This window comes from Erpetoichthys calabaricus, chromosome 2 (genome assembly GCF_900747795.2).
Source record: "Erpetoichthys calabaricus chromosome 2, fErpCal1.3, whole genome shotgun sequence".
In the NCBI taxonomy this organism is placed as follows: Eukaryota; Metazoa; Chordata; class Cladistia; order Polypteriformes; family Polypteridae; genus Erpetoichthys; species Erpetoichthys calabaricus.
Window position 1 is genome coordinate 209,917,390 of NC_041395.2, and position 64,196 is coordinate 209,981,585.

Sequence of the window (64,196 nt, forward strand, 5' to 3'; positions counted from 1 at the left end):
CATTCTCATATTGTAGAATTTTCCTTTCTGTGGTATAAGCAAAAAAGATTTTTCCCCCAGACCAGATTACTATTTTCTAGCACTTCATTTTGTATGGTGCATTTCTTTTCATATACTTTATTAATACAGTTCATGATGAACATGCACAGGTGTACATGGGATCTATCTAGATGATCGTTCCTTTGTCCTTTGCATCATGTTGTTTATTGGCACTTGGTTTAGAAAACATAAACAATTAAAAACAAAAAAGGGGCTCTTGAAGACTAAAAGAAGTAATTAAGGGATGGGGATCTTAATAAGTGAGTTAACTAAAATGAAGACAAAAATACTGCTTCAGCAATAACTGCTCCAACAGGAATAACTGACCTTTAATTACATAACTGAATTGGAACAAAAGCCTGCAGCTGGTGCAGACCTCCAACTAAAATGCATCTTTGAGCTTTTAATAATGGCAATTAATCTGATTTTGTATTAATAGTTATAAGAAAGTATATCCCTGGAATACTGGGGCAAAGCAAGAAACCCCCCAATGATTGTTTGGCTGTCAATCACAGGGCATTCTGACACATACACTCAAAAAAGCTTTAGCAGTGCGCTGAACTGTTTAGACAGAAAGAAGCGATAGATGAACGCTAAAGGGAACGTGAAGTATACAAAGTAGTGAAACGCCGTAACAAGTGAGAAAGATAGATAGATAGATAGATAGATAGATAGATAGATAGATAGATAGATAGATAGATAGATAGATAGATAGATAGATAGATACTTTATTAATCCCAATGGGAAATTCACAACAGTCTAGCAAAACGTTGACGAGCAAAGCACCGAAGCGATTGATATTTCAGAGAGGAGAAGGCAAGTGGGGAACACTGTAAAAGTGCCCCATCAAACAGAGGGTGTCAATAGCCAATGGAAAGGACAAGTGAGTGTGCCATTGTAGGACGCAAAGGGAGTCGAGAGAGGCGAGGGCCTGACACGTGGTGGACGGGGTGATTTGGTGATCTAAATAATGGAAAGACGGCAGGACACGAGTTCAGCACTGGCAAACCGCGAGTGAGGAGGTTGTTCAAGAGAGAGGGAGACGAGAGGCCCAAAGGAGGTACCCGAGGATAAAGGAGAGTACATTCAAACCAGGTCTGTGTGTTTTTTTTTTGTTTGTTTGTTTTATGTGGCTTGAGTTAAATCCTCAAGTGAAGAGGTCAGTTCTGTTTTGTTTGTTTGGCCACCACGCACCCGAGCTACGGTTTGGGGCCCCCAACATAGTGGGTAAACTTCACTGACTGTGGTAATTAATAAGGGTGAGCGCACCAGTAGTATCGGATGGACGATATATATATATATATATAGCTGTAAATAATTTAGTGTTTGTGTTTTATTATGTGTTGTATATATTTGTAAAATGCCAAGTTTGGAAACCTGTTATTAATTACTTAAATTTGGAGTAAACTGTGATTTGGTTATATGTTCAAAGACTGAAGGTGGCATATATTGTACATGCCAACAATAGAGGTGGCGACACCATAATAAAGAGCTCAGGGTCATGCACGCTGATTAAAGGAAGGGTGGTGCAAGGGGGTTACAGCTATAAGTACCAAATTTAATATAAATATACAAGTTGATATCTATAGGCATTCTGAAAGTAATGTTGTTTATTTGATTGTTTAAGTTATTAGTCCTAACAATCGTTTTAATATTCCCCATGCTTTTGATATATATATTATACCTTTTTCTAGAACTGAACTTGTACATTTTCTGGAACTGATGAAATATGCAGCCGTATAACATGTACGTCATTAATGAATATACATGTCACAAATCACTCTTACATGGATTTAAAAGGAGGTCTTCCACTTCACATGTTAAGTTTTTCTAAAAAGTATCCTTATCTTTCATAGCTTGCATGTTTCTCTTAAAAATTTTCCAATCTTTTTTGCTAAAGGGAGATATTTTGAAATATCTGGAACCAACGAAAGAACATTTATTTGACTGAAATGCCTCCAGAATGAAATTATGTATCTACAACATTTTGGCATTTCTCTTTAATAATAATAATAATAATAATAATAATAAAACATTTTATTTATGTAGCACCTTTCCCATGCCCAAAGTGCTTATTTAAACAGCAGGGTATATGTAATATTGGGTACAAATACAGTATTTCTGCATAGAACACTAAGCAGATAATACAGGAGATACAAAGCATTGAATAGAATACAAGACAATAAACCAGAATAAAATACTAAATTCCATTCTAAAAGAAAAGCCTGAACAAATAACATCATTTGTGATATAACACACACACACACAAATTATACTGATCATCTGGGCAGAGAGTAAGACTGAAGGAGGAGGCAGAATGTCAGGTTAAGTTAAAAGCCTTTTTGAACAGATGAGTTTTAAGTTGTTTTTTTTTAAAAGACTGAATGCAGTCAGCTGATCTCATTAATTTTGGGAGGTCACTCCAAAGTCTGGGCACTGTACACCTGAAGGCTCTGTCACCCGTAGACTGACTTTTAGACCTTGGCATGTTTAGACTTAATTATTTTCTCTCATCTCCATTATTCCATTTTTGGCTTTTTCATTTTCCTGGCTTTTTCATTACTTTGTCATCACCTTTAAAAGTCATATGACTCCATAAATTAGTTTATTCCTCAGTGAATTTTAAATCTAACTCCATGCCTTTCTTAATGGAAAATTCAAAGGAATAGCCTTTGAACCTTCTTTCTCCTGCCCTGTGTTATGCTTTGAGTTTGTCTTTTAATGGTTCCTGTACATTGCTTTGAAATGGTCTTTGAGTTATTTATTGCAGATGTGATGACGTAAATGTTAGGGACTACACAAGCAGAAAAATATCGCAAAAAAGAAAAGTGCTGTATTAGATCTGTCTCCCATTATGCTCAGCAAAATATAATTTCAGCTTAACATTTATGTTACTAAGTGTTTAGTAGCTTTTAGCTAATAGGAGTGTATTAAAGGGAAACTTGGTGAGCAATTTCAAACATTTATAAACATTTAGAAATAAAGCTTAATGAAATATTTAATTGGAAAAATAACGAACTAAGTATGAGTTAATAGTGTTCCAATTTTCCATTAAATATCTAAAACTATATATCTAAATCACTCTTAAGGTATTCACAAACTCAAAAATAACACATAAATTAAGTTAAGGTTACATAATGAAAGCGTAACATGAATAATTGCAGTAGAAACCACATACATATAACCCCACTGGGTCTAACTAAACAGTTTCTACTTGTTGGCCTGTGAAGTGGCTGGTATGCCTCACAGATCTTCTTCCTCACCTCTCCTATTCCTTTCACTCTGATCTCTGCTCTGTTTTCCTCTCACCACGGGAAGCATTTTCTAGCTTTACTCCTAACTCCAAGTTTAATGGCTATATGCCTGAGAGGCCTTTTAAGCCACAACCATGGATTATTTCTGGAGGTTTCCTGGGAATTATTCCTGGGGTCTTGAAGAAGCCGTAAAGAAGCCCTGGAACAAATGCATAGATCAATGAGTGGCAGTCTAATTATAAGGTACAGGTAATCCCCAGGTATCTTGCTATCATAATACATAGATGGAGTAGTGCACAGATGGTCCCAACCTGACACCTCTTTATGTTATGTCTTTCAGATCCAAAAAATCAAGCTGTGTATCACTTTTTTCAGATTTTTTTGGTTCTGGTAAAACTTGCTGTCTCCCTGGTCTTTTCTGTACTGGCCTGAGACGCTGTCTTTCAGTCAGGGTGCTACTTCTCAAGTACTGTGACAAAACACACCCTTATCACCCGCCGTCTCTAATTGCATTCTTTTCACTTTGGAAACTGTTGTCCTTAAAAAATGTATTTATTTATACATCATTGTCAGTTCTATTTAAAAAGCTGTATGAAAAGGTTACTCGGAAATATAAATGGTGTCTTTGCTTTCAAAGTGTGCATACAGATGGCGGGCTGCAGAGGATTTCTATTTGAACTTTTTCTGTGTAGATGCACAGACATTTCAATTTTTTATTTTTGATGTTGTCTGAGATAGCACATTTGCCAGTTAAGATCTTGTTATCCGTTACATGTTTAAATTTAAATACGTACACAACACTTTGCTAAAATTGCTTTGCAAAACTGTTATTAAAACCGCAAATTATGAAAAATTATGTGAAAAATCAATTATGTATGTGTTTGTGTAAAATCTATTAATCTTACAAAATGTTCAAGGCATGCTTATGAAAGTCATTCAGTTTAATTCCTGCAGTTTATACCCTTAATAATCTCAGAAATTTTAGAATGTTAACATATGAGCAGCACAGTGCCTAACAATCACCGTGTTCTTCATTTTGTAGTTGCATTTATGTATTTCTTCCAGATCCTTTGGTTTGCTCTGCTTGGAAGAATCATTCAGTTTCATTAATATGCAGAATTTTATAAGGATGCAACAAAAGCAGACAATAAGATAAGTACATTTGACATTGTTTATCTTGATTTTCAGAAGGCTTTTGATAAAGTGCCGCATGAAAAATTATCGATCAATCTAAAAGAGTGAGAATTCATTGCATGGCCTGTAGGGGAGTACAAAACTGGATCAAATACAGGGAGGAAAGAGTAATGGTGAAGGTATGTTTTTCAAAATTAGGTGATGTTAAGATTGAGGGAGTTGAATGTTTTTAGTTTAAGCAAGGTGGGATTAAGAAGGGACGTGACTGAAGTGTTTAAAATTATGAAAGGAATTAGAGGTCTAATAATGTTCTAATGTTCAAATGAAACACACAGCAATAGATGCATGGCTGCTCCAATCCTTCATTCAATACCACCATGAAAGGATGTAATAAAAAAATAGAAGCAATATTGGTATTGTGTACCATTGCTGAAATTTTATTAACTTTAATGTGATCTTGCAACCAACAATTTTCAAGTGGAAATAAATTGATAATTTGTAGACAAATAATTAAAAATAAAATTTAAAATACCTTAGCTGTATAAGTGTGAACAGAGTCAAAATAATATTTCATGGATGCATCTATGGCCTTAATTGCAGCAGTTACTTCTGTCTGGACAAACATCTATAAAATGTTTACGCTTGGACTTCAGAATTTCATTCCAATTTTCTTATTGGAAGTGTACGTACTTAATCAAATTGTGAAGGAATCTGCTATGCACTGTCCTTAGTTGGAGTTCTGAGTTTTGAAAGGCAATTGCAAGATATTGATCTTCATTCTGATTGATTAATTTCTTGGTTAAGATGGCTGTTTTCTTCAAAATGCTTATCATTTGAAAAAAAAAGAAATTCTTGTTCTCTAAGTTACTGTACATTCTGTCTAAATCCTCTTTCCCCAAGTCCCACACTACACCCAGTAAAAAGAAGCTATGACATTCAATGATGCCGCCTCCATCCTTGATAGCAAGTACCACATTATTTGCTGAAGTCAGGAAGTTCAAATTTACTCTTCCCAAGACCTTGACTTGATCTAATTGGCTTTGAGAATATTATGCTATGCAAATTCTAACTTGGTCTTTTCAGATCATATAACATTTTTCAGCATTGTAGTAGAAGATTCTATCTATGCAAATATATCTAGTGATACTCTTAGACACATCTTCAGTGATGCACCTGGGAACCTTGGGTGTTTCTGGTCTTTCAATGTCATTCACCCATTACTAGGTGACCCAACTGAGGCTGAACAGAACCAGCTTTTGTCCAGCTAGCTAACTACCTACAGTACTTGCACCATTACTGACCTTTCTTGAGCCATAACCACCTTGAGTCTCTCTCTGTCACTTTAGTGGTATTGCAGATGTGTCTCTTCTTCCACTCTCTCTCGATGCCCAAATAGCAGAAGGTTTTAGTCAAAGATCGATCTGTAAAGCCACTGCAGCCCACTTCCACTGGGATACAACTTGCTTACCATCTAGCTTGCTGACAGTCTCTGATCAGCCCTTTGTACCTGGTAAACCTCCTTTCAAAACTATTTTCCAAGTGGTCTTCCCAATGGATCGTTAACCCCAACGAGACTGCTTTTATGGAGGAAATGGACCAGAGAACAATATCTGGCCTCAGTATCATGAATGCTATTTAGTTGGGGAACTTCATTTGTTGCTCTAGATCTACCAGCAACTGCCAGTCCTTAGCAGAGACCAGGACAACTGTTGAAAGTCTTCTTCTCTATCTTGGCTCCTGTCCAGGTCTGATGAAGGTGATATCCCATTTGAGAGAGTTGAATTGTTTCACTCATTACATTCCTTTAGTGATCACTTCAGCAATTGTCTTTAGGACCATGTTTTGCCTCTGTCTGTACCCTTGCTGACCCAGTGCCTTCAAGCAGCAGCTTAGAATGTGCTCCAAAATTCCTTGCTTGGAGCACAAAAGGAAAGCCAATGTCTCCAACATGACCCATTTGTGTTGATTTGGATGGACTGGGAAGCATATCATACACAGTCTGGATAAAAACAATGTAGTGTGACTCAGCTCTCTACAGCTCATACCAGGTCACCTTCCTCTCTACCATATTCTCCCATCTTGACCAAGCACCCTGCTGCCTCATTCTTATCACTCTGCAAAATCTCTAATCTTCAGCTGTTGCTCTAATATTCTTTTGGACAAGATAACGCTTTCCCTTACCTTTATCAACGTTAAGGTGTGCTAAGGGTTGAAAAGAACTATTGCCCATCTCATCCTTGTGTCACCACCTCCACCAACCTTATGTGACGCAGCCTTGCCTCAGCTTCTAAAACAGCCTCCTCTCTTCTTAACTTTGTATTACTTGACTCCCTGTAGTGAGGCACTTCCCTGGCTCTTGTTACCTTGCACTCCTCTTCAAAGGATTTAAATGGAAGTTGCAGTTTGTTTCTGGGAACATATCGTGCAATACTGCTCAGACTCTGCAAATCAGATCAGATCAGACCATCTTCAAAGGTGGCAGCTGACCTTACTCTTCAAGGTCTCAACTGTCAAGGTTGGCACCTCGTAAATTGGGAGAGGCCAATGAATTCCAGGATGAATGCTGTGCTGATTTAAACATGCACTGTTAAACACTGTGGAGACTGGCTCGGACACAGACAGGCAGACACGTTCATGTCACCCAACACACGTTTATTTACAAGTTATTTACAAGTCAGTAGTGCACAAACCCAGTGCCAAAGCACCAATCACCCTTTTATAAGTCCTGGCCACAACACAATGCCTTTTCTCTTCCTGGTCCGCCTCCACTCCTCTCCAATACGCTTTGTCTTCTTCCTCCCGACTCTCGCCCTGACTGGAGGGAGGCGGCCCCTTTTATGTGCCCCGGATGGGCTCCAGGTGCATCGTTAGGGCCTCCGTAGCCACACCCCTGTGTGGCGGAAGCTCCCAAGGTGAAGCCGGAAGTCCACCGGGTGCCCTCAAGTCTCTTCCCCCCAGTACTTCCCGGTGTGGCGGAAGTACTGAGGGCCAACGCTCCCAAGGCATCGGGGCGCCCCCTGGCGGTGACCACGGGCCCCTACAGGGCTGAGCTTCCAAGCTCCGTACCCGTGGTCCCCAAAGCCACCAGGGAGGACGCCCCCTCATGTCCTGGAGGAGGCATAAGCCCTCCTCCACTCCTCCTAGGCGTCCCGGCCGGGCATAGATGCCTGCCGGGCACCATAGTGCCCCATCGCCAGCAAAGACCCATTGGTCCGAGCGACACACCCCGTTAGGGCGGCTCGACCCCGAAGTGGGTCCTACTCTCTGTCCAGGGTCCAATCCGGCACCCTGGAACTCTCTTCTTCGGCACCCCCTCCGAGATCTCCTTGCCCTGCTGTTTAGTGCCGCTCGTGCCTTCGCAGCCTCCGCTGGTTGAGAGGCTGCCCCATCGCCAGCGAAATGTCGTCCGGTCAGACGGTCCACCTGATGAGGGTCGGCTTCCCACGAAGCAGGTCCTAGTGCTCGTCCCGGGCCCAATCCTGCAACACACAGAAACACAGGGGCAGAGACGCTGCCTGGACACCCGTCCCACTGGCAGCGCTCCCCCCTTTTACAAGGACCCCGGAACTTGCCTGTTCGGAACCTTTTCCGCGGGTTGCGTGTCCCTCTGGCTGACGGGACCGCCTGCTTTTCTCTCCCTTCCACTGGCTCAGGGGAGTGGCCCTTCACAGGACATGCGCACCCAGCAGCACATCCTTTCCTGTTGGAGGAATCGGCACTCAGCCCTCGATCCCTCCTTTCCCTCTTGGACGCCCTGACGGTTTGAGTCTGCGCATGACAAACGTGCAGCCTCGTTCCCGTCTGCGTCCATGCAGAGCGACGGGAGACTGCCGCGGGCTCGGGGCGTCGGGCACTAGGACCCAGGGCACTTGTCAGCCCCTGTCCGCCCTGCTCTCTTGCTGTTACTCCCCTCACCACGCAAGCAGCCTGCACCGCGGCATCCGCTGTCGGAGACCTACTGACATGGTCCCGATCACTGTAATCACGGTCCCCATCAGTAGGATCTCCCTTTCTTTGTATGGGGGCGGTTCCACTTACCGTCTCCGCCGCGTCCCTCCGGCTGAAGCCTCCAGCGCCGCGCCGATCCGCTCACTGTCGCAGCGTCATCACGGACGCGGCCGCTTTCACCTCCAGCTCCTTCAATCCTCTACGGAGGACGCGCATCACCTGTAAAAGCGACTCTGTGGGCTGTAGGCATTCCTCCAGCTCACGCAGAGCCACTGGCAAGCACAGAGAGTCAGTCGGCAGTTGCCTTACCTGTCTGTCAGGCATATCCGCCGGCTGCTCTCTGAGGGGCCTTCCCACCGGCCCCGTCGGGTCCTTTCTCAGCCCGGGATTGACATTCTGTGTGCCCGCCTCCATCCAATCATTGGCAGACACGTCAGACACACCGCCCAATCCCGAGCCAGTCTCTGGGAGCGGCTTCCGGTCCGCGGCCATTTTGGCTCTGTTTCCTTGTCTCCTGATGCGGTGACGTGCCTTCCTGGATCCCAGCAGCGGCTGCTGCTTATTGAGCTGCAGCGACTCCTCTCTCGTGGCACTGCCTACTGCCGCCTCGGCGCCGTCGACAGCCTGAGGCACGGCATCCCGTTGCCACTGACGCAGTCCCAGGTAGTCCCTGCCTGCAGCACAAAAGGTAAACTTGCCCCCGTGGGGCCTATCGCCATTGGGCAGGGTACTCACCTCCTGGGACTCGCCTTCCTGTCTCACTGTTCTCATCGCGCTGCCGAACCGGACATCTTCGGCGACAGTGTGCCTGCTGGAGCCCGCTGCACTCCGGCAACGTCCTTGGATTTCTCCCCGCACCAGGAGAACATGGCCATTTAAAGGACCGGTGGCGGGCCGTGAGGTGAATTGCTCCCGCGGGGTTGTGCAAGCGCCGCTCCCGTGGCACGTGTGTGGGCGCACCTGCTGCGTTGAGCCGTCCACAAAATTTTTATTTAGTGTCCCCGTCTTGGGACAGACAGAGGGCCCCACGTTGGGCGCCATTGTGGAGACTGGCTCGGACACAGACAGGCAGACACGTTCATGTCACCCAACACACGTTTATTTACAAGTTATTTACAAGTCAGTAGTGCACAAACCCAGTGCCAAAGCACCAATCACCGTTTTATAAGTCCTGGCCACAACACAATGCCTTTTCTCTTCCTGGTCCGCCTCCACTCCTCTCCAATACGCTTTGTCTTCTTCCTCCCGACTCTCGCCCTGACTGGAGGGAGGCGGCCCCTTTTATGTGCCCCGGATGGGCTCCAGGTGCATCGTTAGGGCCTCCATAGCCACACCCCTGTGTGGCGGAAGCTCCCAAGGTGAAGCCGGAAGTCCACCGGGTGCCCTCAAGTCTCTTCCCCCCAGTACTTCCCGGTGTGGCGGAAGTACTGAGGGCCAACGCTCCCAAGGCATCGGGGCGACCCCTGGCGGTGACCACGGGCCCCTACAGGGCTGAGCTTCCAAGCTCCGTACCCGTGGTCCCCAAAGCCACCAGGGAGGACGCCCCCTCGTGTCCTGGAGGAGGCACAAGCCCTCCTCCACTCCTCCTAGGCGTCCCGGCCGGGCATGGATGCCCGCCGGGTACCACAACACCTTGACCAAACTCTTAACAGACTTCTCTGAGATGGTTGAGACGTCGCACCTATGACATTGAACTGAACTTATCATCCACCTTCCCTCTCCTCAGCACCAATGACCTTGATTTTGCTGCCTCAAACTACATCCAGGCCCACCCCATCAGCTTCTCAAGGTAAGGATCCACCAACATCATGGGACTGGCTTGCGGTAACTATGAATTTGTCTATAAATGTTGCGAATGGTGGTTTTCATTGGGCAAATTTTAAGTTAGACCCTCTGCATTCTGCTTAATGAGCATATTCATGGCCAAAGTTACAGAGATGGTGCACCCCATTATGATTACAGTCTCAACCTTATCCCATCCTGATCTAACTGTGTTTGAGGATACTCTAATCATGATGTTGCTGTAGTAGTCAGCAATGAGGTCTCTGACTTTGCTGGGAAAATGATATTTAGTCAATATCAACTGTGCCAACTTGTGTGGAATTAAACCATAAGCATTTGCAAGAGCCAGCCACAACATTAATACATTTCCTTTGTTCTCCCTTGCATTCCTAATAAGTTGCATCACCATACCAGTGTGATCCAGACATTCAGGAAATCCCAGAAATGCCCCAATTCTGGACTAAAGTGTCAATATAGCTGCTGTTCATAAGGAATTTGTACAGCCAATTGGAAACGCTACTGAAGATCTTTGCTTCCACACACAGTAAGGACACAATATGTAACTGATCCAACTTACTGGAGTTCTCCTCCTTTAGTGTCCACACCCTCAGTAACTCTCACTATTTTAGAATACTTCCACTTCCCAAGATGACTCGAAGTACCTACACTTCAATAGTTAATGGCCCTGTTTTTGTATCTTGATCGGGATACCGCTCAGTCCTGGGGCAGAATTTGATTGATCTCTGCAGACTGCCTCATAAGCTTCCTTCAGCTACAGCTCTGACATATTAAATTTTACATCCGGATAATGTGGTTGAATCAGTGTATACTGCACTCTCTAAAGTCCTGATCTCTTGCTGGATCACTGAAAATCAGCTTCAGCTGCCAATTTGCCTCCTCTTGCACACAGGCCAGCTTGTTTTGTTACTTCTGCCCTAATAACTCCTTGGTAAAGCTTTATACATTAACAATGAACACAAGTGGCTTCTGTGCCATTCTGCTCACTAGAGGTCCCCAATTTTCTTGCATAGGATTCTTGCAAACTGTGCCAAACCAACATGTTTCTCTACTCCTGCCTGCTTGCATTGGGACTTGAAGATTTTCATCACCTGCCTTATACTGTGGACCCTCACTTCTCTTTGAGTAGGGTCGTCTGATAATTTTTTCCCCTCTTCTCTGAACTATTCAGATACAGAGATGATAATTACAACTCTTAATGCTTTAAATTTGCTGTCAGCACAAACCTTAGCTGTTGCCCCCAGAATTTGGTCTACATAACTGACTCAAAAATGTGTCTTCTTGAAAAATGTATAATCTTAAATGCTTTTTTAATGAGAAATGGCTTTTGTCTTGTAATCCTACAGCTACACCTTATACCTGTAGGGAACAGACAGCTGACACCATAAATTCTGAGATCCTCTCTCTCTGTATGGTGATTCCCACTTTGCCGGCTTTCTTGGCTGACTTTTTGCCCATCTCTGTCTGGTATACCAGTACTAGTTGTGTAGATACTCAGTGGTCTGCGATTGATCTCAGTAGTATTACAGGACCCTGCCAGACAGACAGCCAGGAAAATCTGCTGACCATGCCAATGTGACCACAAGGGAGTGCCACTGAGCCCAAAATCCGAGACACAATTGGACCTGATACAGTTCCAATTTCAAATAGAAATTCTTTTATTAATAATGTACTACATTTTCCAATAGACATATCCTCAAAACAGAACACAGAAGTAATATTTGGTTCTTTTCTCTCTCTTTCTGCTTCTTCAGGTGAGTGTTGTCCATCTTCTCCTTGTACTGTGGGATAAATTCTTTGGTAGATGAACTCCCCCAGTCCATCCATTAGTTTTATCCCTGACTGGGATTATAATTAGTCATTGTCCCTACCAGGATGTACCTCCATCCATGCTGTCCTTCTGTTATGGCCTCCTTGTCGGTTTCACATTGTTCTTTATCCCAGTCAAGATGCTCTCCATGCATTATTGCATCTACAGTAAAAATAGGAATATATTTTCAAAATTGACCTTCAATAAACTGGCATCCTGTCCATTGTTGCTTCTGCCTTGTGTCTGATGGAATGGGCTCCGGTCCTTGAAATAAATTAAGCAGGTTTGAGAATACTGTACAGGTATGCATGTATGTTTTTATTGTTTTTCAATGCTTAGGGGAACATTTCCAGTTCAAAGCAGAGACCGTGTCAATGTGTGTGAGGCTGCTTTTCTGTTACACCATACTGTGGTGTTCATCGCTGTCTTTTTTTTTTTTTTGCAGATAACAATCTCTAAAGCAGAGCTGCAAGTCATGTGCCTTCTTGATTTTAGATGACTCTTTTCAAGTTTTTTCATGTCAACCTAGTATTCAAAGGTGGTATTTCCACTGACATATTTTTACTTTCATTGTGGTAGGTGTTTTTATAGCATGAAGGTGTGATGGGTGCTACTGCTGTGTGCTGCCCTAATCTGAAAAAAAATGAGCACAAAAGTCCATGTTTATAACAAAAATAAAAAGCACATGGGAAGGCATATACAGTATCAAAGCTAAACAGAAGCAAAATAAATCCCATCTGTAGTACTGAGCTGGTCAAACTTTCAAGTAAAGGGGCCTGTCCACTGTACTCCAACACTCACCAACAAATCCCTATCATGCATTGTCCGTCTATTCACTGGGCACACCACCTTCCTGGCAGTTGAGCATTTACTTTAAACCATATTCAGACTCCATCCTCAAAGGAGCCACAGGCAGGAAGCAGCCTTTAAATTTTATACTGTGGCAAGAAGAAGACTCTGAAATTTCAGAACCTTAACCTTATAACACCCACTGATGACCACTGGTATCTCTACTCCTGAGTAACAGGCACAGGGTTTCAATCTTTTAATGCCACTGAACAGTTTTGAAGAATTCTGCCTGCCAGTAGTCTCCCATTACCTCTTTCAAACAGAATCATTATCATCACTTTCTTCTAATTTTCCTGGTGAAGGACACAGTTGCAATACACTGAGCTGTTAACTTTCTTTTAACATATTCAGACATTCCCCTGTCAGTATTTACTAGGGTATATCCAATGCCTATGTTGTACAACCTACCCCACTAGAAATGAATGATTCTGCAGTCAATATGGTAGAATCCTTCAAATTTTTGGTCACAACTATAACAAACACTCTCAGTTGGGACATTAACACCACTTCCAACACTAAAAAGGCACATCAGCGATTGTACTTCTTACTCCAACTAAAGAAATTAAATATTTCCCTGCCAATCCTAGTTCAATTTTACAAAGCCATAATTTAAAGAGTAATCGCATTCTCCATTGTTGTCTGGTTTGGTTCAGGAATGGCACACTTCACATCTAAATTACAGCGTGCTGTGAGGTCTGCTGAGAAAATAATTGACTGTGCTCTTCCATCTGTGGCAGACCTGTATACTGTATATCTCATGTCAGTAAGGATTACCACAGACTCATCTTACCTAGCTCATCACTTATTCCAGAAACTCCCCTCTGATGAACACTTCAGGTCAAATAAAACTAAAAGTAACAAACACCTCAAAAGTTTCTTTTCCAGAGCCATAGTCCTCTTAAACCAGTATCTTAGCCCATCTTCTTTGTATATTCATGTGCTCTGTCATATACTGTATGAATGTGTGTGTGTACAGTGTATTTACATGTATGTGCATGCATGTACATACACACTATACACTCACACTTTCACTTGTGCATCATCATTTGCACATCTCCTTTATAATTTATACTATTTTGCAAGATTGTTTTTCTTTTTAAGTTATGCTATTTATGTTATTTGTATGTGAAATTGTGTTCTGTTATAAGCAGCTCTGAATCTACCAAGTCAAATTCCTGTTCATTAAGTACTCTTGAATAAAAGTGATTCTGATTCTGAAAGATTTTGACTTAAAACACCAAGTATATGACCTTAACCTCAAATCCTGGCATAATGGTTAACAGCACATACCTTGAAACACCATACTCTGGTAGCATCTTCCACAAGAAAGTACAGAATACACGGTCATATGCTTTTCCAAGTCTACAAAGCACATATAAACAGAACTAGCAAACTTCCAAGACCTCTTGAGTTTCGGTGCAAGGATAAATACTCCACCGATGGCCAGGGTGGAATCTACATTGTTCCTCCTTAATCTGAGATACAACTATCATCTCCATTCCAGTATTCTGGCATTGGCTTTCTAAGGGAGGTTGATGATTGTGATGTCACGGTAAATGGAACATATCCTCTTGTCAATTTTTCTCTAATAAAATTCAGTTCATACTTTCATGGTACTATGTGAACATGTTGGGCATAATATCTTTTGTCAGCCTTTTAGCCACATGAGCATTTGGTAGGAGCCACTATTTACCATGCTGGGCTTTTCTTTTGAAACATAGACCGTATCGGGAATATCCTCTGTTGCTTCTCCTCCCTGTGCCACTTCTCTTCCTTGCAATTGCTTACCATTTAGGTGCCTTGTCACAGAGGAAGAGAAATTTTAAATTATCAAGTCATTCTTTATCCTAAATCATATAGTGTTTGTTTTGGAGGATTTTCTGTAATTGCACTTAGTAAAAAGGCACATTTCTTGACAGTACTGTCTGTATTTTCAAGAAAACCTAATTCAGGCAGGTTGACAACCAAATACCCATTGTTTGAACTAGCTTTGGTTCACTATTAGGTATCACAGAAAAAGGTAATATATGATGTAATCTGAACAGGTTTAGAATCCATCTTATACTAGTTCAACATGATCCTACACTTCCTCTCTGTATTACAACTTTTTGGGTGCCTGCGGTGACTCGCTGGTAATATGCAATTTTTGTTCCTATCTCTTTAGACTTGATAGAGGACATTTTATTTTTATATAGTATATTTTGGTTGGGGAGGTCATATATCTCTTAGGCAAATCTAACTTTATACTGTCATATGTGTGAGAGTGCTCAAAGCATAACAGGAACCAATTTAATGGAAATGTCAAGGACGGACTTTGACTTATCTGTTCACCCTTGTCCTTTCACTTGAGAGTGGTTATCAAAACTCAAAAGGAATACTGAGCCCACCTCTGGCCTGCCTTCAATTGCATTCATTCTGGTCTCCAGGCTTTTTAGCCCAGAAGCAACAACACAAAGGTGTTGCCAGAAGAGATTTGTGAAAGACAAAAACCATCCAGCAAAAAAGCAGTTTGTGTTAGCAACCTTCATAGTGCGTCTCCATTCTTGTTTTACATTATTCCTAAGGCAACTGATAATGCTTTTTTTTTAAATGTTAAAATTCAGCATTAGTATACTTATACATGTTAACAAGAATGTACTCTACCACACAGACATGGAAAGGAATGGCCAAATAAGATCAAAATACATAAAATACTCCAAAACATGAGTATGGATTAATTATATAAAGTAAATAAACAACAAGCAGAACAAACCTTCCCCATCTCGCCAACAATAAAGATAGACTCTACTTACCAAAGAGAGAGGGAAGTTTGCACAGCTGCACACATCTTGAAATGTATCCATTGCTGTCAAAATAAATTTCATCTCCTTGTGGACTAATAAAAATGTACAGTATGTGGAAGAAGAGGTGACAATGACTAGAAAGCTGGCCTCTCTGAATTCAAAGGCTTTGTATTTGAGGCTATGTGAAAATCTTTAATGAAATTTAAAATAAGGTGAAAACTAGCTAAAAGTAAAAGACAGGCATTTATTTTTCTGTCATTCATCACAATGCTTTCATTTAGTAAACAAAATATATACTGCTCACTTTAATCTGATTTATCATCATATACATACATAGGTAACAGTGAAATTCATAAAGTAGTGTCATGTCATGTTAGCATGCCAACAAAGAAAGTCACCTCTTCCCAGATCAATAATGAATGTTAATTAAGTGAAGTCAACAATATGTACCTTTAGTAGCAGCATTTTAGCTATCTCAAATAAATGGACATAGTATGTGATAAAAGCTATTAGACTATAATATATTAAATTAGTGTAACAATAAATGAGTTTACAATTTAATTTTGATAATTGTGTCAAATTTAAGCCTAATGGAGTGAGCCATCAGACAAATTTTTTTTAATTCTTTACTTGGGTGATATGACCATGACAGGTTCATGAGAAGCATTGATGTTGCGACATCTTAATCTTGCATTTGTGCACATACTATTTTCCTGATGACAATGTTTAGTGCTATAGTTGTGTTAGTAGGCCCAATTGTTGATCTTCCTTTTCCCTCAGTGAATAGTTGACTAAAACATGGGACACATCCTTTGCTGCAGACTCTAATACAAGGTGTTTTTTTTTTTTTCAAATTTAAAACATAGAGATTTGTGAAGTATAGAAACAAAACATTAAGCAGATTTAAATTCTGAAAAGTCATGATTTATATTCAACTCAATTCATAGAAATTAAAGCTTTTTACTGATATTGTAATACAATACAAAGATAAAACAAAGAAATATAATTGTGTGCATTATATATACACAGAGACTGTCATTCATGAGCTATTATACAAAGTTTAAGAAAACTGTGTGTCTTGTTTTTGCAGAAGAATGAAGAGGTCCACCTTATTGGTATTTCTGTTGTTGTCAGTTTTCTTCCCCAATCTTTCTTTCAATGAGAATTAAAATCCAGATGAGCGTAAGTAACAGTGTCATTGGTCTCCTAAAGCAAGAGATCTGAGTTACTTAAAAGAAATCAACACATTTACCTTTTGATGACACTTAATGGTGCATACTGCCCAATGGAGTATTTAGAATAATACACAATCCTGAGTTTTTCATGTAAAAGTATTTCTTGGCAAATTCTCATACCATATAAATGCCCAAAAGGGTGGAGTGGTGGCTCTGAGGCTAAGGATCTGCGCTGGTATCCCAAAGGTTGCCAGTTCGAATCCCCGTCATTGCCAAAAGAGATCCTACTCTGCTGGGCCCTTGAGCAAGACCCTTAACCTGTAATTGCTCCAGGGGCGCTGTACAATGGCTGACCCTGCGCTCTGACCCCATGGGGTATGCGAAAACTAACAAATTCCTAATACAAGAAATTGTATAAGGCGAAATAAAGAACAAAAAAAAATATTAACAGTAATTTCATTAAGAATATTTAATTTTACTAACAAAAGTACCTGAGACTGGTTAACATATAAACAGAATTTTTTCAAATAAGAAAGACAATCAAAGGATTCAACCTAATGACTTGGACGTACCCTGCTTGGACTGACACCATGTCCAGGACTGATTCCTAACTCAGACCTGATTTTGTAATGATAGGTTTTATCTCTGTGACCCTAAACTGCACAGGGAGGGTTTTATTGTCTTTACAGGCTCAGAGCTGTAATTTTAGGGTAGCAGTTCTTCAGTGTATGTATGCCTTAGTGTTTAATTCAAAAAATGTTAATTTATATATGCATCCAGCCTTCATGCACAAGAAATACATTTTCTAAACTATTAGTTACATATTCATAATGTGAATTGAAACCATTCGATCAAGAAAAAGGATCTGGCAACAGAGTTGAATCTAACAGATTCTAACATAAATATAGCAGTCAAATGGTATGAAGGACATGACTGTTCACTATTGCCAAGAGAATCATGGGAGGGGGTTAAACAAGATGCGAAGGGACTTTTATATCTATCTGCTTAATCTACAGCTCCCAAATTGCCAACTCGGAAGAATACCAATGTCCCCTAAATTACTTCACATATCACTCCACTTGCTGCCATTCTGACTCCAAGGACCTTTTAAAAGACACCACCAAAAATTCACTAATGTCTCAGATGGCCAGAAGATTGTGGAAGAGGTATGCTCTGCTTTTAACTGTGTTTAATCCTCAGTAGTGTGTTGTAATCTTAATTTCACAGTTTTCTTTATAATTAGGGCAGCACAATGCCAAAGTGTTTGCACTGCAGCCTTATAACAGCAACAGTATCCATACTATCTATGTGGAGGTGTTTTCTCCAGGTTCTCTGTTTTTTTCTTCCACATGTATGGTAGGTTGATTAGAGATTCCAACTTGAGATAGTATGAGTGAACATGGGTGTGTCCAATATTCTGTTCAGGGTTGGCTTCTGCCTCAAGCTTGATGCTGTCAGGGAAGACTCTGGCCCAAAACCCTAAGATTTAATTGAGTTGGTCCAAACTGAATGCATGGATATTCACAGCCTCCACATGCACATGGTTATGTTGCTTGTGGTTTTAGTTTGTTCATGAGGATGCTCTAGGCTGTTGAGGTTCAGGTGATTTTCCGGCTTGCTCTCCACACCCATAAACTTCATTGTAGACTATGTTACATGAGACATTGAGGTTTCCTGATGCATTTGTTTGAAATCATGCAACAAGATTACAGTGAGCCAATGGCTAGTAAAGTTGCAACCCTGTTGCTTCACAAATGAATCTGTGGTCTGGTTTCTGTGAGCATGTGGCCTGCACTTTCTCCCCATGCTTTCCTTGGTGTCGTCTCAGGTAGTTCAGTTTTCTTCCTACATACCTGATTTTGCAGACATAGCCTCCCAACCTTGCTGCCTGGCATTTATGGATTAGACTAAAACATTATTCACCACTGAAAGCAACTGTTATTAGACTGCACACTTCAGTCGGAGAAGCTGCAGACATTGCAAAAAAACAGAAAGCCAGTGGCTGCAACAGCTGAGGTCATAATTGTAGCCACCACAAGAGAAGATGCAGAACTTCACAGTAAGATGAAAACAAACAGAGAAATTTGCATGAGCAAACCACAAGCCTCTTCCTTTGTCCTGTTCTCATGCCACCACTGTTGCATTATCTATGTCTATTTTTCTTAATATTGTACTTTTAAACAACTGTTGGATTATTAACTAAGTTTTATAAAGTGAGTTTGCGCACACTTGAAAACTTAGTGTTACTACTCACTATGGGAAGATGCTAATCTAGGCTTTGATTGATTGAATATGTGATTAAAAATAGTTTGTCACCCTCACCACCTGTATCCAAAATGGGGTTACAATAAGCCATAGCCTTGTCAGGAAGAAATAGAGAGCCCATGAACCATGACAGTCTCTCATGGGACACACTCATCACAAGTACTGGTACAATTTAAAGTCTACAACTAACCTAACATCCAGGTCTTTGGAATGTGGATGAAGGCCCAATCAAATAGAGAATGCAAAAGCGCCACATTAAAAAAAAAAAAAAAATTGACAATTGACTGTTTAGGCTGTGAAGCAGCCGCAGCACTAATCTCTCTCGACTGATGTGCTGTCCTAGGATTCAGATTCATTCTTCTAATTTTTTAACCCTCTCTTTGAATTGCACGATTGTGGGGGGAGAGAGACTGCCTCATCCTGTCATGCATAGGTAAATAATGCTGTATCAACATGAGTAAGAAAAGTCAAAACCAAAATGATTTTTTTAGACAAAGCACTCACAAAAGGTTTGAAGAATATGTATCAACCAATGTGGACACAAATACACACATGGTTCCAGCAAAAATGTATTAAACTTTAGAAAAAATTACACAGAATTGCTATTCAGGCTGTCTCCTCTTCTAATTGTAATGAACTATGTAAATGACAGCCCAAAAAATATAACAAAGGCATATTACCTTTGCTTCTGTCATTATGCTGTCATTATCATTATCTTGCATTTTGTTTCTTAGTTAGTTAGTACATAAATGTGTCTTTCAATGCATATAATGTCAGGCATACAGAAGATGGCATAGAAAAAAATCAGTTTTTCCAAGGCAAATTGCAAAGGTTAAATTTGAGACTACCATATTAAAAGTTATTAATAGCACAGACTAACAGAAACATGCCTCCAGATTCTTCACAGTTTTAAAATGCTTATAAGGAGGGCACATATAATTTATTTTAAACTCTGATGTATATGCTATTGCTTCCCGATGTATGAGTTATTATATAGAAAAGGGCTTGTGAAGTATTACTTTACCCACCTGGACAAAATCAGTCGAGAGATCTCCTCTTTTCTGGTGACAACAATGCTTCACTCCTAAATTAATATAAATCAGCACAAATCTTAGCAAGTTATTTTTCCATATTTTAAAATGTGGAAGAAGATAATATTTTCTACTACCTTTCTCACAGTTGAGAATCCACACAAGGCTGGCAAAGCAAAAAAGCAGCAGAAAGCCTAATGCTGTACCAATGAAAACCACATACTGATCAAAGCAGGACTCTGCAATGAAAAATGAACTTTTAATCTGTCAAGAAAGGAAAATAAAACTAACAGCAGTGCATTTCATATTTTCTGTTGATAGTTTTCTGAAGATAGTAATGAGTGTGAGACATAACAGTGATTAGAATCCTGTGCAAAGCTATTGCTTGCATGGAGTTTGAACATTCCTTCTGTGTCTGCAAGGTTTCACAGACTTGTTGGTTCGATGAATTAGCTGTTTCAAATTGGCCCCGCATGAGTGTGAGAGATGGGTGTCTGCATGTCTGGGTCCGGCAATGTCACAGCTAATGCTGTCAAGATAGGCTCCACCACCCCAATGAGCCAAAAGAGAAAGACAAGGTGTGGTATGATGAGTTTCATTAGGGTTTTATTAGAGGTTGTTGTACTTCTGTCACTTAAAGTATTTTGTAATATTACGCTTTAATATATGTAGATTGCATATTGATAAAAAGAATACCTTTTAGCACTCCTAAAACCAATCCATAGCTCACACACCTTTTTGATTCCTGAAGGCCTGAAGAGTTACAATCTTGCTGTGGATGCTTGTATTTGCAGACAACTGCACTTCACAGGTGCACTCAACACCACTGAGCCATATTTGTATGGGCATTATCAGAAAGCTGCTGGCCACGTATCCACTATTGTGTTGTTTCTGCACTTCCAGCCCAGAGCTCTGCAATGTCTGACTTGCCAGGGTACCATTGAGAATCCACCTGACCGACAACTGATCTGTGGAGAGCCTGTTGACAAGGCAAACCAAGGTTATGTTGTCATTACCATTAAGGTTGGCTGATCTATAGTCTGTTGTAAGCAGGTACACATTGGCTGTCATGGCCTCTTCACCTGCAAAGAAGCAGAATAGCAGGATATGAAAATGATGAGGTGTTTAACTTTGTGTACATACTGTATTTAACATAAAGATAGAAAACAATCAAAAAATATAAATCGTGTCTGTAAACGTTTTGCTCATCATATAATCATTAAATCCATCCACCTCTTCCCATTATCAAACTTGCTTTACCAAGCTGAGGTTTGTGGGGGCCAACTAGACAAGATAGGAGCCCAAGCAGTAATTTCACCTTTGCTTGTTTAGGAAAATTGTGCTATGGTTAATAGCTTTATTTCCTTTTAAAAATGATCTCTGACATAACGGCATTCACTGCACACTCAGACAGTAATAGGAAGAGATGTTGACAATGAAGATCAGGAAGAACATAACCAGATGTCCCATCCAGGGTTGGGCCCTGCTTTGCATGCAATCCTGCACATAGATAGGATTAGGAAAAAGTGGTTGGACATGATGGCTGGATGGATGGATGGATGGATAATAAACATCTTTGAGAAACACAAGATTAACTAAATGTATTTATAACAAGTTGTTAAGTATTATATTTAACAAATAAAAAAACTAATGTCAACTATTTATATTACACATATACAGTAGATATACTACCCCAGTTAAACAAGTTAAGGACACAGTACACCATAAATATTTTAGAATATAACACTTGTACTTTTGCTCCAATGGGTCCGACATTAACTATGATAGGCCAAGGATAATTCTAACCAGCCAAAGCTTCTTCAAGAGTTATTATACAAACCAGAAAATATGAACACATAACTCCAGTTCTCAAGTGCTTACTTTGGTCCCCAGTTAAGCTTAGGGCAGATTTGGAAATCCTCCTTTTAACTTATAAAGCCTTAAATGGCTAAGGCCCTGCTTACTCATCTGAGCTTATCATTACCTATACAAGCCATTAAGATATCAAGATGCCAGCCTACTTAAGATTCCAAGGATTAATAAAATAACAATGAGAGGTTGAGTTTTCAGTTACAGGGCACCAAAGCTGTTTAATGATCTGCCTACTAATATAAGAGATGCGCCTTCAGTTTCAGCTTTTAATTCTCGGCTGAAAACTTACTACCTTAGTCTATAGCATACACTGACTAGAGCTGCTGATTAGCTGTACATACTGTATTTCTGTTTGTTAGTCATTTGTACAGAAATATAAGTATAATATTTATAAAAAGTTACTAACCCTCTTCTATTCTGTTTTATCAGTATCTTGATGTGGGACTTGGTGCCACTGCTCTACTGCTCAGCTGCTCTCTTGCCAATGGAAAAGTCATCTCAGATAAAGGAGCACTGGAATCATCAGATGGAACGATTCCCAGATCAGATCAAACAATCAGCACAGACTCCACCATAGAAAACCCAGGAGCGGGTAGGCAGCCAGCTGGCCAATGTTTCCATTTATATTTAATCAATTCTACCTTCTTCTTTGTGTGTTTTAACAAATGTGTATTTATATGTGTACTAGTTCTGTATTTAGTAATTAGTATAATTTATACTTGTATTTCATCTTAGAATTGTTCACAATGCTCTGTGCTTGCACTCAGTAAAAAATGCTATATAAAAAATCAATTGCATTGTATGGTTGTACTGGAAGAATGAATTAACATGCAATGAGTATAACTGAGGGCAGCACGGTGGCGCACTGGTAGCGCTGCTGCCTCGCAGTAAGGAGACCTGGGTTTGCTTCCCGGGTCCTCCCTGCATGGAGTTTGCATGTTGTCCCCGTGTCTGCGTGGGTTTCCTTTCACAGTCCAAAGACATGCAGGTAGGTGCATTGGCGATCCTAAATTGTCCATAGTGTGTGTGTGCATGTGCCCAGCAGCGGGCTGGTGTCCTGCCCGGGATTTGTTCCTGCCTTGTGCCTTGTGCTGGCTGGGATTGGCTCCAGCAGACCCCCGTGACCCTGTGTTAGAGTATAGCGGGTTGGATACTGTCTGACTGAGTATAACTGCTTGAAAAAAACTCTTTTTTATGTTTGTAGCTGTACCCTTTTACTTTTGTTAGTCTTGCTCTTTACTTGAAGATTTTCTTTTTAAACCTTTATAACAATCATCAGGGCATGCAGGAGAGGCAGAGAGAGAAGGTCATTAAATCCATGAGCGATGCCCCAGAGAAAGCTTAGGCTTAAGATGGCTGATCTGTGGGTGGCTGCTGCTGGGACTCAAGTTGGGGCTTAATCGTCACCATGGGTATCTGATGTTGAAAGACCCGAAACACCCCGTGACCCCAGGAACATCACTGAAGATGCCTGCCAGGGCAGAAGATGAATCTTACAAACACAAGGTTATAGGGACACCGGTACAGAAAGTTTATAGCATTGTATTCTTTAAATTATCAACAATATCCCAAAATGTAGAGTAACAATCATTGATGCAAGAGAGTTAAAGTGGAAACAAAGCAATAAATAATAAGGCCGTCTGAAATCAATTAGCAAAAACAAAAATTAATATTAAAATTAAACCAGTTGCACAAAAATTGATTCCTGCCGAACCATCGTTACAACAGACTTTCCTTATTTTTGCGTAATGGTATTCATTAATTTTACTGCCGAGTTTCTGTCCTTTGATTAAAAAAATGACCCGAACTCAAAATAATCCCATCTTTCTTTTAACTCTGGTGTTTCTCATTTTGGTAACGGTTTTGATCTGATTTCTTCAAAAAATGAGATTAGTCCTTTAATTAATGTAAAGGTACAACGAATAATGAATTAATTTTCTTTTGCTTTTGGAACGAAAGGCAGCCCGTTGCTGAAAGGCTGTTTAGACCGAAGTTAGAGGTATTCCGAAATAATAAACGTATTTTCTAAAGTGGATAATTTAATCCTGCAGTTAGCGAAGAGCCCCGGGCAGTCGTAGAGTCTTTAGAATCTCCACATATGGGATACTTTAACATCATGTGCTCATTTAACTGGTAATTCTGAATCTGCAGACTCCTGACAGACACAGAGTGGGTACTGAAATAAAGAAACTGTATTTGCGAACAAAAGTGGCTCACCTCTGTGTCCCCCATATTTAATACTGACGATCGCATTCCTGTTGATTTTCTCATTAACTCTTATTTAACTAGATAGATAGATAGATAGATAGATAGATAGATAGATAGATAGATAGATAGATAGATAGATAGATAGATAGATACTTTATTAATCCCAATGGGAAATTCACATTCTTCAGCAGCAGCATACTGATACAATAAATAATATTAAATTAAAGAATGATAATAATACAGGTGAAAAAACAGATCCAGAAAAACATACATACATACATACATACATACATACATACATACATACATACATACATACATAAGATATTAAAAATATGGAAGTATTTTTTTCTTAATAATTCTGCTTTTTGTAAGCAACTTCGATTTTGAATATTAAGAGCTCAAATAAAATGATTGTTTTAACACAATATTTGATAACAACAGTGCGGTGTTAGATCTGTTTTATTATCTTATTTTCACAGTGGTAAAAGGTCATGAAGGGAGTACATAGAGTCACTGCACCAAGAAAAACTGGATGATGCTCAACCATTCCAGGAGGTAGCATATGATCAAGAGCCGATGGTGCTGAAGGAGAAAGTCGAAGCTGCGCTGAAGGCATTGCTGAAAAACAGTGAAAACTCCAGGAATTGATTGAATATTAATTGAAATGTTTCAAGAAAGGGATGAGCTGTCCAATAGGCTCTAATGTGGAAGAAATGGCGTGGATGGCTCGGGATCGGAGAATATTTCTCTCTGTTTTATACAGGGATTATATGAGTCGGGACCGAGTCGACAGCATCTAACAACAACAAAGAAGTCGTGGATGTCACCACTGAATTGTCGACATTTTTGCACAGTACGCATATTCAGATGCTGAAGGGTCACAGTTACAAGTTGTTTTTCTCCAGTAGCACCAGGTCCTTGGGTATCTTAAAATAACATGTATATCCGTCTCCGTACTTTTATCTTCTAAAACGCCTTTGTCCCGGCACAAATGAGTTTTGTGCTATTAATAAATTTAATAAAAATTTTATTAATAAATATTAATAAAAGCACATTGTTTATTCTAAAAGCTTTGAATGAAATAGGAGGAAACTGAAATTGCAGAGCGTCTAGTAACTCAGTAGACAGCAGTTTGTGAATGAATATGGTTATCAAAAGTATTATACGATAATTCCGAAAAAAAATAAAAGAAAATACGATTGTTTACAGGAAAAATGAAGATATTCGCATTAAGATTTTTTAGGTGAATATAGACATTATCAATGAGCACCTTCAATTACTTGAATTTTTAAATGTAGCGTGGAGTCACTGTTAAAAATAAAATGTGATGCTAACCATTTTTTCACCACATGAAAATTCAGTAACAGGCCTCATATAGCAAATAATCATGAAGAGATTGTAACAGATTTGTTAAATACTAATGGGTCATGAGTTTAAAAAGACCTGCTGCATACATTCAATAGCACAGGCTACGTCCTGGTTTTCACTTGTTACATAGTCCTGGAAGCCGATATCATGCATCAAAGATTTCAGTTTTTTTCTTAATTAAAAAAAAAAGTCAAACACAAAGGTTGGGAGCATGCGCTGATTTTACAGGACGTTGCCACACCCACCACATGACGAACCACCGGATTGGGACCCGAGTGCAGCGGGTGACACCTCAGCACCACACTGGAACAGTGTGAGGTTTGTTACGGTGGTTGGAGTGGCAATCCTGCCATCAACCCCCATCTTTTCCCTGTAAGTTGGAGGACCTGCTTGCAGAATCAACTTTATTTGCAAAGAACCTCTCCCAGAATGAAACAGTGCTTTGTCAAACAATAGTCGTACGAGGAACCGCACAACCGAATAAAAAACCATGAGGTGCCATTTAAGAACCAGTATTTGTAAGCGTGGTGAATACAGAAAGTAAACAGTGACGGTTTCAGTAGAAGAACTGCTAATTAGATAGGATGCTATGAAGATGAACTTTATATACTCGCACACTTTCACTTGTACAGTTGCACAACTGCTTTATAATTTACTATTTTGCTGCCTTGTCTGAAAAATGTCTTTTCATCTTAAGGTATTTGTTATTTCTATGTGATGCTATCTTCCGTTATAAGCATCTCTCAATACCGAGGCAAATTCCTGTACATTTAGTTCTGTCTATTAGTGTTCTGCTTCTGATATATTGTATGTGCAGCAGACTTATAATCAGATTTGCACATTTACAAATATACTTCTTTTTTTCAACAGGTTTTCCCTCTCATTCAGTGTCATTAAGATACAGTGCTGGTAGCACGGTGGTTGGGGTTCGTACCTCAATTTTCTGGGACATTAGAGGTTCGATGGTCCCTCTCCCTATTTCCTGGCCGATGATGGGATTTCCTTCTTCTCGTATTCTGAAGTGACGCTAAAATTACTAGATGTATACTTCTGTGTTTACAACTTTTCAGAATCGAATTCTACCAATACTGTTATACCCGAACTGCGGCTTTCCATAACCCTAACTATACCCTACCTAACCCATAACTATAGCTACGAAAGGCCCAGGCTGCCAGCAACGAGGTGATGAAAAATGCAATTGCATAAAATCGACGTACAAGGGACTTTTAAAAACTGTTTATTAAGAATTTCAAAAACAAAATACATCACTTTTCTACATATTCACCTTCGTTTTTCCCAGCGTCGTACCAATTTTTTAATGCCCAATTACTACTTCTCCCGTCTTCACCGTTTCCAACGAAAATGTAAAAGTGCGTAAACTTTTTGAACGTCCCTCGTATAATAAATATGTTTACCCTTCTCAAAAATAATCGCAATTTCAAACTCTTCCTCGCACACATCTTCAAAATGCTAAAGATTATTAGCAATATCTTATCATACGATGTCCAGGTTAACATGCTTGGGATTTTTGTTATTTCTAGAGAGAGGAATATCCATATGCAACCAAACCTGTACTTGCTGGCACACATCTTATATATAATGCATTTGTTCGTAGTAATTAATTCTGGCTAAAACAACAACGGCAAACACAAAATACATACAATCCTCATGAAGGCAGAACTGAAGGTCTATTGCTTTATAGAATTCTGAGCGATTTTTGAATTTCGCTTTAGTTTAGCAGTCGCCGAATGGTAGATAATTTCAGGATATATTAAACTCCGTTTGGTATTATCTTATGGTATTATTGTCGTATGGTTTTATCATTTGTTTTAAACAACGCTAAGATTTTATTAGCGGCACGCTACCAACAATAAAATATAGTAAAACGGGTGTAGGCCTAATGTCCGATTTCCCTTCAAAATTGAATTTTTCATCAAGCAGTAATGTTCGCTGATTTTGGACCTCACCTCTCACAATAAGTCGGGTACCCTTGTCTGCAAATCTGAGATAGGAATCCTTGTGATCTGAACAGTAATAATCACCCGCATCCATGCTGGTTACGTTGAATATTTTCAGCAGCACTTTTTCTTCGGATCTCAGTGCAGTGTGATATTTACAGGATGTGCTTTGATGGAAATCACAGTCCGTATCTAACTGCTCCATGTTTCCGTGTGGTCCCCTCTTGAACCAGTGCACCCAGAACTCGAAACCCGTCAAAACGCTTCCTGCCAAAGAACACTGAATTTGCACGGATTGTCCTTCCTCTGAAAAGACTGTCGGTCTTGATCCGGAGTAAGAAAAACCTGAAAACGAGAAACGTTAGTATTGGCTGTAAACGTTTTTTTTTGGAAATTACCTCCCAAATCAGAAATCTATAACATGATTTGTTAGCTTTGAGATAGTGTCTGCTTAACTTGTCCTTGCTTTTTTTAAATAAACAAAACAGTTAATTAAACAATAAGATGCAGAATGACAAATTCAATTGTAAAATGCCGTACTTCTAAAGAAGAGCGTGAGAAAGGCGAAGGCGGCGAGCATTGTGTACGCCCGGGCTCCGAAGCGCAATTCACCAAAGCCTTATATTCTCCTACACTAAACTGCTTAGCGTTTCCGGCTGTGCGAAAAGTTGACGGACGTTTGACATCAAACGATGAAACTCACTGCCGATGTGTCATTTCGTAGCACGAACAACCTTCTGCTAAATGTTCTACACTGGAGACGGAGCATCTGTGTTTATCAAAGATATGACTGCAAATGACTGCCTTCTTGTTCAGTAAAAGTTGTTTTCTGTCTGATATTGATGGGGTTATTGAGAGACTCACGTTAGATAATTAATGTGTGGATACGGGAAAAGAATCAATCGATTTTAACATTGGCATACTATTTTGTTTTGGAAATATGTGGACAGGATCACTCCCTGTCTTCTCCCCATGCACTCCAGCTTAATCTCAGAGCCCAATGACGCCCCTGTTTATCCTTACAACGTGTTGGTGTGGCGGAGAGTCAACAAGTAGCTCAGTGTGCCTTGTGATGAACCAGCGTGGCATGTAGGGTTGGTTTCTAGCGTGAACGCAAAGATCTACTGCTTTCTGCAAACACAGTGGTGTTTGAAAGATTTTTTAAAAAATTATCTCGTTATTGTAATTAGTTCTTTTGCTAGTATGTGTTGCCTGTACGTTGCATTTTCATTTGCTTCCTTAAAGCCAGACTCTTCTCAATAGGAATTCTTCTTCATGGCTGTAAATATCAGTGAAATGAAAGATACAAGGAACAGAGAGTAGCCAAAAATTCAGAATAGAGAAATATTAATGTGACAAAAAGGGGTCTGATCAATAAGGAACATCAACAAGAGTTGGTACTCAGACAGGTCAAAAGCCAAACACTCAAAAGATGTCACATTTCTCACAGGAATAGCTTTGGTTTGAAGATGAGCATAAGTAAGGTTTATGAGGCAGCTGCTGTGTTTCTGTTAAACAGGATTTTATATCTGAGACAAACAAAAAATATTAATGAAGCCCTACTTTAAGACAGCAGATGTTAGCATAAGAAATGTAGCAATTTAATTCTTAGCATTGACAACAGTAATGTCAACACAGAAATCAGCTTTGGGAAGCATGATGCCTCCTTATATCTATCTATCTATCTATCTATCTATCTATCTATCTATCTATCTATCTATCTATCTATCTATCTATCTATCTATCTATCTATCTATCTATCTATCTATCTATCTATCTATCTAACAGAAGAGCAGATGTACTAAAGAAATGATGATTTAATATAAAATTGGGAAAATACTAGCCATAATGTCAACTGTATTTCTCTTAGGGGTTTTTCAATAAGGATTTACAGGGGCATAACTGAATATATAAACATGAGCAACGGGTACGTCAGGTGAGCTGATTTTTATCATGCATTGCAGTTTTTCTCAATGGGTTTGATTCAATTCACATATCAGAAACATCATTCTGCCCACTCATAATGCAGTTGTGAAATCAGCACCCCATTTCCCCACACACACCAGCACTTCTCATGGTATTTCTACAAGCTGCCACTGTGTTTACACACGTTTCATTACTATTAACAACCCTCAAACACAATTTGTACATTTGTCAGTCAGAATTCCAGACCTCTCACTTACCTTGATACTGTCCTGCATTGCATCAGTGGTTTCAATCAAATCAATTTAAACTTTCTTCAGGTTTGAAAGAGAAACTGTACTCACGCACTATCAAGGATTGTAGTAGAATTGCACTTCAATTGAAAACAAATATGATCACAAGCTCTCAGAACAGCTTCAGTTGAACCAAATATACTGTGACTATTGCTACTGCTGCTGGTAGTACTTCTACCACTACAGCTATAACTACTGCTATTGCTGCTACTGCTACTAATACTACTGCGGTGATGCTACTGGTGCTGCTACTACCTTTGCTGCTGCTTTTACTCTGATACAACTACTGTTGCTAATACAGCTACTGCTGCAGTGAATACTGATACTGTTGCAACTACTATTTCTACTACAAACTACTACTGTTACTACTACTACTACTACTACTATTAATTCTATCACAGTTTTTCCCGATTGCTTTGATACAATTCACACATCAGGAACATCGTTCTCCTTACTCTTAATGCAGTTTTGAAATCAGTACTGCATTTCCTCACACTCATCAGCATTTCTCATTGTGATGGTACCAACTGCCATTGTGTTTACATGCATTTCACTACTAAAGACATTTTGTCATGGTGTTGATGCATTTGTCACCTGACTCCGACAAAGCATGAAAACAATTTGTATTTTTGTCACTCAGAATTACAGACCTTTTACGCACCTTGATTTTGTTCTGCATTGCATTGGTGTCTTCAATCAAATTACTTAAATCTTTCTTCAAGAGCAAGGCCAATCATGCAATGTCAGTGGTAGTAGTAAAATTGTCCTTCAAATGAAAATTCACAATGCAGCAGTCATTGGGCCCTGCAACACAGATGGGCTCATTCACTTCTTGGATGAGCTCTACAATGCCCTCATTCCAGAGAATGAAAGGAGGATTGTGGGACCAACATGCCATGTTATGTGGTGAATTGGGACAATGTGAGTTTTCACTACTCCAACCGTGTGAGGGAATGGTTTTAAACCCACCAACACATGATAATGGCATTCTTGCCACTTTTGTTCACCATTCCTCAACCCAATTTAGGAATTCATCTTTGCTGGGAAATGGAAGGTGTATGATCACCAGCACCATAATCAGATGTCATTACTGGAGGCAATGGATACTCTGCTCTGAGGACATTACACCTAAGGCATATGAGGCCAGAGGGTAGCATGCCAAAAGATTTTTTCTTGTGTGTCTCAGAAGGGAAGACATCAGGTGTGACATAGACAAAGATGAGAGACTAGGTATCCCTTGAGGGATTTTATGTTTTGCATTTTATAGTAATTTTTGATTTATACAGCGTCACACACATGTACCTTGAGGACAGCTTAAAGCCTCTGGTGGTGTCAGTTCCTCGCTAATCCAGGTTGCTACTGTATTCTAATGCCTCTTCTCTTCATCCTGCTACAGACTGGATGATTAACAACCTCACTACTTCTGACATTACTTCCGGTGTCCATCCACCTGGACCCACCTCTTATTCCCTGGCTGGCATTTAACTGGAAGTGTCACCATTTTGAATAGTCTTATCTGAGACTCATGTCTTTAAGGATGTTCTTTTGCTGAAAAGCTGCATTTATTGTTTTGCCTTTACAACATGCAGAGTCACGGTGCTACCCCAAATCTTTATCTTTGTCTTGTCCTCTTTTACAACAGTAGTGTTACTACTATTACTACTACAATTACTGCTACAACTACTGGTGCAACTACGACTAATACTACGGCTGCTACTACTTCAAAAGTGCTACTGCTGCTAATGCTGATACTGCTGCTTCAACTGCTACTGCTTGTACTACTACTGCTACCACTACTATTAGTAATGCTGCTGTTGCTGCTAATATTACCACTGCTTATACGCTAAAGCTGCTGCTTCTACTACTAGTACTTCTGCTTGTACTACTATTACTGCTTCTACTGTTGCTGCTACTACTGTTACTACTGCTTCTTCTACTACTACTACCACTACTGCCCCCTGTACTGCTGCAAGTAATATTACTACTACTATTGCTGCTTCTGCTATTACTGCTACTGCTTCTTCTTTTAATGGTATTGCTGCTACTACTACTGCAATTACTACTAGTACTACTGTTACTACTTACATTACTACTACTGTTGCTTCTGCCAGTACTTCTACTACTACCTCTGCAACTGCTGCTCCTACTGCTACTTCTACTACTTTTACTAGTGCTGCTGGTACTACTATTGATACTGCTGCTCCTCCTGCAACTACTCCTACTGCTCCATCTCCTCCTCCTCCTAATTCTGATGCTACAATTACTGCTGCTTGTCCTACTTATTATACTGCTGCTTCTACTACTCCTACTGCTACTACTAATACTACTACTACTACTGCTGCTGCTGATGCTACTACTAAAGCTACTACTGCTGCTAGTACTGCTATAACTGCTACTCATATGGCTACTGCTACTAATACTACTGCTACTAGTACTACTGATGCATCTACTGCTACTGCTGCTGCTAGTACTACTGCTGCAACTACTACTATTACTGCTGCTACTGCTTCTAACACTGTTACTACTATTTCCACATGTTTCAACTACTACATCTACTACTGCTTCTTGTTCTACTGCTAGTACTGCTTTAAGTTCTGATACCGGTGCTACTGCTACTACTATTATTCCTAATTCTAATTCTGTTTCTACTCCTACTAATGCTACTACTGCCGCTGCTGGTGTTACTTACATTGTTACCACTGCTGCTACTACTATTACTATTACTACTGCTATGACTGCTGTTACTGAAACTGCTGCTTCTACTGCTATTGCTTTTGCTACTTGTACTTCTACTACTACTACTACTACTACTACTACTACTACTAATACTAATGCTGCTGTTGCTGATAAAACTGCCATTGCCACTACTTCTAATATTACAGTACAGCTGCTACTGCTGCTGCTACCACTAATACTACTACTGTTACTACTACCACTGGTACTGCTAATACTTATACTACCACAACTACTAACTACTGTTGCAACTACTGTTACCATGACTACTGCTTAAACTACAAGTACTGCTACTGCTGCTGCTAATACTTCTACTGCTACATCTGCTGCTGTTACTACTCGTGCTGCTACTGGTACTACTACTACAACTACTACTGCTACTACAATTATCTTTTGCTCCTGCTGCTGCTAATACTGGCACTGCTGATGCTACTACTACTACTACTGCACTGCTTCTACTTCTACTGCTGCTGCCACTACTACTTCTACTACTGCTACCTTTCCTACTAGTACTACTATTACTACTACCACTACTACTACGACTGCTCCAATTACTACTAGTAATAGTACATCTATTCCTGCTGCCGTTATTGCTACTAATTCTGCTACTACTAATACTATTATATCTGCTACTACTGCTCCTGTTGCTGCTTCCACAACATCTCAAAAATTAATAGTAATGCATTCCTGATTCTAAGCTTTTGCCCTTGTAGAAAAATTAGAGCAGCCGCTGACTTTAGAAAGTATTTCCAAGACATAACCAGAAGTGAATGTAACAGGGGGTTTGAAGGCACTTCACTGCAAAACGTCTTTAAATGTGGAATCAAGAGGAGATCTGAGATAAAGGTTCATCTGTTGTAAGCAAGAGATCAGGGTCAAGGAGGAAAGAGGTTAGAGTTTTTACTATTTTAGAAATACATGAGGTTTTAGATGATTGTGTTTTTGTTTGTAAAATTATAGAAATAAATCAGGGTGTGCACCTTTTTTTGACATAACCAAATGTAAAATGTTAATTTGTGTAATTTGTACAGTATCAAAAATGTGTCAAAAATTCTTTCCTGTACTCTATAGCTGTTTTTTGGTTTGTAGAATTTCCATGATTATGTTACATAAGAAAATAAATGGATACATGGTACAAAAGCACATAATCACCTCCATGTTTTTGTAGGGCTTCAATGCAACTTCACAAATTCCATTTTTATATTTAGTTCCATTCAGGGTTGAAGGGCTAGAGTCTATTCTGAAAGCACATGGTACCCAGCTTGTAACTAACCTTGGACTGAGTGACAGTACTGAGACAATTTAATGTTGCTAGTTAATGTAATGTGCATGCCTTTGGGATGTGGTACAAACACATGAGAATCCAGTAAAAATCCATTTACATTCATGGAGAATATGGAAGCTCCAATAAAAGTTCTGGAATTAAAATCTGGTCTGTTGAAGTTGTGGGTCAGCAGTCTTGGGGTCCCAGAATTGTACTATGAGATAGAGTATGTTGGAGCTTCCACATTGTATTGAGCAATTTAAACAGGCTAGGGAGATGGAATGTGAATCAGCAACTTAACAATTTCTTTGATGGAACATGCTTGTGCATGAGGAGATTGAGATAATGTCCATTTTAGCTTATGTTGATACCTTGGTATTGGAGCTGCAGTAAAAATGGCTGATTGCTTTTGTGGTTTTGCTCTTTTTTTCTTTAACTCAACTCCCTTTACCAAAAAAAAAAAATGAGACAAACTGAAGACATCTCATTCATGGCCTGATTTTCATCTGTGACTTATAAGCATCAACTCATTACAAAAGGCTTGCATCAGTGTGGAAATCTAGTGGTAAGTTTGTGATGGACAAAAACCAACCTGCACAGGAAAAGCACAAAACACAGGAAGTGTGTCACTCTAAGCAAACTCATTTTTTTTCTTTTTTGTGACAAGTCCCTAATCCTGACATGATGCGTTAGATTATAACAAGATTAATTTTACTCATTTTAAAAACCTTTAATTTTTTTTCAGTCTGGCCAATTTTTAAAATATCAGCATTTTAAACTTGCACAGTTGGAAATTGTTGCTATTCTTAAGAGCCATGATTAGTGATTATAACAACTATAGCCCAAAAAATCTCAGAAAATATTTTTCATTATCCCATAAACTGTCATCAGTCATTTACTAAACTGTTTTGTCCTGAACAAAGTCGTGAGGGGTACTCAAGCAAATATCAGCCAGCATAGGGCGCAAGGCAGGAACAAATCCTAGACAGGGTGCCAGTCCATTGTAGGTCAAACACAGGCATGCACACACACACCAGGGCCAATTTAATATCAACAATCCACTTGACTTGCATGTTTTTGAACTGTGAGAGGAAACCAAAGCAATTGGATGAAACCCACACATACACGGGGAGAACATGCAAACTCCATGCAGGGAGGTCCTGAGATGCAAACCCTGGTATTCTTACTGCGAGGCAGCAGCGCTACCACTGCGTCACCATGCTGACCCCTATAAACATAATAAGGATATTTTATATTATACTGTCAATATTAGGGTGTACTTTTTATCACTTTAATTAATTATGAGAGACGAATTCTCAATTAGAGAGAAGCAAAATGATTCATGCAAAAAGTTTGCCATGCAAAAAAATAGTACAATGGGTTAAGAGATAAAGTGTTTAGTCCCTTTCTGGAAGCATTGTATGCATTTATTCCACAGAGCTTCTCCCTGTCTTTTAATGTTTAAATAAAATTCTCTACCGAAAAAAAAATCACCAGACAGATTTACTCTCACATTTTACTTGAGCTTTGAGATAATTATGATGGCAGTGTCGGAAACCTAAAAACATTTCAGTTCGAAGCTCTACCCTCATCTTCAGGAATCAAGAAACAGAAAGGTGTGTTTCTGCATAACAGCAATGTGGGGAGAGGACTTTCTGTGTAGTCAGTTTTCCTAAAGAGAAAACACAGTAATGTTATGGTGTGTCATTTTGAGGAAATTTTGGAGCATATCACACTTTTAAGAAAACATACTGCACTCCTACCCAGTAAATTAAGCAAGAGATAGTATAGGATTATTGTGCTGTGGATTAACTGCATAACGTTGCTGCCAAAAAATGTAGGGAAACACAATGGGGAACAAAGCTTTTGGGAGAAATATTACTTGTTTACTACCCCAAAACAACTTTAAAAAACTCCAAAACTCTTTTAAAGTAGGTTTGCCATTGCAAACTAATACTTGAAATTAATTTTAATACAGTTGACTGAAACTATTGCAAAAGGAAACTTTGCTGTTTTGCTCACCACTGTTCTCATCATAAACGCCCATTTTATAAACTAATTACAGTGGTGTCTCATACTTTGATCTTAATTCATTTCAGGAGGCTGTTTGAACTCTGAATTGTTCAAAGTCTGAATCATTGTTCCCCATTAGAAATCATGGAAAGTGAATTAATCTGTTTCCAGATCCTAAAGGGGCCTGAGTTGCCTCGAAAGCTTGCATATTGTAATCTTTCTAGTTAGCCAATAAAAGGTGTCATTTTGCTTGGCTTTTCTCTACATTCATAATGGCTAACACGGTACAACACCCTAGTACTACAGATCCTAAACAACACCCATTTTGATAAACTTAAACAGCAAATACATATAAGCTAAAAAAATATAAACCTAAATAATAAATTAAAACATGAAAATAATAAATATGTAAATACTGTATAATAAAATGAAAATTGCATTTACTGTACCTTAGTGAGGAGTGCTGATGTCCTGTGAGGAGATACTACAGCCTTCCTCTTAGGCTTCATTGCTTCCACACTCTTCTTGGATGAAATGATTAATAGATAGGTGTTATATATACAAAACCAAACACACCAAAAATAAAGAGAAAAGAGCAGTGAAAACGCACAAGCCTCATGCAAGAGATACTTTCACAGCGAGAGCAAGAGATGACTTGGGCACACAACTGATGACATTTATGCTCTCTGCATAAGCACCATCTGTTGAGGCATTTTTCCACTTTGCGCGCAGTTGAAATGTAGAAGCATTGTTCAAACTGTGGATCAAATTTCTGTTGAAGTTAGCTTTCGAAATCTGGAATGTTCAAAGTTCAAATCATTCAAAGTATAAGGCACTACTGTATTTCACGATGTGGAGTCATGTTTTGAAATGCTCCTGCAATGTTATAGAAATTCTTTAAGTAAAATGAACAGTGTCACTGAAAGTAGGGAAAAAAACAAAAAACAAAACAGAAGGACCCATCACTTCATCCTATAAGCAAACAAATGATGAAGATGAGCATAAAAAGCATTGGGCTAATATCCCCCTGACCACATGGAAAATTAGACAGATGGAACTTTATAGGTCCCCTGGAGGAAATTTGGCTTTTTGCTGAAGCTCTTTAAATACATAAACAGGTAGAAAAATAAATACCTGTATATATACACCTAGTGTGGTCTGGACATACACCAGAATAACTAAAAAGGAAGAAAATTTTAAAAAGAAAGTAAAGGAAACTTCTGAATTGAGTGAAGCATTATGTAGGCATATTGCGGTTGGTATAAAGGAGCCTCAGGAGCGTTTCTTGACACACTTTGTTTTATTACTTGTGTAACATACACTTTTGTCACATATCCCAGAATCTAGTTCAAAACAGGAAACTGCTGTGTACAAGTCAGCCGCTTCATGTTTTATATTGCTTTGCATAGTGTAGGGCTTAATTCATTAGTGATAATTTTACAGTATTTTACATCAACAGGAAAGGTGTTTCTTTATCAGATTTTATTAAGCTTTATTAAGCTTTGCTCCTTGCAAATGTCTCAAAATGAAACTTGGCTTGAAATATTTGTTTTGTGTGTCACAGCACCACAGAGGTCAGTGCTCTATCTACTGTGTGCCACCTCCAGACAGATTTGCATAGTCTGTGGTTTCCCCGGGGCTCATCTACTTCTAACGTTCATTTCACATAAACAAAACTATTTGCCCAAAGGTGATTTTCCATTTCTGTATTTTGAGGATGTTGGGTTTTGTATCTGTAAAGCTGAGTGGTCTTCTTTGCCCAAACAAATCATGATACTCACTGGCCACAACTGTGCTTCTTTGTTCATTTGCATATGCCTTGTAACTGTAGTTCAAATTATGCAGTATATTAAAAAAGAATCTACATGCATCTTATAATGAACACATGACTAAAGAAGCAACACAATTTAAAATCGACTATACAACTTGATGTCAAGATTACTTTTTTACTTTTTGTGCACATGTATCTTTTCTAGTGCTCCTTTTAACTTCTCAATTTTTCTGGAAGTATTCCATGTTTGTTCTTTTATGGGTTTCCCTTTGAGATATGAGAGTTCAGGTCTCATCAGAACTCCAGTCCATTCTCTGTTTCTTTTTCATACCTAACACGTTTTTAATGATTTCTGTGAAGATGCTCTTCATGCAGTTCTATCTAGTTTCTACATCATTGCTGTCTGTCATCAGAGGTATTTATGTCCATTCTTTTACTGTAATCTGCTATTATCCATTCAATACTAGACTTCATTCTTTCATTTTTAATATTTGGTGTCTTCTTTATTTTTGCTGGTTTCATTTGCATAATGTTTTTAAGATACTGACGGTTGCTACCTACAGTACATCTAAACCTCTTCAACTACAAACATCAAGGAGCAGTATTCTCCAGTTCCTGCTTACAATAATGTGGTTTATCTGATAATTGGTTTTATCAAGGGATATCCATGTGGTTTTACGAATATTGTTATGCTTAAACACTATTCCACCAAATATCAGGTGGTAGTTCAAACAAAATTACAAGAGCAGGTTAGCATTCCTGTTCTTATAGCTAATTCCTTATACCCATTGCCAGTTCCACAGTGGTGTTATCTCAGCCTACCTTGGTATTTGAGTTACCTGTCAACAAAATTATATTCTAGTTAGAATACTATGTATTTTGAGCTCAAGGTATTCAATTAAATCATATTTTTCTTCTTTTTAGGAAAGCTCTGTTGATGTATAGCATTGAATCATGGATGCCTTACAATTCTGGGTGTACAATCAGGCAGTAGTAGAGCCTGGAACAGGGGAGAGTCCCGAGGCTTTGGAAAACATCTTGTATCACCCCAGTCCCAAAGGTATCACGTCCTAGTGAGCTGAATGACTTTCGGCCTGTTGCTCTGACATCACATGTGATGAAGACCATGGAGAGGCTACTGCTTCACCACCTTAGGCCACGGGTTCAACACGCCCTTGACCCTCTGCAGTTTGCATATCAGGAGAAGGTGGGAGCGGAGGATGCCATCATCTATATGCTACACCGATCCCTCTCTCACTTGGACAGAGGCAGTGGTGCTGTAAGAATTATGTTTCTAGACTTCTCTAGCACCTTCAACACAATCCAACCTCTGCTCCTTAGGGACAAGCTGACAGAGATGGGATTAGATTCATACCTAGTGGCATGGATCGTGGACTATCTTAAAGACAGACCTCAGTATGTGCGTCTTGGAAACTGCACGTCTGACATTGTGGTCAGCAACACAGGAGCGCCACAGGGGACTGTACTTTCTCCGGTCCTGTTCAGCCTATATACATCAGACTTCCAATACAACTTGGAGTCCTGCCACGTGCAAAGGACAGAGCCGGTTATACTACCTTAGAAGGCTGGCATCCTTCAACATCTGCAATAAGATGCTGCAGATGTTCTATCAGACAGTTGTGGCGAGTGCCCTCTTCTACGCAGTGGTGTGCTGGGGAGGCAGCATTAAGAGGAAAGACGCCTCATGCCTGGACAAACTGGTGAGGAAGGCAGGCTCTATTGTTGGCATGGAGCTGGACAGTTTAACATCTGTGGCAGAGTGAAGGGCACTCAGCAGGCTCCTGTCAATTATGGAGAATCCACTGTATCCACTAAATAGTATCATCTCCAGACAGAAGAGCAGCTTCAGAGACAGACTGCTGTCACTGTCCTGCTCCACTGACAGATTGAGGAGATCGTTCCTCCCCCAAACTATGCGACTCTTTAATTCCACCCGGGGGGGTAAACGTTAACATTTAACATTATACATAGTTATTGTCTGTTTTTCACCTGCATTACTATCATTCTTTAATTTCAATATTATTTATTGTATCAGTATGATGCTGCTGAAGAATGTGAATTTCCCATTAGGATTAATAAAGTATCTATCTATCTATCTATCTATCTATCTATCTATCTATCTATCTATCTATCTATCTATCTATCTATCTATCTATCTATCTATCTATCTATCTATCTATCTATCTATCTATCTATCTATCTATCTATCTATCTATCTATCTATCTATCTATCTATCTAGTAATTCTGCTGCAGATTGGCTGCCACAATATTACGCTCTTCCTTGTGTGGATGTTGAGCAAAATACCTGTTCCACCAAAATGCTGTTCATTTTCTGGTTTACCACTATACTGTACATCAATAGTTCTCTGGTGCTTGTTATTAATTCAGCAGTAGTAGTTAATCCTGTCTCGGATATGCCTAGAAATTTTGGTCTATATGATTGCATGTTCTTTGCATTAAACATGAGCTTTTGGACATTGTGCAGATGTTCCATGGGTCAAATTTTGCAGTAATCGAAGTAGCACAGGTAGTCAAAAGAAGATCAGGGTGGTTTATTTTCTTTGAGTCTTTCAGCAATCAGTTATTTTAAGGAGTGCAGGAGTTCCACAGGAGGGGATCCTCTTTAGGTCCTGTGGACATTCTTGCTTTTCTCTCAGGGTCTCCTTCCGTTAGTCAAATGTTACCATTATGTTACATATACAGTACATGCTGGGAGTTCTTCTGCCATCTTCTGACAACCATGTCACGGACCAAATGAATTGCCCAGGGCTCATGTACAAGAATATTTGAGGTAGGATTTCTCTCATAGCTAGCATTGCTAGACAAAATTAACTAGTATCTGACCATGTTCATAACCTATTAGCATTAGCTAAGCACCATAATGCCATATCAGACTTCCCACACTCATTCTGCTGGAGATCTGCTAGCACATCCGCAGTTTGGCACTCACTCTTCTTTTACACATGCAAGTAAGAATTTCAAGGTGCTCTGTACACATGACAATAATGACTCTATAAACCTATAAGGTGAAAATTATTCTTTAAAAGTTCTGAATTCTGAGGGAGTAATTGCTCCCTGCTGATTACAGGTTCAACCCCAATTCGAAAAAAGTTGAAGTGCTCTTTAAAATTTAAATAACAGCAGAATGCAATTATTTGCAGCTCTCATAAACCTGTATTTTACTCACAATAAAATATTGAAAACATATTAATGTTTAACTGCGGTGGGTTGGCACTCTGCCCGGGATTGGTTCCTGCCTTGTGCCCTGTGTTGGCTGGGATTGGCTCCAGCAGACCCCCGTGACCCTGTGTTAGGATTCAGCGGGTTGGAAACTGGATGGATGGATGGATATTAATGTTTAAACTGAGAAAATGCACTATTTTAAGAAAAGAATAAGCTCATTTTAAATTTGATGCCAGCAACACGTCTCAAATAAGTTGGGATAGGGCCATGTTTACCACTTTTAGTAACAGTCCGTAAATGTCTGGAAACTGAGGGGGCCACTTGCTGGACTTTTGTCCCATTCTTGTCTGATATAGGATTCCAGCTACTCAAAAGTCCTGGGTCTTCTTTGTCATATTTTTAATTTCATGATGTGGCAATTTTTTCAATTGGGGAAAGGTTTGGACTGCAAACAGGCCACTTCAGCACCTCGACTCTTGTACTACGAAGCCATGCTGTTGTAATAGATGCAGTATGCAGTTTAGCATTGTCTTTCTGAAATATGCAAGGCCTTCCCTGAAAAGAAAGTTGTTTGTATTGGAGCATTTGTTGCTCTAAAACCTATATATACCTCTCAGCATTGATGGTGCCTTTCTAGATGTGCAAGCTGCCAATTCCATAGGCACTAATGCACCCACATAACATCAGAGATGCAGACTTTTGAACTGAGTGCTGATAACAAGCTGGATGGTCCCTCTCCTCTTTAGTCCGGAGGACGCAGCACCCATGTTTTGCAAAAAGAATTTCAAATTTTGATTTGTCTGACCACAGAACAGTTTTCCACGTTGCCTCAGTCCATTTTAAATGACCTTTGGCCCTAAGAAAAAGGCAGCGTTTCGGAGTCATGTTTATGTATGGCTTCTTCTTTGCATGACAGAGCTTTAACCTGCATTTGTGGATGGTATGGCAAACTGTGTTCACAAACAATGATTTCCTAAAATGCCTGTTCTTAATGCAGTGCCACCTGAGGGCCCGAAGATCATCCAATATTGATTTTCATCCTTGTCCCTTGTGCACAGAGACTTCTCCATATTCTCTGAATCTTTTGATAATATTATGTACTGTAGATAATGAGATACTCAAAGTTTTCACAATTTTACGTTGAGGAACATTATTCTGATATTGTTCCAAAATTTGTACACACAGTTTTTTGCAGATTGGTGAACCTGTGCCCATCTTTACTTCTGAGAGATTCTGCCTCTCTAAAATGCTCTTTTTATACTCAATCATGTTAGTGACCTGTTGCCAATGAAACTGATTAGTAGCAAAATGTTCCTCTAGCTGTTTCATTTTAGTACCACTTACTTTGCCAGCCCTTTGTTGCCCCATCCCAACTTTTTTGAGATGTGTTGTTTGCATCAAATTCAAAATGAGCTAATATTTTTCATGAAATAGTAAAATATCTCACTTTCAACATTAGGTATGTTTTCTGTGATCTATTGTGAATAATATATGGGTTTATGAGATTTGCAAATCATTGCATTCTGTATTTATTTACATTATATACAGCATCTAAACTTTTTTGGAATTGGTATTGTATGATAATATTAAATATGCACGTAGAAACATCATTGACAATGAAGAAACTTGACCACTATTTCAAGTGGCACACCGCCAGTTCAGCAGATCTCATAGTGTGGGATTCTGCTGCCTACAATAGATATATGGTCATCACTGCTACTTAGTTACTTACTTATTAGTGGCAGTTTGAGTGCATTCCAAGATGATTCAGTCACTTGTCATTCAATTTTTAATTGCAAACTTACGTGATGATATATTACAAAAGGAGGAGGAGGTGGTTGGAAGCATGCACTGATACATCGCATTGCTGCACCCACCGCATGATGAACCACCTCAGGATCCCAAATTTGGAACCATGCTCAGCCATGCAATGGTGACACCTCAGCACCATACTAGTTTGAATGAACTGGAACAGTGTGAGGTTTTTTACAGTGGCTAGAGTGCCAATCCTGCCACCAACCCTCGAGTTTTCCCTGCAAGATGGAGGACCTGCTTGCAGGGCCATTTTACAAAAGAACAATGCATAAACATACATTGCTACTATTTCTTAGTGTTAGTCTAATCACCTCCCCTAAAGTGTCAGCTACATCATGATGAATCCAAAGCAAGTTTAGCAAGGGGCATTACGCTTTCATGTGGGATCCAATGCATGATTTCAATCCAAAGAAAACATGCAGTGTTTAGATTTGCAATGAATATGTCTGAGAGTGTATAAGCAACGGACTTGAGCTCATGGAACTTTGCTTTATGCAGAACCGCAAAGCCATGCAGAGGTTGTATTAATCAAACAGGTATATGGTAAGAGCTCAAAGCTGACAGGGTCACATATGGAGGAAATTCAACATACAGCATAGAATATACTGCTTAATGCAAATAAATAAATAAAATATAAATAAAGCTACAATGTTAAAACTCTTAACTCTTTTTCTTAACTCTTAACTCAAAACTTTTTAACTTAACTTTCTTAACTCTTAACCCCTTTTGTTTCTCTCTTAACTCTTTTTCTTAACACTTGACTCTTCTGGCTCCTAAAATAATGAAGTCGATGCTCTGTCAGCTAAATAATTACTTGTCACAATTCATCACCAAAGAGAAAATAAAATTGCACCAAGGATGATTTGTGATATTTCTAGGTTAAAACACCCATATACAAAGGCAGAATTAAATCACTGAATTTACCAATAGAAGAGCTGACATTTTTTAATTCTGAATCTCTGTAGCAGCCATGTTATTTAAGTCGTAGTGCATTGCTGACCAGGTAAATGTGTCACATATTACATTTTTTGCTATATTTTATTTTTTGTTATTCAATTTATTTGTGTTTTCAAATCTTTCATTATATAAAACACACTGGATTAAATTGTACAGTATATCCATATATAAAAACATGTTTACGAATTCACGTTACCTAGATAGAGGTTCTGATGGAAGCCATGAGATGCATGGTGGTACAGTGGTAGCACTGATGCCTCGCAGTCAGGAGATTAGGGCTCGTGTACTGGTTGTCCTATGTTGCTTGCATGTTCTCCCCATGTCTGCATGGGTTTTCTCCAGGTGCTTCAGTTTCCTCCCACTGTCTAAAAATATGCAAGTTAGGTGAATTGGTGACACTAAATTGGCTCTAATGTGTGTGTGTCTGTGTTCTCTGTGCAATGAACTGATGCCCTGTCCAGGGTTTGTTCCTGCCTTGCACTCTGTGTTAGCTGGGATAGGCTCCAGCCCTGGATTTGGCGGCTAAGAAAACAAAATGACAATTTTTCCATAGAAACAAATTCTTGGTAGTAACCAGAAGAGTGTGTAAAAACATTTTCTTTCTTCTTCAGTTAGTTACACTTTAACCACATAAACATCTTACAGTATATAACCTAACTGCTTTGATGTCGTGGGCCACACGCATGTGAATCTCATGGTCATCAACCATGTAGCATCACAGCAAGCATACATACAAAACAGTGGCACCTACAGGAGAACAAAATGGGGACAAAATGAAGTCACCAAGCAGAACAACAAACTATAAATAGGAGGCAAAGCCTGGGTTTTGAGTTTGAGAGATAGGCAAATAATAACAATTTTCTGTTTATTAACTGTGTAACCAATGAACATATTACTTTAAACAAAAACAGAAACCAGAGAACAAGTGAAGGTTTATTTATTGTGTGAACATTCTTATTGGGGTTTGAAAAAAATCTAAATCATGAGAGGGTTAAAGTTAGAAACCTGAAATTAAGTTTTTGCATTATTAGTGCTTCTTTCCTTAAAGATGATTCAAACTTTGCACAAGGATCTGCAGCCCCTCACCTTTACATAAGATGTCAACTTTAACATCATTCATTGGTAAAAGCAGCACAGCATCCTCACAGCATTAAACCAATAGCATCACTAAACCAAATAACATCACAAAGTAATACAGCTAAAACAGCAACATAAATTAAAGTAAAGTTCATTAATATAAAACATGTGCAAAAATATTCCAAATACTGTATTCAACATTGGCTTGAACATCAGCAGATCCCATACTTTTCACTGAAATACAGGTTTGTATATTTGGTTTGAATAAAATTAATAATGATAACAGGAGCGTTAAAAAATGGCCTTTGCAAATCCTGACAAGTTAAACTCTAAGTAGTACTGACCGTTTTAGTATATTCCAATATAGCTATGTCATTTACCTGTTTAGTTTTTCATTTAGTTTTGTGTCCATTGCCTGATTAGTGAAGATCCAGTCATTTTTTGATTCACCTTATCAAGACTGTCATTAATTATTAAAGAAATTTGTGGTATAAAAGGAATAACACATCACATAAATATTCAAAAGCACACGGGAATAAAGCAGGAAGTTGTGTTAATAATTTTGATCCCCAAATAGTTTTTCAGTTAAAATTGTAAATGTTATGAAGGCATCAGCCACTGATGCACCTTTGCCTCTGAAGAGCTGCATTTAAATGACAATATCAGCAAAAAATACATTCAAATGGAAAATTCAGCCAGCATCTAACTGAAAGTAATGGTAATATATTAAGCTAATTATTAAATTAGCTTATAATAATCATCAGTGCTGTAAAAATGTAGCTTTTTCAGTGTACTGCATGGTCATAGATCAAAATTCCACAGCTGCACAAAATAAGCAGTATCCCATCACTCACTAAAGAAAAGAACAGTCAAGACAAATATGCTGAAATAATACAGAAGTTTTTGTTTATACATTAAGTAAAGCATAAAATAAAGCAAATAGGTGACATACTGTACACACAGGAATAGATTTTTTCTTGAAATAAGCTTTTTCTATTTTGCCCACTTTTATATGATATATTACTCCTGTTTGTTGACTTTTTTGTCATTTTTTCTATGAGGTCCAAAATCCACTTCTGCATAGGTGACTGTATCATGGTTCTCCTAAAAAGAAAGTAGCTCAGTTGAGAAAAATGTCATTCCCGAATTACATTTTTAGCATATTTTTAGTACAGAGTGGCCTCTTTTCTTCTACTTCTATGAGGCCCTGCTTCTGTTTTAGATTTCCCCCATGTCCCAAATTGGCTCCCCACTTTAATAGTAACACCTAAATCACCCTGGGCAAATGTAAAATTACCTTTAAATCTATAATGTCTGGGTCCTCCCTGTGTGGAGTTTGCATGTTCTCCCCGTGTCTGAGTGGGTTTCCTCAGGGCGCTCCGGTTTCCTCCCTCAGTCCAAAGACATGCAGGTTAGGTGCATTGGCGGTTCTAAATTGTCCCTAGTGTGTGCTTGGGGGGTGTGTGTGTGTGCCCTGCTGTGGGCTGGCACCCTGCCCGGGGTTGTTTTCTGCCTTGCGCCCTGTGTTGGCTGGGATTGGCTCTAGCAGACCCCCGTGACCCTGTAGTTAGTATTTAGCGGGTTGGATAACGGATGAATGGATCTACTATGATGTCTTTGTACAGGTACATTAGGAAATACAAGCAAACACAGAAAGAATATTCAACCAGGGTCCAAATGTTGTATCCAAGAAATGCTACTTGTTGTGCCACTAAGCACTGGCGTAGTGGACGAGAAGACAGCCCCTGCGAGGATCGGCTCCAAACCTAAAGGGCCTCCTCACCAGACCTCCACCAACCAGTCAGAAAAATACATATTTAATTTTTGAAAAAAGAAAAAGATTTTGTCGATTTTTAGATTAAGTGACAGAGTGAGAAGCTGGTCTGTCATGTCGCATGACGTTACATGCAACAGACGGGCGAATGCAATGGTATTTAATATCTGCATAAGTTTGTGAATAGACAACAACGGGATCCATCATGAAAAGAAAATGAAATCATAGGTGCTGCCTAAGTCAAGTTATTGGCACGACAGGCTATTGCCAAACTACCAAAGATAACATCAATGTTTAAAGCATCAGTGGAAGAGTGAATTGGAGAAATGCTGCCTGTGGCATAAACAGAGCAGATTGCTATACTGTATGTCATGTGAATCGAGAATTGCAGCAAGTCTAACAGAAGAGACTTCTTCTGCCTGTCCTGCTTGCCCATGTTTTCTCATCGCATATTACCACAAGTTTATTTATAATGATGTCCCAAAATAGAAATAAGGACATGCAGTATTTGAATAGAAAAAAGTTGATTTAACAAAATGTTTCATAATTGCCGGTATATGTTAATGCCATTCCAATTTTACCCCGAATTGCAAAAAATTCATCAGACTCTAAACATTATTTGAACAGCTTCTGATTTCAGCGGAGAAGCAAACAAGTTTAACAAGTTTGAAATACAGTAGATCAACCATTTAGTGTTTTTCTAGGGAACAAAAAAAAAAACAAATGTAGGAAATGGTCAAGGATGTCTTAGGATCTCATCGTTACAATTTGAGTTTCTATGTTTTGTTTTTTTGTACATATTTTCACTGGAGTGTTTGAGGTGTCCTGATTTTGACCTTTTCGTTTGTGTAATTAATATTGTTATTTTTGTTGCTTCAGATCCTTTTCATGAACGCCTGTTGTTTGTAGCAACTGTGCCATTGCTATAAATCACCGCGTACAACCTTGCCTTTGATTTTTGAAACCAAAAAAGGGCTGAATTCAAACGTGACACTGATCTGACTTTTTCTAGTGCAGTATGATTAGCAAAAAAAAGAAGCTAATGTCTTTAAGGCATTTCTTTCCTTGTGCAGAACACTGTGGGAGGGTTAAATGTGCAGAAACCAACAGCTCTGATCTTTTGTTTCTTGATTCTTTTCCCTGTCATCATGAGCTGATGAATGTGCATGCATACTGCACTGAAATAATGTGAAGTAGAGCAGCAAACAGCATCTTTTAGTTTGCATGTGTCTGACAGAAGTTTTTATTCATTTTGTGCATGTGAGGCATATTAGACAGATTCAGATAAAGTGCAAAATTTATCTGAGCAGTCCAAAAAAAAAATTTAGGCAAAAATTCAATATTATACCAGATGAAGGATACAGTCACTTTTAGCTACTGTGTGAATTTATATTAATTTGACATATGTAATTGTGTTCTAACGTGAAGCATTTTTTATTAATTTTAAAAATACCTTGTCTGTTCTTGCAGCTTACAATAGGGTTCATGAGAACATGGGGCCATAGATAGAAAAAAGTCTTAAATCATACTGAATACTTCTTTGCTTTAAGCCAAAAATGTTATCTAGTATCGATCTGCTTCTTGAAGTTATATACTGTATTGGGAATTGTAGTTCTTTGGGACAGTCCTGTTGGATTTCATGGGTGCTGCCTGGGGGTTCTGAGGAGATTTGTGGGCACTACTTTCAGATGCATCCAGAAGTACTCCCGAGCCACAGTTTCAGGACACTGGAAGTACTCCCAGGCTTTCTATAAAAGGAGCAGCCTGCTTCAGTACAGGGAGCCAGAGTCAGAAGGAGGAAGGCAAAGCTTGCTGAAGGAGCAGAGGAGAGATGAGAGAAGTGCTGCATGGTTAAATTCTGTGTTTTGAAGCCCTGTGTAAAGGTTAGAGAGAAGAATGAAAACCTTTGCAACACACAATAAATTGTGCCAGTGCAGTTGTGTTGGGTATTTGGGGTCTGCAATGCCTCCTGGCAACTTTCTGAAAACAGTTACAGTGATCCCTCGCTATATCGCGCTTCGCCTTTCGTGGCTTCACTCCATCGCGGATTTTATATGTAAGCATATTTAAGTATATATCGCGGATTTTTTGCTGGTTCGCGGATTTTTGCGGACAATGGGTCTTTTAATTTCTGGTACATGCTTCCTCAGTTGGTTTGCCCAGTTGATTTCATACAAGGGACGCTATTGGCAGATGGCTGAGAAGCTACCCAGCTTACTTTTCTCTCTGTCTTGCGCTGACTTTCTCTGATCCTGACAGATGGGGATTGAGCAGGGGGGCTGTTCGCACACCTAGACGATACGGACGCTCGTCTAAAAATGCTGAAAGATTATCTTCACGTTGCTATCTTTTGTGCAGCTGCTTCCTGAAACGACATGCTGCACGGTGCTTCGCATACTTAAAAGCTCGAAGGGCACGTATTGATTTTCGATTGTTTGTTTTTCTCTGTCTCTCTCTCTCTCTCTCTCTCTCTCCCTGCTCCTGACGGAGGGAGTGTGAGCTGCCGCCTTCAACAGCTTTGTGCCGCGGTGCTTCGCATACTTAAAAGCCAAACAGCCCTATTGATTTGTTTGCTAGAGATTGTTTTCTCTATCTATGTGACATTCTGTGCTCCTGACACACACTCCTTTGAAGAGGAAGATATGTTTGCATTCTTTTAATTGTGAGACTGAACTGTCATCTCTGTCTTGTCATGGAGCACAGTTTAAACTTTTGAAAAACAGACAAATGTTTGTTTGCAGTGTTTGAATAACGTTCCTGTCTCTCTACAACCTCCTGTGTTTCTGCGCAAATCTGTGACCCAAGCATGACAATATAAAAATAACCATATAAACATATGGTTTCTACTTCGCAGATTTTCTTATTTTGCGGGTGGCTCTGGAACGCAACCCCCGCGATGGAGGAGGGATTACTTATATCAATACAATATTTGTGTTGGGGTGCGAGTCTTTCCCAGAAGCCAGAGTAAATGCTGGAACCCAGTCCTGTGTACCAAAACATCCTCCGAGAGCAACTTCTCCCAACCATCCAATAACAGTTTGGTGATGAGCAATGCCTTTTCCAGAATGATGGAGCACTGTGCCATAAGGCAAAAGTGGTAAGTAAGTTGTTTGAGGAACAAAACATCAAAATTTTGGCTCCATGGCCAGGAAACTCCCCAGACCTTAATCCCATTGAGAACTTGTAGTCAATCCTCAAGAGCCAGGTAGACAAACAAAAACCCACTAATTCTGACAAACTCCAGGCATTGATTATGCAAGAATTGGCTGACATTAGTCAGGATTTGTCCCAGAAGTTGATTGACAGTATGCCAGGGTGAATTGCAGATGTCTTGAAAAAGAAGGGGCAACACAGCAAATATGGACTCTTTGCATAAACGTAATGTAATTGTCAATAAAAGCCTTTGAAACTTATGAAACGCTTGTAATTATACTTCAGTATACATTTGAAATGTCTGGCAAAAATATCTGAAAAACACTGAAGCAGCAAACTGTGAAAACTAATATTTGTGTCATTATCAAAATGTTTGGCCATGACTGTATATCAATGTGTCTTGCAGCTTTCAGTTTACAGTAATTATAGATATTGTGTGGTAATTGCATCAATGCAGATTTTATTCACCCAACATCTGAGAAAAGTCTTCATCTTCAAGTCTACTTGATATCAGGGCTGGATTGTTAAGTTCCCATGTGGTTACTGGCTTGTTAGGTATCCACTTTCTATACAAAAAAAATGTGGCCACATTACAAAATGTGCCTAAACTTGCTAGATTTTTCTTAGAAAAGATTAAGTCTTTCAACTATTAGGATTTGCATCAGCACATAAGAAGTTCAGATTATCTTGGCCAGGAGTGGTTGACGAACATTATAGTAATCTCAGTAAACAGAAACAAGAAGCCAACATTAATGAGTCCGATGATGATGATGATGATGATGATAATGAACCCCCGCGCCTGTCTACGTCATTTTTGCAGACCTTCTGTAATGAGGACCAGTAACAGAGCAACTAAGGGAAGTGACTATACAGCAAAAGTCTTTATTTCACAGAGTAGCAAGTTTGACTTTTGTGTATTTTTCTATTTTTTGTTTTGTTATCTGTTCAGATTTAAAGATAATCTTGATTTTGTACAGTTAGCTAAAAGGTATTGTGCCTATTGTGTTGATTTACTGTTAAGGTTTTGATACTTAATGTACTTAACCCTTGATGTACATTTTGTTTAGGTTTTATTACCTTACTTTATTGCATGTAAATACAATAGATATCTCTGGCCTTATTGTGTTTGTTTCTATTTTGTTGAAAAAAGATCTGCATGAAGCTACTTCAGGAAAGTTTTTAAAAAGCCAAATGCAAAAATTTGAAAGAAATTCCATTTTTACTGTGGTTTTCTTATTTTCTAAATGTATGTTGGAAACAGCACGATTGTGATTCATAAAATGATAATAATTATAATTGAATACACAGATTCTAGGTTTCAGCCTTTTAGAAGTTTGTTTGCCTTTAGTAGTGGTTTATTAAATGTTTTTTGATGTATAGCATATTGCATTTGGTTTAACATTGTGTGTACGTGTGTGTGTATGTATTGGCTGTAGGCACCAGAGGCGCCAATATAATGTAACATACATAGGACTTGTATCTGTTGAGTTATGATTTGAATTCAAAAATCAAAGGCAAATGTCAGATATAAACTGAGTTCAAAATTCCTTTGTTTATCAGTTTTTCCTTTGTTATTTTAAAGTTTAAACACGCGCTTAATGAGAGCTACTATCTTATAAGAGAGTAAATCAAAAAGTAAAGTCAATTTGACAATTATGTAGCAACCACAACGGATAAGAAGCTGACACAGTACAGCATGTTCGCAAAATCTTATGGGTAGGTTGAATACACATAGTGCAGTGCTCTGCCATTAGTCTACTTGAATTCAAGGTCAAATGAACATGGATGCTCCATTGTGGGATTGCACCATTGTGAATGCATATTTGTTTCCGCAGTTAGAGTGAAACCTGCTGAAATTCAGGATGTAACAAGATTGAATGCCATTGATATTGTGCCACCATCTTTTATAGGATTTGTGTGATATTAAACTTTGCAGCATTTGCAATGCATGGGTGAGCAGCAATCATCATTGTGTACATCGAGAGCAGGTACCCAAGACAGGTTTTCTGGACTACACCCCATTCAAGGAACAAAAAGGACCAAAACCAAAGATCATGACAATCATATTTTTATAATGCCAGACCAAAGTGTTAGTGGTTGAGTTGGACCACAGCATAGGCAATGCCCACCTTTGTTTTTCAGCACACACTTCCTTGCTACAATAATTCCTGTAAAAAATGATTATGGGATGGAGTATAATCAAAAAATGCAAAGTAAAGTCTTTTACTGGGAATTCAAAATAACCTAATGCCAAAACCAGAATGCTAACCAGAGTTGTAATCAGAAACACACTAAATAACTCATCAACACTCTTTGAAGTATTTACAAACTAGGTTGCAAGTATGAACATGCTGCTGGCTTATAAACTTCTGATGTCACAAAGTGCAAGTTCCTGGTCTCCATCCCCAGAACATGGCAACCACACAATGCATCATGGCAATGATAACATAACACAGCAGTGCCCACAGCAAAAGTAAAATAGCTTACTGATGGGTAAAGTTTTACAAGTCCTTCAGCCCAATTGGTGGAAGCAGGGAGACCTCCTGCTGCTGTATGAGTTATAGTGGAGGAGCTGAAGTGAGTATTGTGTAGCATTTCAAAGGTGGACAAGTGATGTACGTACCTGGCTGGACAGTCAGGGTGCAAAGCTCATGTTTAGTTAGACCCAGAGGGGTACATAGTTTTGTGTTTGGCTCAGTGATTGAAGTGGAACAGAATAACTGGCAGTACTCGGTTTAGTCAGTGTCTGCTCCTCCTCAGCTTTTATTATTACTTTTACAGGAAATATTAATCAAGTGGAGGAGGTCATGTACTGTACTGGCACCAGTACACTAAGAGCCATTGCCAGTACTCTAAGGAGAAATTGAAGAAGATGCTGGTGCTGTGTACAGGTGAATACTGACCGACTTCAAGCACTGGTTTGGCTGATTTGTTTGTTTCATTTGTCCTCTCCAGTCTTGTTTTTTCTTTAATAAAATACACATTTTGCAGTAATTTGGTCTCCTTTAATTATGTGAAAAGAAGAAGATCATGGTATTTAAATACATTCTTATTTATTATGTCTCTAGAGAGGGGTGACATGTTGCATGTTGTTTGGACATGACTGTACTCTGTATATGTGACCAAACCTTTGCTAGTACTCTTACTACTACTGTTACTGATCTTCGTATTGCCTGACATTTCTACCCATAAAATCATGCATTGTATTCTTGACATATAATCACATATTAAGTTAATCTTTCTTGTACAAAAAACTGACAGACAACAGTGTCTAAATGTATAAAGATAGAAACTGTACTTATAATACAAAATACACATATATCAAAAGCTAAAAAGAAAACCTTAACCTGGAAACAAAGTTTTTAATACCTTTGAATCACTAGTGGAGAATTCTTCCCTTCTTTGTCCACAGTTTCCAGCCATCTCTGAATGAAGGAAGTTGGACTAAGTTACTCCTTTACAATAGAATATATAATTATACATTTTTACAGAATATCATTTTTAGTACCTCTGCAATCTGTCAGTATGAAACTTGCAAACCAGACGAGTAACAAAATTCCGAGTGCTACTGCGGCAAAAACAGCAAACTTTCCAAAGCAAGATCCTAGAATGAAAGAATAACCCAATTAACACACATCACTAAATTTGGCACACACTGCAAAAACATCATTTCTGATTAATGAACCTCCTTGGACACATAACATCATGGTGGACCATGCCGAAAGTATAAGACACCCATAAGACACCCATTGGATGTAGGATGCAAAAAGGATGTGATTTGACATGGAAAATATAAAAACACGATTCGAGAGGAAGAAAACCTCAAAACACACCAGGGCCAAACTTTTTAAACTTGACAAAGCCTTCTCTATATTTGCATATTTTGTGACTGTCCATCCAGCCTCATCCCTGCCAGTACTGGAGCGTAGTGGGCTTTTTTTTACATTTAGTTTTCCATCTGAACAGCTTTAATTAATTTTCTGGGATATCTTGAGTGTGTTTCTTTCCCAAAACTGAATCTTGTAAATCAGAAGCAAATATGGCACAACCCACCTACTACATATCGCTTTGTGTCTTCAAGGGATGTTTACAATGCTTCCTTGTTGTTCTGAAAATCACAACCTTAATTTTTTATTTCTTTACCAAAGGTGTTATTTTTTTTCTTTAACAATTAAAATATCTTTTGCATTTAATACAACTTATTATGAAATTTTTAACAGTACAATCAATAAAAATTAGGTAACACATTTCAATTGTATTATTTTTAAATAGTAATTTTTCATTGTTAATAGCATCATCAATAAAATGTGTATATACTGTTAATAAATGATTTTTAATGGATAACTAAACTAAAGTGTAACCCTTATTTGTATTTTCATGTTTTCTAAAGTAATTGAATTAACCTAGAAGACTACAATTCTACAAGACTAATTACACTATGTGAATTTATAAAAAAAAAAGCATGCTTCATCATTTTGAAAAACAAAAATATTGTTTTGCATATGTGGTTTAATTGTCCAAGGAATAAGATGTCATCTTTATACATAATATGCTACTGTGGCTGTTTGTTTGTCTGTCCAGGATTTTAAATCACCTGTAGTGTACTGTTTGACCTATTGACCTGAAATTTGGTACACATATACTACGTGACTTCTACTATCCACTTTCAGGGTGATGATTGACCTCCAAGGTTTTTCCTCTTTTAATTTTTATTTTATTGTAGAATCAGCTCTCGGCAGCAGCCAGCAGGGCGGCCGTGCAGCACATGCGTTTGGGTCCCATTCTCATCGCTACCACCATCGCCGTCACTTCCCCTACCTCTTCATATCTTAAATCATTCTTAAGGCAGATTGAAGACAGCTTAAGTGAAAAATTAAAGAAAATGTGCTAAGTAATTGCAACACAAACACTGACTTAATCAGTTTTAACATGAAAAGATGACGATGAAAGAAGAGAAGAAGCGGGCTGCTGGGGTGGAGAAAAAAAGTGCTGCTCAGGAAGCAGCAAGCGCATCAACCTCTGAACAAATGAATGCTAAACGTACAGAGAAAGAGGATGAAAACTAGGAATGCTCAAGTCAAGTGTATTCGTGCAGTGCACTGTTACTGGTATCACATAATTGTTTAGGTTATGTTTTTCTCAGTCAAATAAAGTTATACAGTAAGAAACATTCCATTTATTTTAAAGTGTAGAACTGTGTGTCTTTTAAAAATGTCCTTTTTATTTTAATTTATGGATGTGTTTACTCATTGTCACATTCAGTTCATTCCATGACTTTTCCAACATCAGTATTATACCCACCTTTTCTGTTGATGCTGCTATGCCTCGATGTGTTTAAAGCGAGCTGCACTTGACACGCACACATGGTGCCAGTGTGCCACACCTCAGTAGACACAGCCAAGCTGCTCATCACCTTCAGCTTACTTGCATTTTCACTCTGCACTTCTAGCCCAGAGCCGGGTGTGTGCACACTTTGTAAATTGCCATTAATAAACCACCTCAAGGACATGTAGGGTGTGGAGATCTCCGTCACCAGACAAATGAGAGTCACGTGGTCACTTGACCCGTACTGTGAGACAAATAGAGACACTTTGCCTTTCATCTTAGGATCATCTATGAAAAGAAAGCCAGAAACATGAAATGATGGCAACATGATGTAAAATCGTATAGATGGAATCTAAACACTGAGTGATTTTTTTTTATATAAAATAGTTCTATATGGCACAATTATTATATGTTGGATTACAAAATAAAGAAGCAAACTGTTAGTGCTGAAGTTATACAGCATTTCCAAAACAAATGGAAAGGAAAGGCAGAGTATTTTGGGATTTAGCTCAATTATTCAAATTCCTGGTGGCAGTTACCATTCATTTATATGTTCATTTGTGTTTCAGGTCTGATTATTTCAACACAGAGTCATTGGAGGCCACAGTCCTTTCTCACAGCATTAGGATCAGGGCAGAACCAGTCCCAGACAGGGTCTGTTTATTACTGGCTATACTGCCACAGTGACAATTCAGCTTCTCCAAAGAAATTAAGTGAGACATTTTTGGAAACTGGGAAGAACCAAAAAACTTTACCAAGACAGCACCTGTCTTGAGATTTGAACTCAAGAATTTGATCTCAGTGATAAATGACACGTCTGGGTATATAATCAGCTCTCATTGTCTAATTATTCCAGATCTCTCTAAATGATTTTCATTACTATATTCACCTCTGTAATTTTTTGAAACACAACTGAAATTTCTATGCACTGTGAGCCATTCAACAAGTTTATAAAAGGAGATTCTGTTACCAGAGCTACATATCAACAAGTTAGTTTAACTTTAATCTCTTGAAATAATGGGAATTACTAGAAAAAAAAACCAGAAAGGTTAAGGGTACGGTTACCCTATAAAGATAACTCTATGAAGATATCTGAACATTTTCACAAATCCTCTTCACAAATCCTCTTCATTTCAAGTTTCAGGCTCAGTGCAAGACTAACCATTAATCTACAAGAAGCACTGAGAGAGGGTCCCATGGATGGATGGGCTCAGTATTGGCCTGAACCAGTGTTTAAAGTGGAAAAAAGCCTGAATTAGTGTAAGCCATCATAATTCAGGGTGTTCATAAGAAATGTAATGATTTACTTCATGAGATAGAAGTACATAATAGACATGAATAGTTGAGTTAAATATTTGAAATATTAAAATCTGTGCTTCAATATAAATGTTTAAAGTCTAAATATTCTTGAATGTAATACAAACTTGTCATTTTTCACAGTCCATAGAGGACTAGATCCCTAATAAAGAACCAAAAATTAAAACTAATATCAAATTCGTAATCACTGACCTTCAAATGGTCTAAAACAATATCTCACTTTCTTATGTTTGAAATTTGACATCTTTAACCTTCTGAGATTTACTCTTAGAGGAGCTGGGACCACGAATAAAAATAAAATATCAGAATTATATTCATTACCAGTTAACATAAAATGACACTGTATGCCTATAATACTAATCCTCAGTTTTTCAAAGTTTTTTGAAAAAGAGTAACTTTGACTTCTCATAACCCATTAGGGAGTACACCCCTGAGGTCTGTTGATGCAGCATGCACAATTTCAACTTCTTGTTATTTTTGGGGCAGATACCTATTGGTTTTATTCTTTATCATAAGGTTATAATTTCCTGTACAAAATGTGGACCAAAAATGACTTAAAAATCCAAAAAGGAGTGTTGGTCAAAAAGCTTGATGTCTTGCATAACAATCAAGACAAGCAGAATGGTGTATCATATTTGAGGCTTTTCTTGTACCAGTGAGATAAGAGGGGCAGGACAAAAATAAATAAAGAAATATCAAAGCATTCATAAGTAATTATTACAAAAAATAAGTCATGAGATGGTACCATTTATGTGCACAACTCCAGCCTTTGCATTTATTACAAAGGTACTCCAAAAACATACAGAACCTATAATTATGTTCTAGAAGGATTTCCCTCATAATGTCTTTCATGGAAATTTTTTATGGCTCTTTGTGTGCCGGCATTTTTTATAATTTTTATATTTATCTCCTTTCTTGGTGATTGCTGACTGGTTCTCTCTGCACTGCTACAGACTGCTACACTCATTCATTTGGCATGTAGCTAGACCAATGGAACTCCATTTCTATCAAAGAAAATATAACAGAAAAGAACAGAAATTGAAATCTATTACGTTATACGTAATGATGGTGAACCCGAAATTAAATTGATCAATCTGAACTCCTCCAGCTTCCATGTTATAAAAATATACTAATCTGTGAATTAATGGCATACGTAAAGGCTGAATTTTTGTACACACCCTTGAATTTGATGAGTAACCGATGGTTTGAAAGTAAAAGAATGGAACACTCACATTAAAATTTTACAAGCAGGAGAATGCTGTTCGGACCATTCCTGTCCACTTCAAGCACGAGTTTAAACACATCCAACTATATGATACTTCCAGAAAGAAATTATTTAGATCTTTAACAGGCCCAACAAATAATGAACAGATGATAACCGATCAGTGAAATACAACTGTACTGCATACAAAAATACAGGCTACGTTCAGGTTTCTTTATAGATCGCGCACTATACATTAAAAATGTCTGTTTCATTCACACATTAGGAGAAATTTTCAAAAACCAAAAAAATAGTTTAATGAGAAATGGTTCTTTGTCGTCCGTTGGTTCTTCAAGAAACTGCACAATCCAGTAAAGTGCCATTAAAAGATCAATATGTTTAAGAGTGCAGACGAGAGCTTATAGCTTGTGTTGATTTACTTGAAGTGAATGGTGAGGCTGTTGAATTTTTATTCTATTAACATTAAGCAAGAAAGCTTCCGTAAATGAGAAGAAACGTGATGTCCCGATTCAAACACTCGCACAGACCAGTCGTTTAAACGCTTTATTTTTAAAACGATACTGAGAAAGTGTGGATCGGTCATTACTTTAACACTCGGCAAATTTTCACCTCAATCATTAAGCGTTAAATAGAAAACCAAATGATGACCATCACTAAGTTGGACCATTTCCTGGAATTCAAGCTCACGGTCCGAGAAGTGTCACTGGAGATGATCACAAGATGATCTTTACATGGCAAATGTTCGAAATTCAGTTTTACGTGAGCATACAATTCTGAGTTAATTCAAAATAACATTAAATACTATATGGTATCCTGTAGATATTGCAATTTATATTCTGAGTGCAAGAAAGGCATTAGGGAAGTCGGCTGCATTTTTGCTAAGAGGTCTCCAATTTTACTTTGCAACTTGATCAGAAGATAATTTAATGAGATGTCTTAAATTGCATTTAGGCTCACGAGTTCTTTCTCAAATGTATGAATAAATAACCAGAATCAGTGGAATTTAGAGAAAACTTTATTTAACACTGATATATAATATGATGTTGCATTTTAAAAAGATGCACATTGCACAGATTCTAACTTTCGGAATTGTCGACATATTGCAGAAAGCCCTCCCGCCTCCTCCCGAGGTGAGCGAGTCCAAGCAGGCCCGGCCTTAGGCATAGGCGAAGTAGGCGACCGCCTAGGGCCCGGCGTCCGGGGGGCCCCGGATCGACTCCTTGGTCTAATTTTCACGCATTTCACAGAGCTTCCAGGGGGCCCCTGGACCCCCTTTTCGCCTAGGGCCCCAGAATACCTAAGACCGGGCCTGGTCCAAGCCAAGTGTAGGTCACTGTCTACGATCTCTCTACGAGTGTGCTTATGGTTTTCCTCCGCATACTTCGGGTTTACATACAAATCCTAAAGACTTGCGTGCCAGGCAAAATCGCAATTATTAAATGAACAGTTACAGCGTTCAGGTAGTTCTCCGATGTTTGCCCAGTGGAAAAAAGCGAGTCAATATACAGTATACACTTTAATTGTTAATTTAACGCTATGTGCATTGGACCCCGATGGCAGTGCTGAGAGTACTTCATGGTGCACAGACCCCTGACACCCAGCCCAGCATGGACCCGGCTGATGGAACAAGCTCGGAAACAAGTGGACGGACTGTGTGAAGTCTGGGCTCTTTTTCGGTGTTTCTGTGAGATAATAACATGTCATTAGCTTTTCGTGTAACATTTTAAATAGTTTAGTTTGCTTTCTATGCCGGTCACTAGGTGTTTTGAAATATTACAGAAAATGCATTCTTATATGTTTCCGGAACAAAAACATTAGAACGATTGTCATAATTGGCATAATGATACTGACCTGAAACTATTTAATGGATTGACGCTTATTTGGGCTAAATGTCCTAATTCTCACTTAAAGTAAAAGAGTACTTTGGTGCAAATTCCCTTTAAAACATCATTGTAATGGGACAACAGACAACGTCACTTGATGCACCTAAAACTTCATGGAGTCGAAAAGTTATATTTTCTTCTGGTAAATTTAGGTGGTCAGACACTTACCTCCTACGACGAGGACGACTCCTTTATCTGGAAATTTGAGGTAGCTACCCATATTCTCTGAACAATAATATTCGCCAGAATCATTTCTCTGAGCATTATAAATGACTAAATTTACAGTTGTTTCATTAACTGTGTTAATTTTGTATTTACAGTGCGGCGCTGTACATTCTTTTTTGGCATCCAGCAGCTCCGTTCTGTCGTTCTGTGACCTCTTAAGCCAATGGATCTTGTAATTGATGTCTCCTTCTATAATGTTGGGAAAAGTGCAGCTCATAATCACAGTGTCTCCCTCCTTGGAGAAAAAGACCGACCTGTGTCCTATGGCACAGACTAGAAAATACAAACATAGAATTACCTGTGAGAGAAGTTATTTTAAGCTGTTTTTCAAATATTTTCTACAAGTATTTCTCTTTTCTGAAGCATATGAATTCATACAAAAAATAATGCATTTTCTAATAAATTGATTACTTTCGTTGTTTCATCAAGAGTAGTCACGCTGGACGTTTGGATACACCATGCTTGAATAACGCACTTACCTGTGGAGAACAAACTGAATACGATGAAAGAGACCATTTATCTTTATCTTGCGTTGCGCTGGTGTAATTGCTACTGATTAAAAGCAAGTGAGTGAAAGACAAAAGCAATGGGCAGTGTATTGACAGGCAGTGGACACGTGGTTTCCTACATCAGAAAACACCTTATAAATAATCGTCCTTTATAAACAGTGCTGGTGCAGCGCGTTGGGCTGGGTGAAGATGTTTCTTCTTACACTTATGTTGTTCTTTTTTACTGACACATTTTTTTAATGGAGTTGCTAGTTAATAGTGGTAATAAAATATACCGTTATAGCTTTTGAATTAGCTAGAAAAACTTTTATAAAAAAAAAATATATACTTGCATACATACAATGTATAGCATATCAGTTACCGGTGCGAGAAAAATAATGTATTTCTAATATTGTATTTCCACCTGTTCGGAAAATTATTTTAGAAATCGTTTGTAATATAGTAAGACAGAACAGAGATGTTACTAATACAACATAAATAACACCATCATTTAGGAGTTCATAACTGTTCAACTGTTCATCTAGAGTGGGTTGTTTCTTGAGCCATATGCTGACAGGTCCCGATGCCGGCTCAGGGGTATTTGGCTATGGCTGGATCCTTGGAAATCTGAACAAATTTTATTAATAGTTGCTCAGGAATTCTATTTTCATTTAAATAATTTAGAAATTTGAATGAATTCGATTTCCGAAATAAAATCTGAACGAATGATCAATGATTACGAAATATGTATATTATCGAATAGATCGTTCGTTTGAGCGTTCACAAACAGATTCATATAAGAATTATATAAAAATACGGCTCATCTAGATTGAAAATGTGATTTGTGGAGTGCTGTACAATTTGTACGGCTGTAATCAGTCTAATTAAAAGATCTTCCTGTTGTTTTCAATCCTTTCATTGTTTTCTTTAGACACAACACATTTTTCAGTTTCAAATAAAGATTTTAGGATTATTTTTGCCCAACTTTATAAATAATAATTTTTCGTTATTTTCCCCATGAACTGTTCGAACTATTGTATGGTTTTGGTTTCTTTAGTGGCACACCTCGAAAAGAATATAAAGAAAGAGAAGAAATAGACTGAAGCCCTGTACAGAGTGATCTTCTGACTTGCGCCTAGCGCTGCCGGTGTGTCAGCGAGGTGCCCTGCAACTCTGAACTGCGCTAGTCATGAATGAGTAAGAATGGGCGCTAGATTCATCATGGATAAATAAAAGCAGTAGCATATGAACAACAACAACAACGATAATAATAATAATAATAATAATAATAATAATAATAATAATAATAATAAGAAGAAGAAGAAGAAGAAGAAGAAGAAGAAGAAGAACTTATTGATATATTCTTGGTGGGCACATATCTTATCCTGGTGGCGCAGTTGTTCCGCTGCATGCCTCGCAGGAAACCATGAACATGAATTTGGGGTTAAAGTAGCATTTATTACACACACACACACACACACACACACACACACACACATTATATATATATATATATATATATATATATATATATATATATATATATATATATATATATATATATATATACTGTATACGAGGCACCTTTAAAAAGTTTCCGCACTTTTTAAATTGTACTTATTAAACATTTTCAAAAACAAATTACATCACTTTTCTACAGTCACCTTCGTTTGCGATGCAATTTTCGCAGCGTCGAATCAACTTCTTAATGCCAATACTCATATATATATACATACTGTATATGTATATATATAATTCATTACATTTATATAGCGCTTTTCTCAGTAGTCAAAGCGCTATTCACACAGGGAGTAACCGGGAAGCGAACCCACAATTTTCCACAGTCTCCTTACTGCAAAGCAGCAGCACTAGATAGATAGATAGATAGATAGATAGATAGATAGATACTTTATTAATCCCAATGGGACCACTGCGCCACTATATAAACTGCTCAAAACATTAAAGGAACACTTTGAAACCACATCAGCTCTCAATGGGGGAAAAAATCACTCTGTATATCTATACTGATATGGACTGGAACGAAAGGATGCCACATCGTTTGATGGAAATGGAAATTATCAACATACGGAAGTCTGAATTCAAAAACACCCCGAAAATCAGTGAAAAAGTGACGCTACAGGCTAATCCATTTTGCCGAAATTTCATTGCAGCAACTCAAATCGTACTCTGTTGTTGGTCATTAGCACTAAAACATAAGTAATAAGATAGTTATAATTTACTAACCCTCACCTATTCTGTTTCTCTTCTCGGTACTCACTGCCCACCTGCCAAGTTGTTTTGCCTGCCTAAGGTAAGGTCAACTCTGATGGAGGATCACATGAATTATCGGGCGTCCTTTCATCGGATTGGCTAACCCATAGCAATCTCAGCTGTGGAATGGCTAATTGGGGGAGGCACCTTGATGGCTGAGGTCTCCAGGACTCTAAACAAATCCAAATCATATTATGTGATATCATCTACTGTTAACATCTACTCTGTACCTGTAATATTTTTATTTTACTATTATACTGTATTGAGGGTTACTTGTGTTTTGTTCTGTGTATTGTATTGTATTGACCCCCTTCTTTTTGACACCCACTGAACGCCCAGCCTACCTGGAAAGGGGTCTTACTTTGAACTGCCTTTCCCAAGGTTTCTTCCATTTTCTTCCCCTACTTGGGTATTTTTTTGGGGAATTTTTCCTTGTCTTCTTAGAGAGAGTCAAGGCTGAGGGGCTGTTAAGAAGCAGGGCCTGTTAAAGCCCATTGCGGCACTTCTTGTGTGATTTTGGGCTATATAAAAATAAATTGTATTGTATTGTATTCAGTAGTTTGTATGGGCCCCATGTGCTTGTATGTATTCCTGACAACGTCAGCGCACGCTCCTAATGAGACAATGGATGGTGTTCTGTGGGATCTCCTCCCGGATCTGGACCAGACCATCACTGAGCTCCTGAACAGTCTGAGGTGCAACCTGGTGGTGTCGGATGGACCAAAACATAATGTGCCAGAGGTGTTATATTAGATTTAGGTCAGGCGAGCATGGGAGCCAGTCAATGGTATTGATTCCTTCATCCTCCAGGAACTGCCTGCATACTCTCGCCACATGAGGCCGGACATTGTTGTACACCAGGAGGAATTCAGGACACACTGCACCAACATAGGGTCTGACAATGGGTCCAAGGATTTCATCCCAATACCTAATGACAATCAAGGTGCTGTTGTCCAGCCTGTAGAGGTCTGTGTGTCCCTCCATGGATATGCCTCCCCAGACCGTCACTGACCCACCACCTAACTGGTCATGCAGAACAATGTTATAGGCAGCATAACGTTCTCCACAGCTTGTCACATGTGCTCAGGGTGAGCCTGCTCTCATCTGTGAATTGGACATGCCAATTCTGGTATTCTATGGCAAATGCTAATCCACTGTGCTGGGCAGTGAGCACAGGGCCCCCTAAAGGACATTGGGCCCTCAGGGCACCATCATGAAGTCTGTTTCTGATTGTTTGGTCAGAGACATTCACACCAGTGTCCTGCTGGAGGTCATGTTGTAGGGCTCTGGCAGTGCTCATCCTGTTCCTCCTTGCCCAAAGGAGCAGATACCGGTCCTGGTGATGGGAGGCACATGCTACCAGTAGTGACACTGACCGTAGCCAAATGCAAAACTAGTGTAAAAACAGTCAGAAAAGATGAGGAGGGAAAAATGTCAATGACCTCCACCTGTTAAACCATTCCTGTTTTGGGGGTCGTCTCATTGTTGCCCCTCTAGTGCACCTGCTGTTAATTTCATTAACACCAAAGCAGCTGAAACTGATTAACAACCCCCTCTGCTACTTAACTGATCAGATCAATAGCCCAGAAGTTTCATTTACTTGATGCTAAACTCTTATTAAACAGTGTTCCTTTAATTTTTTTGAGCAGAATATACTGATATATATATATATATATATATATATATATATATATATATATATATATATATATATATATATACTGTATATATATATATCTATCCATCTTCCAACCCACTGAATCCGAACACAGGGTCACGGGGGTCTGCTGGAGCCAATCCCAGGGCACAAGGCAGGAACCAATCCTGGGCAGGGTGCCACACAAACACACCCACACACCAAGCACACACTAGGGCCAATTTAGAATCGCCAATCCACCTAACCTGCATGTCTTTGGACTGTGGGAGGAAACCGGAGCGCCCGGAGGAAACCCACACAGACACGGGGAGAACATGCAAACTCCATGCAGGG

General features: G+C 38.9%; 2 protein-coding genes across 2 annotated transcripts; both read right to left on the reverse strand.

Moving 5' to 3' along the window:
* Nucleotides 1-16,613: 16,613 nt before the first annotated feature.
* Nucleotides 16,614-28,165, reverse strand: LOC114644307 (uncharacterized). The gene is made up of 6 exons (XM_028792449.2): nucleotides 28,038-28,165; nucleotides 27,507-27,842; nucleotides 20,823-21,170; nucleotides 20,226-20,327; nucleotides 20,086-20,141; nucleotides 16,614-16,823 (listed from the first exon to the last, which is right to left on the reverse strand). The coding sequence occupies exons 1-6, from the start codon at nucleotides 28,075-28,077 to the stop codon at nucleotides 16,773-16,775; spliced, it is 933 nt and encodes a 310-aa protein (XP_028648282.1). The 5' UTR covers nucleotides 28,078-28,165; the 3' UTR covers nucleotides 16,614-16,772.
* A 17,383-nt stretch (nucleotides 28,166-45,548) lies between these two features.
* Nucleotides 45,549-60,035, reverse strand: LOC127526716 (M1-specific T cell receptor beta chain-like). Its single transcript, XM_051923088.1, has 6 exons — nucleotides 59,927-60,035; nucleotides 59,391-59,720; nucleotides 54,777-55,088; nucleotides 52,984-53,079; nucleotides 52,845-52,900; nucleotides 45,549-45,652 (listed from the first exon to the last, which is right to left on the reverse strand). Exons 1-6 carry the CDS (start codon nucleotides 59,961-59,963, stop codon nucleotides 45,569-45,571), a joined length of 915 nt encoding a protein of 304 aa, XP_051779048.1. The 5' UTR covers nucleotides 59,964-60,035; the 3' UTR covers nucleotides 45,549-45,568.
* Between the last annotated feature and the right edge of the window lie 4,161 nt (nucleotides 60,036-64,196).

Coding starts and splice junctions, on each gene's coding strand:
- LOC114644307 (XM_028792449.2), bottom strand. CDS start 28,077: ATGCTCGCCGCCTTCGCCTTTCTCACGCTCTTCTTTAGAA. Junction 21,171..27,506: donor TACCCGACTTATTGTGAGAG/GTGAGGTCCAAA, acceptor GCTTCTTTGCAG/GTGAAGAGGCCATGACAGCC. Junction 16,824..20,085: donor TCTCGACTGATTTTGTCCAG/GTGGGTAAAGTA, acceptor CTCTTGCTTTAG/GAGACCAATGACACTGTTAC.
- LOC127526716 (XM_051923088.1), bottom strand. CDS start 59,963: ATGGTCTCTTTCATCGTATTCAGTTTGTTCTCCACAG. Junction 59,721..59,926: donor ATTCAGTTTGTTCTCCACAG/GTAAGTGCGTTA, acceptor TGTATTTTCTAG/TCTGTGCCATAGGACACAGG. Junction 55,089..59,390: donor AGTCGTCCTCGTCGTAGGAG/GTAAGTGTCTGA, acceptor TTCTTTTCATAG/ATGATCCTAAGATGAAAGGC.